The sequence below is a fragment of the Zea mays genome, chromosome 8 (genome assembly GCF_902167145.1).
Source record: "Zea mays cultivar B73 chromosome 8, Zm-B73-REFERENCE-NAM-5.0, whole genome shotgun sequence".
NCBI classification, from domain to species: domain Eukaryota; kingdom Viridiplantae; phylum Streptophyta; class Magnoliopsida; order Poales; family Poaceae; genus Zea; species Zea mays.
Genome location: NC_050103.1, coordinates 9,677,660 through 9,749,080, shown reverse-complemented (window position 1 = coordinate 9,749,080; position 71,421 = coordinate 9,677,660). Strand labels below are relative to the sequence as shown.

The window sequence follows — 71,421 nt, the reverse complement described above, 5'->3', positions numbered from 1 at the left end:
AAATTCATGCGTATGATTTTAATTTCGCACAGGGGGTTTCACGCAAAAAAAGTCTTCTTCTTCCTCCCTCCACCTCTCATTCTCTCAATTAGGAACCGCAATGGCTATGGGGCAGCAGGGGCCACGTCGCGCAGGGCGCGCGTGCCCGCGGGCAGGGGCCACGCCTGGGGAGGCCCACCGGCCGTGCCGGAGCTCACGCGGGGCAAGGGCGCCCTGCCATGGCCACTCCGCTGGTCGCCGGGTCTGGCCGTGCCAGGCCGCCGAGGCCCAAGGGGCTACGAGGTAGGGGCTAGGGGGAGGGTGCGTGCTGCACAAGGGTGGGGAGAGAGGAGAGGGGAGGGGGCTGCCACTACACAACCAAAACGAAGAAAAAGAAGAAGACCCTCGCCGGAGCCAAGGAGGAAACCGTCGATTGACGGAGATTCGGAGGTCCAATCGACGAATCGGATGCACTGCGACGAAGCCTCAACGAGACGAATGCAGCGGTATCCTCGGATTCCGCTGACGATGCACGGATTGGGAGTAATTGCTCGTCGGAATTGGAACCGCTCCGAACTTCGGCGAGCAATTCCGGGAGCTGGGAATTGAATCTGAGAAAACAGTTTCATGCTCTGGAACGTGCTCGACGAGGAGAAGCCAGGCATACATATATATAGTTGGGGTTCAGACGAGATGAAAATTTGGGTCAATTCGGATTTTACCATTTATAAAATTCAGAAAAGCCTAGAAATCCATATTTTTTGCTCAAAATATTATAGATGCTTCCAAAAATTCCAAAAAAATCCTAGAAATGTTTTGGCGCCTAATGAACTCAAAAAACATACTTAGAGTTTCTAAAAACATTTTAAGTACCTTAAATAAATATATTTTGGTTTTCGAAAAATAGACAAATATTCCGAAAAATATGAAAATTTTCCGAGAGCTTCTATAGGATATACTAACTTGTTTCAAACACATTTTTCACTTAGAAATACCATGCAGTGGCGTGAATGCAACAACCAAAGCGCCTCTAGGGCTTATTCCATTAGGTTTACGTCAATATAAAACAAAATAATTCTCCATTTTTAGGAAAAAGAGAAGGAAAGCAAAGAAATGAGAGAGTAACACCTGAATTTGCTGGATATAAAGAAAGAAATTTTATACCCCCAATTCAGGGTGTTAAAGTAAAGAAGTAGGATAATACTAATCATAGTAACCAATTCCCAAATGGTAAACAAGAACAAGAAAACAAAATACTAGTCAATCCTTAGGTTGTTCATGGTATGCATGACAATGAATTATAAAGTAAATGGGACATAATGGATCAGAGGACACTTGCCTTCACCAAACAGATGCTTAGGGTATTTAATCTCATAGAACTCAAAGAGTTAGATCACTTGGTCACCAACGCTTGATCTTCGATTCCTCGAAGCTCGAGAACGACACTCTAATCGCAACGCAAAGCGAAGACAAATAGGTACAAGCAAACAAACATTTATATGCATAAAAACATTACACCATACAAGATAAAACATTATAAAACCTTGCAGTATAAAATAGAGCTTGTTTCTACGGGCACGCGAGATAGAGAGACGCAATAGTCGTAGCTATGGTCGAGAAGTTAGCGTGTATACACTAAGCAAGTATTAGTTAGAATGTTCAGTCCGACATGGTTAGATTAATTGACATTTATTAACTGTAAATCAAAACTACTACTTAGATTTGACTAACTTACTATTTTAATTGTGGATGATTAGATAAAGAACTAATTAACTGACATGAGTGATTATAAGCGAACGGTTTAATCTCGCGCGCGGATAACGCGCGAACTATGCGTGGCAAGGCGCGCGACATACGCGAACGACGCACGACAACGCGTACGAACCGCATGTGTGACATGTGCGAATGACACGCAACGACGCGCGCGAAACAGCAATGCGGTACGCGCACAACACGCTTACGGCGCGCGGGCCGACACAATACGCGAAAACTAATAAATAAATAGCATCATTAATCTAAAAAATTATTAATAAATAATATTTCAGTTAAGGTTAATCATGTTGGTGTCTAATTATAAATGCGCAAATCGAATTCCTAAATTAGATTTTAAAATTGAAACGACGTTCTAGTAGCCATCGGTCAAACAAATATTTAAATAAATTAAATATAATATGAAACAGTAGGGAAAAATACTTCTAACATGTAGACAATTTTAATACAAATCTAACGCAACTTGAACGAATTGAATCGGGTTTAAAACGCAAAAGTTATCACTGTTTTAAAGTAGACTAAATTCGAGCGTACGGTTTTAATTTCGCATAGGGCGTTTTTTGCAAAAAGGTCTTCTTCTTCCTCCCTCCACCTCTCATTCTCTTGCGCAGAACCGCCATGGCTAAGGGGAAGCAGGGGCCGCGCGCGCCTACGGGCAGGGGCCACGCCTGGGGAGGCCCGTCGGCTGTGCCGGGGCTCACGCGGGGGCAAGGGCGCCCTGCCCTGGCCACTCCACTGGCAGTCGGATCTGGCCATGATAGGCTGCCGGGGCGTAGGGGGCTGTAGGGTAGGGGCTAGGGGGAGGGTGCATGCTGCGCAGGGGTGGGGCGAGAGGAGAGGGGGCTACGGCTACACAACGTAAATGAAGAAAAAAAGATGACGAACAATGGAGGTTGCTCAGCGGGGAAGAAGACCCTTGCCGGAGTCAAGGAGGAAATCATTGATTGACGGAGATTCAGAGGTCCGATCGACGAATCAGATGCACTACGACGAAGCCCTCGATGAGACGAACGCAGCGATATCCTCGGATTCCGCAGACGATGCACAGATTGGGAGTAATTGTTCGCCGGAGTTTGAACCGCTCCGAACTTCAGCGAGCAATTACGGGAGCTGGGAATTGAATCTGAGAAAATGGTTTCGTGCTCTGGAACGTGCTTGATGAGGAGAAGACGGGCGTATATATATAGTTGGAGTTTGGACGAGATTAAAAATTCTGGTCAAATTCGGATTTTACCATTTATAAAATTCAGAAAAACCCAGAAATCCATATTTTGTGCTCAAAATATTATAGATGTTTCCAAAAATTCCAGAAAAATTCCTAGAAATGTTTTGACACTTAATGAACTCATAAAACATACTGATTTTCTAAAAACATTTTTAAGTACCTTAAATAAATAGATTTTGGTTTTTGGAAAATAGACAAATATTCCAAAATATGAAAATCTACCGAGAGCTTCTATAGAATATACTAACATGTGTCAAACACATTTTGCACTTAGAAACACCGTGCAACAGCATGAATGCAACAACCAAAGCGCCTCTAGGGCTTATTTCACTAGGTTTACGTCAATATAAAACAAAAATAATTCTCCATTTTAAGAAAAAAGAGAAGGAAAGCAAAGAAATGAGAGTAACACCTGAATTTGGTGGATATTAGAAAAGAAATTTTATACCTCCAAATTTAGGCTTTTACAATATGGTTGTCAAATAATGACTCTCCTGAAATGGCAATGGCAAGAGCTTTTGGAGACTTCTGCCTTAAATATTTTTTAATACATGTTCATATCATTGTCTTACTTAAAAGGATGAATTTATAATACTAGCCACCGATGGGGTATGCTAATCGATCTAAGATTCTTACTCACCAGTCAATACATGTGACTTCAATTCCATGTCTGGAGTAGCTATCTTTTAGCACCTTCACAAGGAAAAGTTTTAACAAAGTATTTCTGCATCTACTTTCTCATATTCGTAAAGTTCAATGCATGTAGGTATGGGATGTTATCTCAAATAAGGAGGATGTAGACATAGTAGCATCAGCCCCATCTCGTGCGATGACAGCCAATGCCCTTCTTGACTGTGATGTTAGATCATGGAGGTTGAAGTTCCCAACATCCAAGAGTGATGATTGTGCTGTTGTATGCTTATTCTTGGATCACGAGAAGTCGACTGACTCGATTCAAGGGAGTGAACTCAACATGGAGACAACAAAACCCACCAGGAAGGAGGTTTCCACACAGGATGCCAATGCAGGGGTTGACGAAGACATTGCAGATGCTGGTGTGCATGTATCCAGTGCAGAGCACATTTTCAAGGCCACACAGCAGCACACCACCACATTAAGGGAGGTCGACGAGATTGTACCGGTCGAAGAACCGACAACCTCAAAGAAGCCTAGAAGGTGCAGGTCTTGATGGCGTGGCCGATTGCATATCGACAAACGAGGAAGAGGAATGGTCTGCTCTTGATGGCGTGGCATTGGTGAATTCCACCTAAACCTCCCTAGACTACTGTTGGGCGACAAAAGATCAACCAGCTGGAGTATGCTCCCCTGTAATTCTTTTCCGAGCTCAGGTGGGGGTTCTTGCAGAGGCGCTTTTAAAATCCTTCAGTCTCTGGGAATTTGTTCTAGCTAATTTTTAGGCTTCCCTATATTGTTTTGACGGCAGGCATGGGCGTTGCGGATTGTTTTTTCATTCTTGTGCGGTTGTGCCTTCGCCATACATGGGGCGATCAGGTGCGTTCGAGGCAGCACCAAACAGCTGGTAGGGTGCTGCAAAAGGATGTGTGAGTCCATAGGAAGTCGTTTCAGCCTGTCCAAGGATAACAGATCGAGATTACATATGTGGTGTTAATTACCACGGAAATTTACCGAGTTCTTGGCCAAAATCCTAGCGTGCAAGTCACGTCACACAGTCGTGCTTTGGGCCGGCTAATTCCCCGTCAAACGGAAATGCCTAGAGCTCGAATCAATGTCTATAAATTTAATTTTATTGTTGTCTTGTTGATATCATTATTATAGTGGGTGGCGTATTATTTTTCTAAACATACAGACGTAAACGTAATCATTCCACCAGGTTGAGTTTTTTATTACATGACAAGCAAGTTTAAAGTTCTGTTGGGACTGTATCATCTAAAAAAATTAACCAATAAATAAAGTTATTAGATATTTAAAAATCGTAAATCTAGATTAGTGAATCTTTAGATCAGTTCAATATCTGATATAGGTATCAAATATACTCGTGTGTCGTTGTAACGCACTGTTATTGATATTAAAACATCTAAATCATCATGCATGCGTCCCCTCATGGCGTTGTCTGCGCATGTCCACCCTGTAGGCCTAGCCCCGGGTAGCTCGAGCGCATTGCGCCTCCTGTTTGTCCGTCGAAATAACAAATAAGGGCGAGAGGACTAGGGATCAAACTTGGATCCTGCAACCATAGCCTCCTGTATCATCTTTTTACAAAAAGTCCTGTCGGGGACCATAATTAGGGGTACCCTCAAGGCTCCTAATTCTCAGCTGGTAACCCCCATCAGCACAAAGCTGCAAAGGCCTGATGGGTGCGACTAAGTCAGGGATCGGTCCATTCGAGGGACTCGATCACGCCTCGCCCGAGCCCAGCCTCGGGCAAGGGCAGCCGACCCCGGAGGATATCCGTCTCGCCCGAGGCCCCCCTCCAGTGACGAACATACTTTCGGCTCGCCCGAGGCCCTGTCTTCGCCAAGAAGCAACCCTGACCAAATCGCCGCGTCAACCGACCAAATCGCAGGAGCATTTAATGCAAAGGTGGCCTGACACCTTTATCCTGACGCGCGCCCTTCAGTCGACAGAGCCGAAGTGACCGCAGTCACTTCGCCGCTCCACTGACCGGCCTGACAGAAGGACGGCGCCGCCTGCGCCGCTCTGACTGTTGTGCCACTCGACAGAGTGAGGCCGACAGGCAGTCAGGCCCGGCCTCAGGCACCATAGGAAGCTCCGCTTCGCCGACCCAGGGCTCGGACTTGGGCTCGGCCCCGGAAGACGGCGAACTCCGCTCCGCCCGACCCAGGGCTCGGACTTGGGCTCGGCCCCGGAAGATGTCGAACTCCGCTCCGCCCGACCCAGGGCTCGGACTTGGGCTCAGCCCCGGAAGACGGCGAACTCCGCTCCGCCCGACCCAGGGCTCGGACTTGGGCTCAGCCCCGGAAGACGGCGAACTCCGCTCCGCCCGACCCAGGGCTCGGACTCGGGCTCAGCCCCGGAAGACGACGAACTCCGCTTCGCCCGACCCCAGGGCTCGGACTCGACCTCGGCCATGGAAGACAGACTCGACCTCGACCTCGGAGGAGCCTCCACATCCCCCAACCTAGGGCGCGGACCGACCACATCAACAGGAGGCGCCATCATTACCCTACCCCAAGCTGACTCAGGCTACGGGGAACAAGACCGGCGTCCCATCTGGATCGCTCCGCCAGATAAGCAATGATGGCGCCCCACACGCTCTGTGACGACGACGGCTCTCAGCCCCCTTACGGAAGCAAGAGGACGTCAGCAAGGACTCGACAACTCCGACAGTTGTCCTTCCGCCAGGCTCCAGCGCTCCTCCGACGGCCACGACACCACACGAACCGGGTGCCAAAACCTCTTCGGCTGCCACAATGGCATGTACTTAGGTGAGAGCACCTAGAGGGGGGGGTGAATAGGTGATCCTGTGAAACTTGAAAACTTAAGCCACAAAAACTTGGTTAATCGTTAGCACAATAATTGCCAAGTGGCTAGAGAGGAGTCAAAACAAAATAACCACAAGAAATCAAACACAGAGATGGCACGGTGGTTATCCCGTGGTTCGGCCAAGTACAAAACTTGCCTACTCCACGTTGTGGCATCCCAACGGACGAGAGTTGCACTCAACTCCTCTCAAGTGATCCAATGATCAACTTGAATACCACGGTGTTCTTCTTTACTTTGATCTTTTCCCGTTTGCGAGGAATCTCCACAACTTGGAGTCTCTCGCCCTTACAATTTAATTTCACAAAGAGGTACGGAGTAAGGGAGGGAAGCAACACACACAAATCCACAGCAAACTGCGCACACACACGGCCAAGAATCGAGCTCAAAAGACTATCTCAAAGTTCTCACTAGAACGGAGCTCGAATCACTGAGAATGACAAACGAATGCGCAAAGACTGAGTGTGGATGATCAAGAATGCTCTAAGGTTGCTTGGTCTTTTCCTCCATGCGCCTAGGGGGTCCCTTTTATAGCCCCAAGGCAGCTAGGAGCCGTTGAGAGCAAATCTGGAAGGCCAATCTTGCCTTCTGTCGTCGGGTGCACCGGACAGTCCGGTGCACACCGGACACTGTCCGGTGCCCGATTTCTTTCCTTAAACGGCGCAGCCGACCGTTGCAGATCTGGGAGCCGCTGGCGCACCGGACATGTCCGGTGCACACCGGTCAGTCCGGTGCCCCCTTCCGACCGTTGGCTCGGCCACGTGTCCCGCGCAGATCGCGCGGCCGACCGTTGGTCCGGCCGACCGTTGGCTCACCGGACAGTCCGGTGAATTTTAGCCGTACGCCGTCGGCGAATTCCCGAGAGCGGCCACTTCACGTCGAGTCAGCCTGGCGCACCGGACACTGTCCGGTGCACCACCGGACAGTCCGGTGTGCCAGACTGAGCTGAGTCTTGGTTGTACACAGCCAAGTCTTTTTCACCTCTTTTCTTTTCTTCTTCTTTCTGTTTCTAACACTTAGACAAGTATATTAGTACACAAAACCAATGTACTAAGGCTTAGAAACATACCTTTACTCTTGATTTGCACTTTATTCATCCATGAGCATAAATTCACACTTAAGCACTTGTGTTGGCACTTAATCACCAAAATACTTAGAAATGTCCCAAGGGCACATTTCCCTTTCAATCTCCCCCTTTTTGGTGATTTATGCCAACTCAACATAAAGCAACTATAACAAGTGCAATATCACTTCAAATAAAACTCAAATTTATTTTGATTCAATTTTGGCATATATGGATCATCCTTTGCCACCACTTGGTTTGTTTTTGCAAATCAAACTCAAATCTCTATCTCTAAGTCAAACACACATGTTGAAGCATAAAGAGAGTCATTCCAAAAGAGATTGATCAAGGATTTCAAAAACTCCCCCTATTTCCCATAATCAACACTTCTCCCCTCAAGAGGCCAACTTTTGACAAAAAAGACAATGCAAGAGTTTTGACAAAACACAAAGCTCTATTTTACTATTTTCAAAATTTCTCAAGTGGTAGCTGATCCATTTATTGCTTTGGCCTTTATTTTCTCCCCCTTTGGCATCAAGCACCAAAACGGGATCAATCTTGGCCTTGTAACCCCATTGCCTCACCAAAATCTTCAATTAAGAGCAAATGGCAATAAGAGTTCATGAGATGAACTTGGAATAAGTTACCCTCTCATCGGAGTGCAGTGGAAGTCTTTCATGGTCCAAGTCCACCTTTTCCCTTTCAATTCTCCTTCGAGACTAAATCAAGCAAACTCAAGCATATGGTTAGTCTCAAAGGGTCAAGTTGTAACACAACTCCCCCTAAATATGTGCATCACTTACACAAGGACTTGTGAGGTCCAGGGAATGTTTGTACAACTTGAGCACCACAATAAGCAACAAAATGCAGAATGAACATGATCAAAGGCATAAACATATGTATGCTACAATTCAATCTAAGTTCCGCGAATCTAAGACATTTAGCTCACTACGCAGCCTGCAAAAGGTCTTCTCATCTAGAGGTTTGGTAAAGATATCGGCTAGCTGGTTCTCGGTGCTAACATGAAACACTTCGATATCTCCCTTTTGCTGGTGGTCTCTCAAAAAGTGATGCCGGATGTCTATGTGCTTTGTGCGGCTGTGCTCAACAGGATTTTCTGCCATGCGGATAGCACTCTCATTATCACATAGGAGTGGGACTTTGCTCAGATTGTAGCCAAAGTCCCTGAGGGTTTGCCTCATCCAAAGTAGTTGCGCGCAACACTGTCCTGCGGCAACATACTCGGCCTCAGCTGTGGATAGGGCAACGGAGGTTTGTTTCTTAGAGTTCCATGACACCAGGGACCTTCCTAAGAATTGGCATGTCCCTGATGTACTCTTCCTATCGACCTTACATCCAGCATAGTCGGAATCTGAATATCCAATTAAGTCAAAGGTAGACCCCTTTGGATACCAGATCCCGAAGCAAGGCGTAGCAACTAAATATCTAAGGATTCGCTTCACTGCCACTAGGTGACACTCCTTAGGATCGGATTGAAATCTAGCACACATGCATACGCTAAGCATAATATCCGGTCTACTAGCACATAAGTAAAGTAATGACCCTATCATTGACCGGTATGCTTTTTGATCAACGGACTTACCTCCTTTGTTGAGGTTGGTGTGTCCGTCGGTTCCCATCGGAGTCTTTGCGGGCTTGGCGTCCTTCATCCCGAACCGCTTTAGCAAGTCTTGCGTGTACTTCGTTTGGGAGATGAAGGTGCCGTCCTTGAGTTGCTTCACTTGGAACCCAAGGAAGTAGTTCAACTCGCCCATCATTGACATCTCGAATTTCTGCGTCATCACCCTGCTAAACTCTTCACAAGACTTTTTATTAGTAGAACCAAATATAATGTCATCGACATAAATTTGGCACACAAACAAATCACCATCACATGTCTTAGTGAAAAGAGTTGGATCGGCTTTCCCAACATTGAAAGCATTAGCAATTAAGAAATCTCTAAGGCATTCATACCATGCTCTTGGGGCTTGCTTAAGTCCATAGAGCGCCTTAGAGAGCTTACACACATGGTCGGGGTACCGTTCATCCTCGAAGCCAGGGGGTTGCTCCACGTACACCTCCTCCTTGATTGGCCCGTTGAGGAAAGCGCTCTTCACATCCATTTGGAACAACCTGAAAGAATGGTGAGCGGCATATGCTAGCAAGATACGAATTGATTCTAGCCTAGCCACAGGAGCAAAAGTCTCCTCAAAGTCCAAACCTGTGACTTGGGCATAACCTTTTGCCACAAGTCGAGCCTTGTTCCTCGTCACCACCCCGTGCTCGTCCTGTTTGTTGCGGAACACCCACTTGGTTCCCACAATATTTTGCTTGGGACGAGGCACCAGTGTCCAAACTTCATTGCGCTTGAAGTTGTTGAGTTCCTCCTGCATGGCCAATACCCAATCCGGATCTAGCAAGGCCTCCTCTACCCTGAAAGGCTCAATAGAAGAGACAAAGGAGTAATGTTCACAAAAATTAACTAATCGAGACCGAGTAGTTACTCCCTTGCTAATGTCACCCAGAATTTGGTCGACGGGATGATCCCTTTGAATCATTGCTCGAACTTGAGTTGGAGGTGCCGGTTGTGCTTCTTCCTCCATCACGTGATCATCTTGTGCTCCCCCTTGATCATACGCCTCCTGTTCATCGTCTTGAGTTGGGGTATGCACCGTTGTTGAGGAAGAGGGTTGATCTCGTTCATCTTGTTCCTGTGGCCGCACTTCTCCAATCGCCATGGTTCGTATAGCGGCCGTCGGAACATCTTCTTCATCTACATCATCACAATCAACAACTTTCTCTCTTGGAGAGCCATTAGTCTCATCAAATACAACGTCGCTAGAGACTTCAACCAAACCTGATGATTTGTTGAAGACCCTATACGCCTTTGTATTTGAATCATAACCTAACAAAAACCCTTCTACAGCTTTGGGAGCAAACTTAGAATTTCTACCCTTCTTCACTAGAATGTAGCACTTGCTCCCAAATACACGAAGGTAAGATACATTGGGTTTGTTACCGGTTAGAAGCTCATACGACGTCTTCTTGAGGAGGCGGTGAAGGTAGACCCTGTTGATGGCGTGGCAAGCCGTGTTCACAGCTTCCGACCAAAAACGCTCGGGGGTCTTGAATTCTTCAAGCATCGTCCTCGCCATATCGATTAGCGTCCTGTTCTTTCTCTCTACCACACCATTTTGCTGAGGTGTGTAGGGAGCGGAGAACTCGTGCTTGATCCCTTCCTCCTCAAGGAACTCCTCCACTTGAAGGTTCTTGAACTCGGACCCGTTGTCGCTCCTTATCTTCTTCACCTTGAGCTCAAACTCATTTTGAGCTCTCCTGAGGAAGCGCTTGAGGGTCCCTTGGGTTTCAGACTTATCCTGCAAAAAGAACACCCAAGTGAAGCGGGAAAAGTCATCAACAATAACTAAACCATACTTACTTCCCACTATACTTAGATAGGCGACGGGTCCGAAAAGGTCCATATGTAGCAGCTCTAGGGGCCTTGATGTGGTCATCACATTCTTGCTGTGATGTGCTCCTCCCACCTGTTTACCTGCTTGACATGCTGCACAAGGTCTATCTTTTTCGAATTGCACGTTAGTTAAACCTATCACGTGTTCTCCCTTTAGAAGCTTGTGAAGGTTCTTCATTCCTACATGTGCTAAGCGACGGTGCCACAGCCAGCCCATGCTAGTCTTAGCAATTAAACATGCATCTAGACCGGCCTCTTCTTTTGCAAAATCAACTAAGTAAAGCTTGCCGTCTAATACACCTTTAAAAGCTAATGAACCATCACTTCTTCTAAAGACAGACACATCTATGTTTGTGAATAAACAATTGTATCTCATATTGCATAATTGACTAACAGATAGTAAATTATATCCCAGAGACTCAACTAAAAACACATTAGAAATAGAGTGCTCATTTGAGATTGCAATTTTACCTAACCCTTTTACCTTGCCTTGGTTCCCATCACCGAAAATTATTGAATCTTGGGAATCCTTATTCTTGACGTAGGAGGTGAACATCTTCTTTTTCCCCGTCATATGGTTTATGCATCCGCTGTCGATAATCCAGCTTGAACCCCCGGATGCATAAACCTGCAAGGCAAATTTAGGCTTGGGTCTTAGGTACCCAACTCATGTTGGGTCCTACAAGGTTAGTGCAAATATCCTTAGGGACCCAAATGCAAGTTTTGTCTCCCTTGCATTTTGCCCCTAACTTCCTAGCAACTATTTTCCTATCCTTTCTACAAATAGCAAAGGAAGCATTTAAAGTATGATAAATTGTAGAGGGTTCATTCATTACTTTCCTAGGAACATTAACAACATTTCTCCTAGGCATATTATGAACAACATTTCTCCTACCAACATTTCTATCATGCACATAAGAAGAACTAGAAGCAAACATGGCATGAGAATCAAAAGCATCATATGCATTACAATTCCTATAAGCATTTCTAGTTTGTCTCTTATCATGGTACATAAAAGCATGGTTCCTTTTAGCACTATTTGCCATAGGGGCCTTCCCTTTCTCCTTGGCGGGAATGGGAGCCTTATGGCTTGTTAAGTTCTTGGCTTCTCTCTTGAAGCCAAGTCCATCCTTAATTGAGGGGTGTCTACCAATTGTGTAGGCATCCCTTGCAAATTTTAGCTTATTAAAATCACTTTTGCTAGTCTTAAGTTGGGCATTAAGACTAGCCAATTCATCTTTTAATTTGGAAATTGAAACTAGGTGTTCACTACAAGCATCAATATCAAAATCTTTACACCTAGTGCAAATCATAACATGTTCTACACAAGAATTAGATTTATTTGCTATTTCTAAGTTAGCATTTAAATCATTGTTAACACCTTGTAAAGTAGAAATGGTTTCATGACAAGTAGATAATTCACCAGACAGCATTTCATTCCTTTTAATTTCTAGAGCAAGAGAGTTTTGTGCACTAACAAATTTACCATGCTCCTCATATAAAAGATCTTCTTGTTTTTCTAGTAATCTATTCTTGTCATTCAAAGCATCAATCAACTCATTAATCTTATTAATTTTAGATCTATCTAATCCCTTGAATAAGCATGAGTAATCTATCTCATCATCATCACTAGACTCATCCTCACTTGAAGAAGCATAAGTACTAGTATCATGAGTGCTTACTTTCTTCTCCCTTGCCATGAGGCAAGTGTGACGCTCGTTGGGGAAGAGGGATGACTTGTTGAAGGCGGTGGCGGCGAGTCCTTCATTGTCGGAGTCGGAGGAGGAGCAATCCGAATCCCACTCCTTTCCGATATGTGCCTCGCCCTTGGCCTTCTTGTAATTCTTCTTCTTCTCCCTCTTGTTCCCTTGATCCTGATCACTATCATTGTCGGGACAGTTAGCAATAAAATGACCAAGCTTACCACATTTGAAGCATGAGCGCTTCTCCTTTGTCTTGGTCTTGCTTGGCTGTCCCTTGCGACCTTTAAGCGCCGTCTTGAATCTCTTGATGATGAGGGCCATTTCTTCATCATTAAGTCCGGCGGCCTCAATTTGTGCTACCCTGCTGGGTAACGCCTCCTTGCTCCGTGTTGCCTTGAGAGCAACGGGTTGAGGCTCATTAATTGGACCGTTTAGAGCATCGTCCACGTACCTCGCTTCCTTGATCATCATTCGCCCGCTTACGAATTTTCCAAGGATTTCTTCGGGCGACATTTTGGTGTACCTGGGATTCTCACGAATGTTATTCACCAAATGAGGATCAAGAACGGTAAAGGACCTTAGCATCAATCGGACGACGTCGTGGTCCGTCCATCGTGTGCTTCCGTAGCTCCTTATTTTGTTGATAAGGGTCTTGAGTCGGTTGTATGTTTGGGTTGGCTCCTCTCCCCTTATCATCGCGAATCGTCCAAGCTCGCCTTCCACCAACTCCATCTTGGTGAGCAAGGTGACATCATTCCCCTCATGAGAGATCTTGAGGGTGTCCCAGATCTGCTTGGCATTGTCCAAGCCGCTCACCTTATGGTACTCGTCCCTGCACAAAGAGGCTAGCAACACAGTAGTAGCTTGTGCATTTTTATGAATCTGTTCATTAATAAACATGGGACTATCCGTACTATCAAAGTGCATTCCACTTTCTACAATCTCCCATATGCTAGGATGGAGAGAGAACAAGTGACTACGCATTTTGTGACTCCAAAATCCGTAGTCCTCTCCATCAAAATGAGGAGGTTTACCAAGTGGAATAGATAATAAATGAGCATTAGTACTTTGAGGAATACGAGAGTAATCAAAAGAAAAGTTCGAATTTACCGATTTCTTTCTCTCGTATTCGTTGTGGTCGTCGTCCTTTTGGGAGGAAGTAGACTCATCGCTGTCGTAGTAGACGATCTCCTTGATGCGTCTTGTCTTCTTCTTCTTCCCATCTTTGCGTCTGTGGCCTGAGCCCGAGTCATTGGACTTGTCATCCCTTGGCTCGTTGACGAAGGACTCCTTCTCCTTGTCGTTGGTCACGATTCCTTTCCCTTTAGGATCCATCTCTTCGGGCGGTTAGTCCCTTTGTGAAGAGAACGGCTCAGATACCAATTGAGAGCACCTAGAGGGGGGGTGAATAGGTGATCCTGTGAAACTTGAAAACTTAAGCCACAAAAACTTGGTTAATCGTTAGCACAATAATTGCCAAGTGGCTAGAGAGGAGTCAAAACACAATAACCACAAGAAATCAAACACAGAGATGGCACGGTGGTTATCCCGTGGTTCGGCCAAGTACAAAACTTGCCTACTCCACGTTGTGGCGTCCCAACGGACGAGAGTTGCACTCAACTCCTCTCAAGTGATCCAATGATCAACTTGAATACCACGGTGTTCTTCTTTACTTTGATCTTTTCCCGTTTGCGAGGAATCTCCACAACTTGGAGTCTCTCGCCCTTACAATTTAATTTCACAAAGAGGTACGGAGTAAGGGAGGGAAGCAACACACACAAATCCACAGCAAACTGCGCACACACACGGCCAAGAATCGAGCTCAAAAGACTATCTCAAAGTTCTCACTAGAACGGAGCTCGAATCACTGAGAATGACAAACGAATGCGCAAAGACTGAGTGTGGATGATCAAGAATGCTCTAAGGTTGCTTGGTCTTTTCCTCCATGCGCCTAGGGGTCCCTTTTATAGCCCCAAGGCAGCTAGGAGCCGTTGAGAGCAAATCTGGAAGGCCAATCTTGCCTTCTGTCGTCGGGTGCACCGGACAGTCCGGTGCACACCGGACACTGTCCGGTGCCCGATTTCTTTCCTTAAACGGCGCAGCCGACCATTGCAGATCTGGGAGCCGCTGGCGCACCGGACATGTCTGGTGCACACCGGTCAGTCCGGTGCCCCCTTCCGACCGTTGGCTCGGCCATGTGTCTCGCGCAGATCGCGCGGCCGACCGTTGGCCCGGCCGACCGTTGGCTCACCGGACAGTCCGGTGCACACCGGACAGTCCGGTGAATTTTAGCCGTACGCCGTCGGCGAATTCCCGAGAGCGGCCACTTCACGTCGAGTCAGCCTGGCGCACCGGACAGTCCGGTGTGCCAGACTGAGCTGAGTCTTGGCTGTACACAGCCAAGTCTTTTTCACCTCTTTTCTTTTCTTCTTCTTTCTGTTTCTAACACTTAGACAAGTATATTAGTACACAAAACCAATGTACTAAGGCTTAGCAACATACCTTTACTCTTGATTTTCACTTTATTCATCCATGAGCATAAATTCACACTTAAGCACTTGTGTTGGCACTTAATCACCAAAATACTTAGAAATGTCCCAAGGGCACATTTCCCTTTCATTAGGGCGCTAGCTCTCCTCCGCTAGACACGTTAGCACTCTGCTACACCCCCATTGTACACCTGGATCCTATCCTTACGCCTATAAAAGGAAGGACCAGGGCCCTCTTACAGAAGGTTGGCCGCGCGGGGAAGAGGACGGGACAGGCGCTCGCGTGAGGCCGCTCGCTCCCTCTCCCGCGTGGACGCTTGTAACCCCCTACTGCAAGCGCACCCGACCTGGGCGCGGGACGAACACGAAGGCCGCGGGATTTCCACCTCTCTCACGCCCGTCTCCGGCTGCCTTTCCCCCCCTTCGCGCTCGGCCTCGCGCCGACCCATCTGGGCTGGGGCACGCGGCGACATTTTCACTCGTCGGCCCAGGGACCCCCCGGTCTTGAAACTCCGACAGTTGGCGCGCCAGGTAGGGGCCTGCTGCGTGTTGACGAACAGCTTCCCGTCAAGCTCCAGATGGGCAGTCTCCAGCAACCTCTCCACCCCGGGACGGTGCTCCGTTTCGGGAGTCTTGAGTTCATGTCCCTCGACGGTAGCTACGACATGATACTCCTTCCCCCGCCGTGCGACAACGACAATGGCGGCCGACAGCCCGCCCGCCGGCGGCGGAATCGACGACGTCTTCCCCGCGTGGTGGAAGAACAACATTCGAGCTCACCCCGCCCTCTCCCCCGCCGACGGAGGAGGAGGCGGGGCGACCAAGGCCAAGCAGGAGGCGGCACCTCGTCGGCTATCGAACTAGTCGACGACGTCGGCGCCCCAACGGGGGGCGCGTCGGGCATCGACCTCGCATTTGAGACGAAGACGAACGTCGTCTCCTCGCAACACGCCAATTCCGAGCAAACGGACGACGCCAGCACGCTCGCGAAAGGCTTGCTGGGCGTCACCCTCGTACCTGAGACGACGGTGCAGTCAGTCCCTGACGTGACTTCATCACCGCCCGTCGACCAAGAGGTACCGGCCGATTCCCATCTCACGCCCCTTGGATTCAGCCTCGACCCGCCAAGCGGCTTCGCTTTGGCGGACGCTCTCGTAGAGGCGAGTCCAAACCCTATGGGGTATCGTATGCGGTCACCCTAGGACCGTCTAACGGACGTCTCGACCTACGGGCCCTCGGGGTCCGAGGAAGATGACGAGCCTGACTTCTATTGGGATTTCTCCGGACTTGGTAACCCCAGTGCCATGCGGGCCTTCATGACCGCATGCGACTACTGCCTTTCCGACTGCTCCGACGGTAGCCACAGCCTCGGCGACGAGGACTGTGGCCCAAGTCGTGAATGTTTCCACGTCGATCTAGGGGGTCCCTCCAAAGGCAACCATCTCGGTATGCCGGAGAACGGTGATCTCCCTAGGCCTGTGCCTTGCGTTGACATCCTACGTGAGCTAGCTGTGGTCCCCGTTCAGGCGGGGGGTCATGACCCACAGCTCGAGCAAATCCGCGGGGTGCAGGCCAGGCTCGACGAGGGAGCAGGAACACTTGAGCCGGTCCGCCGGGACATCGGGCAGGAATGGGCGGGCCAACCTCCGGCCGGAGAAATGCGCCATCTACCCCAGGGTATCCAGCACCACATCGCCGACGATGTCAGGGTGAGGCCGCCACCCGCTTCCAGTGGGGTCGGCCAGAACCTGGCTGCAGCAGCAATGCTTCTCCATGCGATGCCAGAGCCATCAACCACCGAGGGGCGGCGAATCCAGGGAGAGCTCAAGAATCTCCTGGAGGGCGCCGCGGTCTGATGGGCCGAAAGCTCTGCCTCCCGAAGGCAGGGGTACCCCTCGGAACATCGTGCCGCGACTTCCTGATTCATGCGAGAAGCCTCGGTCCACACCGGGCGCACGCGCAACACAGCGCCTGCGGCCCCAGGTCGCCTCGGCAGCGAGCACCATCACCGCGACTGTCGGGCCCACCTCGACGAGAGGGTGCGCCGAGGCTACCACCCCAGGCGTGGAGGACGCTACGACAGTGGGGAGGATCGGAGTCTCTCGCCCGAACCACCCGGTCCGCAGGCTTTCAGCCGCGCCATACGACGGGCGCCGTTCCCAACCCGGTTCCGACCCCCGACTACTATCACAAAGTACTCGAGGGAGACGAGACCAGAACTGTGGCTCGCGGACTACCGGCTGGCCTGCCAACTGGGTGGGACGGACGATGACAACCTCATCATCCACAACCTCCCCCTGTTCCTCTCCGACACCGCTCGCGCCTGGTTGGAGCACCTGCCTCCGGGGCAGATCTCCAACTGGGACGACCTGGTCCAAGCCTTCGCCGGCAATTTCTAGGGCACGTACGTACGCCCTGGAAACTTCTGGGACCTCCGAAGCTGCCGGCAGCAGCCGAGAGAGTCTCTCCGGGACTACATCCGGCGATTCTCGAAGCAGCGCACCGAGCTGCCCAACATCACCGATTCGGATGTCATCGGCGCGTTCCTCGCTGGCACCACCTGTCGCGACCTAGTGAGCAAGCTGGGTCGCAAGACCCCCACGAGGGCGAGCGAGCTGATGGACATCGCCACCAAGTTCGCCTTTAGCCAGGAGGCGGTTGAGGCTATCTTCCGGAAGGACAAGCAGCCCTAGGGCCGCCCACCGGAAGATGCCCCCAAGGCGTCAACTCAGCGCGGCGCCAGGAAGAAGGGCAAGAAGAAGTCACAAGCGAAACGCGACGCCGCCGACGCAGACCTTGTCGCCGCCGCCGAGTACAAGAACCCTCGGAAACCCCCCCGAAGGTGCCAACCTCTTCAACAAGATGCTCAAGGAGTCGTGCCCCTATCATCAGGGGCCCGTCAAGCACACCCTTGAGGGGTGCGCTATGCTTCGGCGCCACTTCCACAGGGCCGGGCCACCCGCGGAGGGTGGCAGGGCTCGCGACGATGACAAGAAGGAAGATCACCAGGCAGGAGAGTTCCTCGAGGTCCGCGACTGCTTCATGATCTACGGTGGGCAAGCGGCGAACGCCTCGGCTCGGCACCGCAAGCAAGAGCGTCGGGAGGTCTGTTCGGTGAAGGTGGCGGCGCCAGTCTACCTAGACTAGTCCGACAAGCCCATCACCTTCGACCAAGCCGACCACCCCGACCACGTGACGAGCCCGGGGAAATACCCGCTCGTTGTCGACCCCGTCATCGGCGACGTCAGGCTCACCAAGGTCCTCATGGACGGAGGCAGCAGCCTCAACATCATCTACGCCGAGACCCTCGGGCTCCTGCGTGTTGATCTGTCCTTGGTCCGGGCAGGCGCTGCGCCTTTCCACGGGATCATCCCCGGAAAGCGCGTCCAGCCCCTCGGACAACTCGACCTTCCCGTCTGCTTCGGAATGCCCTCCAACTTCCGAAGGGAGACCCTCACGTTCGAGGTGGTCGGGTTCCGAGGAACCTACCACGCGGTACTGGGGAGGCCATGCTACGCGAAGTTCATGGCCGTCCCCAACTACACCTACCTCAAGCTCAAGATGTCGGGCCCCAACGGGGTCATCACCGTCGGCCCCACGTACAAACACGCGTTTGAATGCGACGTGGAGTGCGTGGAGTACGCCGAGGCCCTCGCCGAATCCGAGGCCCTCATCGCCGATCTGGAGAGCCTCTCTAAGGAGGTGCCAGACGTGAAGCGTCACGCCGGCAACTTCGAGCCAGCGGAGACGGTTAAGTCCGTCCCCCTCGACCCCAGCAGCGACGCCTCCAAGCAGATCCGGATCGGCTACGAGCTCGATCCCAAATAGGAAGCAGTGCTCGTCGACTTTCTCCGCGCGAACGCCGACGTCTTCGCGTGGAGTCCCTCGGACATGCCCGGCATACCGAGGGATGTCGCCGAGCACTCGCTGGATATCTGAGCCGGAGCCCGACCCGTCAAGCAGCCTCTGCGCCGATTCGACGAAGAAAAGCGCAGAGCCATAGGCGAGGAGATCCACAAGCTAATGGCGGCAGGGTTCATCAAAGAGGTATTCCATCCCGAATGGCTTGCCAACCCTGTGCTTGTGAGAAAGAAAGGAGGGAAATGACGGATGTGTGTAGACTACACTGGTCTAAACAAAGCATGTCCGAAGGTTCCCTACCCTCTGCCTCGCATCGATCAAATCGTGGATTCCACTGCTGGGTGTGAAACCCTGTCTTTCCTCGATGGCTACTCAGGGTATCACCAAATCAGGATGAAGGAGTCCAACCAGATCGTGACTTCTTTCATCACGCCCTTCGGCATGTACTGCTATGTCACCATGCCGTTCGGCTTGAGGAATGCGGGTGCGACGTACCAGCGGTGCATGAACCATGTGTTCGGCCAACACATTGGCCGGACGGTCGAGGCCTACGTCGATGACATCGTAGTCAAGACGAGGAAAGCCTCCGACCTCCTTTCCAACCTTGAAGTGACATTCCGATGTCTCAAGGCGAAAGGCGTGAAGCTCAATCCCGAAAAGTGTGTCTTCGGGGTGCCCCGAGGCATGCTCTTGGGGTTCATCGTCTCCGAGCGGGGCATCGAAGCCAACCCGGAGAAGATCGCAGCCATCACCAGCATGGGACCCATCAAGGACTTGAAAGGCGTACAGAGAGTCATGGGATGTCTTGCAGCTCTGAGCCGCTTCATCTCACGCCTCGGCGAAAGAGGCCTGCCTCTATACCGCCTCTTAAGGAAGGCCGAGTGCTTCACTTGGACCCCTGAGGCCGAGGAAGCCCTCGGTAACCTGAAGGCGCTCCTCACGAAGGCGCCCATCTTGGTGCCCACCGCTGCCGGAGAAGCCCTCTTGATCTACGTCGCCGCGACCACTCAGGTGGTTAGCGCCGTGATTGTGGTTGAGAGTCAAGAAGAGGGGCATACATTGCCCGTCTAGAGGCCAGTCTACTTCATCAGTGAGGTACTGTTCGAGACCAAAATCCGCTACCCACAAGTTCAGAAGCTGCTGTACGCGGTGATCCTGACGCGGCGGAAGTTGTGACACTACTTCGAGTCTCATCCGGTAACTGTGGTGTCATCCTTCCCCCTGGGGGAGATCATCCAGTGCCGAGAGGCCTCAGGTAGAATCGCAAAGTGGGCGGTGGAAATCATGGGCGAAACAATCTTGTTCGCCCCTCGAAAGGCTATCAAGTCCCAAGTCTTGGCGGACTTCGTGGCTGAATGGGTCGACACCCAGCTCCCAACAGTTCCGATCCAGCCGGAACTCTGGACCATGTTCTTCGACGGGTCGCTGATGAAGACAGGAGCCGGCGCAGGCCTACTCTTCATCTCGCCCCTTGGGAAGCACCTACGCTACGTGCTACGCCTCCATTTCCTGGTGTCCAACAATGTGGCTGAGTACGAGGCTCTGGTCAACGGGTTGCGGATCGCCATCGAGCTAGGGGTCCAACGCCTCGACGCTCGCGGTGACTCGCAGCTCGTCATCGACCAAGTCATGAAGAACTCCCACTGCCGCGACCCGAAGATGGAGGCCTACTGCGATGAGGTTCGGCTCCTGGAAGACAAGTTCTACGGGCTCGAGCTCAACCACATCGCCCGGCGCTACAACGAGACTGCGGACGAGCTGGCTAAAATAGCCTCGGGGCGAACAACGGTTCCCCCGGACGTCTTCTCCCGAGACCTACATCAACCCTCCATCAAGATCGACGACATGCCCGAGCCCGAGGCACCCTCGGCCCAGCCTGAGGCACCCTCGGCTCGGTCCGAGGCACCCTCGGCTCGGCCCGAGGCATCCTCGGTTCAGCCCGAGGTACCCTCGGCCCCCGAGGGTGAGGCACTACGCGTCGAGGAGGAGCGAAGTGGGGTCACGCCTAATCGAAACTGGCAGACCCCGTACCTGCAATATCTCCACCAAGGAGAGCTATCCCTCGACCGAGCCGAAGCTCGGCGGTTGGCGCGGCGCGCCAAGTCATTCGTCTTGCTGGGAGATGGGAAGGAGCTCTACCACCGCAGCCCCTCAGGCATCCTCCAGCGATGCATCTCCATCGCCGAAGGCCAGGAGCTCCTACAAGAGATACACTCGGGGGCTTGCGGCCATCACGCAGCACCTCGAGCCCTTGTGGGAAACGCCTTCCGACAAGGTTTCTACTGGCCAACGGCGGTGGCCGACGCCACTAGAATTGTCTGCACCTGCGAAGGGTGTCAGTTCTACGCGAGGCAGACCCGCCTGCCCGCTCAGGCTCTACGGACGAAACCCATCACCTGGCTTTTTGTTGTGTGGGATCTGGACCTCGTCGGCCCCTTGCAGAAGGCACCCGGGGGCTACACCCACCATTGGGAAGGGTTGTTCGTCATCGCCAAAGTTCTGAAGCCCGGAACGAACAAGCTGGCCGATAGTCAAGGCGAGGTCTACACCAACACTTGGAACATCCAACAGCTACGTCGCTTCTACCCTTAAGGTGTTTTCAAGTTGTTCGTATACCTCGTTCCCACGCAAAATTTGGTCATCAAGGAAGGGTCAGTCTTGCCTTGGCAAAGCCCGACCCTCCCTCGGGGGCTACAAAGGGGGAACCCCCCACGTCAAAATTTTCAATCAAAAAGGCTTCCGCGTTCCCCCGGATATGTCGGTAGCAGGACCCCAAGAAGCGAACGCGGGTGCATGTAAGTGGCAAGGTTGACTGAGCCGAGGGACTCCTACGCCTCTGGGTCACGGATACCTCACTCGTCACCTACCACGAAAAATGACTCCTACTTGGACAAGCCACCCTGCTACTGACGAGCGGAGCCGGACACGCAAAATGAAAAGGAAAAGGGGCACGACTTTATACTACGATAATAAAGTGTTCAAGCCTCAGCGGCCGCAGAAGACACACGTGCTTTCAAAGGAAACTGCCCCGACAGAGTTAGGCGCCGCCCGGGGAAGGAGCCGCGCCTTCGGCTTCGTCCCCACCCTCGGCAAAGTCCACCCCGGCTTCGGACGACGGTGCAGGCGGGAGGATCTCTGCCTCGAAGGTACTCGCCAGCACCGCGCTCGGGCCCGCGGTGGCCGCGTCGAGCCTCTGGACTTCAGCCAGGGCGGCTTCATCTTCGTCAGGAAGGCAATATCCCACGCTGACCCGCTCCAGATCCACGACGTAGTGGGAAGCAAGCACGGCGAAGGCCCGCCTAACGCCGTGGTGTAGCGCCTCGCGGAGTCTGCCGTGCACGTGATCGCCCAAGGCCTGCAGGCGACTTTGAGGGGAGCTCCCTGAGGGGACGTCACCGAAGCCAAAGACCCGGCAGAAGTCCAAGATGGCCTCGGACATGGCCGCATGGTTGGCCTCCCTCTGCTCGGCCGCCCCGGCAAGCGCCCTGGTGGACTCATCAAGGGCGGACTCGAGCTCTGCGAACAGCCAGAACGCAAGGCCTTAAACACAAGCGGAGGAAACAAGCTGAAACGAAAACCGGAAATGGCCAGGACATACCTCCAGCTCGGGCACGCTGCTCCGAGGTTGCGGCCTGGGCTACGGCTAGGTCTACTGCAAGGGCTCCAGTCCGGCCCCGAGATTGGTCTCGCTCATTGGCGACCTGGTCGAACTCCGACTGCCGTCGTTGCACCTCTGCGCGTGCCGCTGCCGCCTCTGCGCGTGCAGCTGCCGCCTATGCTCTCAGATCGGCGCAGAGCAACCGAAGGTCCACCACCTCGGCGCCCTGCTGAGAGAGGCGCGCAGTAGCCCCGGCGAGCGAGGTCCTCAGGGATCGCAGCGAGCCCCAGATGTCGACCTCGTGGCGGATGAACGACGACTTGGCGGCGCTCAGATCCGTCAGATCCTGAGGGAAGGAAGCGGGGCGTCACAAAAGACGCCTTGGTCACAAAAATGGGTATGCCTGAAACCATTACCTAGAGGATTTTGGGGACGTCCCTGCAGAAGACCTCCAGCGACGACTGGAGCGACCCCACCGTTGCTTCGGCACACTCGCGGAGCTCGTCCCAAGACTGCTCCCCCCGCTCATCGTTAAGAACGAAGAAGGGATCCGAAGCCTCACAGGTCCGGAACCGGAGCAACTGGCGCCGCCCCTCGGAGCTCCGCCGCGCAGGGACAAGGCTGCCGCTCGGCGGGACGGATCGCGTTTCCACGCCCCCCTCCTCCGAGGCACCGAGCGCCGACGCCTTGGCCATCTCAGCATCGGCAGCAACAGGTCGCTCCCCGACTGGGACGGCAGCGGCTTCAGCAGCAACAGGTGCCAGCACCGGCGGCATGTCCGGCGGGCCCGAGGCCACGTCCGCGCCAGCCGCCTCTTCCAGCACGATGGCCGCCTCGGCAGAAGAGCCGGCCTCGGGAACTCGCTCCACGGCGACTGGTGCCGCCTGGGCCCCCCGCTGTGGAGCGCCTTGCGAGAAGGTCAGCTGAACAGCGTGGCCCGGCGCGGCACCGGCTGCGGAAGCCGACGCCGTCTTAAGGGCCTTCCGGGGAGCCAGATCGGTCAGGCCATGGCTTCGCTTACTGAGGAGGAAAGAAAAGTCGCGGTCGGGACATACGAATGAAAAGCCAGGACAAATACGTTCCAAGATACTTACCCGCTCCAGGCCATGATCAACCGTGCCTAAGGAGAGGTCTCTCGGATCTCGACCCCCGAAGGCACCGCCAAGGTCCGCCTCGCAGCTTCGGCACCACCCTCGCCTTGGGCACCTTGGACGCCCGGGAGACGGACTGCCCAGGCGCTGCCACGGCGACCTGAGGGTCGCTCTCCTGCGCTGCCGGCGTGGGCGACGTCTCTAGGGGAACAAACGCCTCGACCTAACTCCCCGGGGTCACCTCAACTTCCCCGGCCGAGGGGTCAAGTACCCTCTCGGTCTGCCCTCGCTCTTCGGGCCGGGACCTCAGCGTCCTGACTCCGGGGACTGACGGCGCCAGCCCACTCGGGGGCTGGCTTGACGACTCCTGGCCTAGCCTCAAGCCCGGGCTGAAGCCAAGGCAGGCAGCCATGTCGTCATCCTCGTCATCATCTTCATCATCGTCGTCGTCGTCAGGCGTTTCCGGCGACGGCTCCCTCGGGAGCCCCTCCCTCTCCTGCCGACGACGGAGCTTTTCCAAGGCGTCTCGGGCCCGCGTCTGCTTGCGGGCCCGGGCATTCTCCGCGTCCTTCTTTTTCTTCTTCTCCTCCGCGGCAACCCGCCGCGCTGCTCGGTCCACCGCATCCTCCGGGACCCGTGGCCGGGATGGCTTGTGCCACCCTACCCCTTGGAGACGGATGAAAATCCCGACCGTAAGAACCAAGGGCAACCCGACGCAAGGAGAAGGAAGGAGCGGACACTCACCAGGATCACGCACCCTTGGTCGGGGCGCATCAAGGGCTGGGAGAAGGCGCTAGCGTTCGGTTTTCCCAACGTGACGACCACCCGCCCGTGGAGAACGTCGATGGGAAGAGGATCCGAGGACATCCGCGAGCCCTCCAAGTCAGCCTCCGGCGTCATCTCCCAAAGCGGCAATCGCCGCTCCGCCAAGGGAAGCACCCTCCGGCGGTGGATGGCGGCAATCACTCCCGCGGCGGTGAGTCCCCCTTTCCGCAACGCCTCCAGGGCCTTGAGAAGGGGCTCGAGGTTCTTCTGTCTGTCGTGCGGGGTCACGTGGCGCCAAGCATCGGCGGCGACGGTGACCACTCGCTGGGAAAACGGCGGGAGCATCTCGCCGTCGTTCCGGAGGTAGAACCACCGGCGCTGCCACCCTTTATTCGAGGACGCGAGGATGGCGGGAATGTACAGCGACGCCCGCGACTGCCTCAGCTGGAGGATGCAGCCGCCGGCCCGCACTGCCGCGTGGACCCTTCTCTCCCCCGTCGGCGAAGCAAAAAGCTCCGCGGAAAAGAGACGAGTCCACAAGTCCCAGTGGGGGCGATCCCCAAGTACCATTCTCACACCGCTACGAAGATGGCGGCTTGCGAGATGGAGTTGGGGCTGAGGTTGTGCAACTCCACCCCATAGTTGTGCAGGATCGCCCGCATAAAGCGGCTCGCCGGCACACCGAATCCCCGCTCGTGGAAGGAGATGAAGCTCACGACGTACCCCGGCGGTGGGGACGGAGCGGCTCCGCTCGCGGGGGAAATCCACTCCGGCTGCCTCTCATCAGAGAGAGGGCGAAGTAAACCCTCAGCAACAAGATTCTCCAGATCACCCATCGTGACTGTGGAGAAAGGTCATGGGTCGCGCGGCGAGATGATAGTCACCCGGTCGGCCATCACCGAGCAAAGGGGATGGCGGCGGAAAGAACAGGGTGGGCAGTTTCCTTTTCTCTGGCTAAATCTCTCAGGTTGCGAAAACCTAAGAAGGGAGCCAGAAGCGAAGCAAAGAACCGTCGCCAGACCCTCCCCCGAGTATATAAGGACCAAGGCGAGACTCGTTCAACGTTCCACCCGGACCTGCCGCGGGATTCAAAAACTCAAAGCGAAACGGCCGTTCCTCGAACGGCTCGCGCACGCGCAACAGCCGCCCCGCGAACCACTCGCCCCGTCGCATTAACTTCGCGGTGGGACAGGCGGCGCCTCTGGCAGGGGAAGCGAGCGACGCTTCGCCTTCGCCATAATGACCGCGTCAAAAAAAGGTACGCCACGTCATTCGATTTCGTGTCCTTTTCCTTTTCCTCTTTCTCTCTCTTACAACAAGGACCGGGAAAGGGGGATACCCCGAAAAGGACCCTTCTCCGTGAAGGAAACAGGCTCCGAGCCCCCCTACTGATCAGAGGTTCGATGGCTGGCCCCTCGGAGGGGTTTAACAGCCGCCTCAGAGCGCGTGGGCTCCACACCCACTACTGGTCAGAGGTTCGAAGGCCGGCCCCTCGAAAGGGTTCAACGGCCGCCTCAGGCCACTCGGGCTCCGCGCCCACTACTGGTCAGGGGTTCGAAGGCTGGCCCTCGAAGGGTTCACAGCCGCCTCAGACATAGAGCGAGGGATGACCCTGGGTACGTTCGATACATAACCGAGGCTCGGGCTACGCTCCCGAGGTACCCTAGGACATTTCCGAGACCAGCGGGAACGATCTTGTAACGAAATCCCATCAGAGGGAGGCATCGAGCCCTCGGACCCCGTCGACAGGGGACCGGGTCCGGCAGATCACTCGTAGGTACTTTTGGGCGCGCCTCTGAGCCTCTAGCCGACCCCTAACAAATGGGGCACGGACGTCCGCTCGGATTACCCGCCAGCAGCTCACCAGAGACACCATGTTCGGCGCCCTCCGAGAGCAACATGGCGCTTTCCCCCCTCCTCCTTGTGAAAAGGCGACGCAGGGGCGTATGTAAAAAAGTCCCTGACCGTCCTCTCGCCCTGTGCAGAGGCTCGGGGGCTGCTCTCGCAAACCTGGCTCCGGCCAAACCGTTGACAGTGTCAACATACCAGCCCGAGAACTTGGAACCCGACCGTGCACCCGGGCTATGGCCAGCTCGCATGAGGGAACGACCAGACCAGCCGAAGCATTGCGCGAGGCATTAAGACCTCGGAGGAGTCAAACCACTTCTCCGAGGCCTCGGGGGCTACACCCGGCGGGTGCGCTCGCGCGCACCCACCGGAACAAAACGCAACCGAGAAAGGCTGGTCCCCTTGCAAAAAAGTGCGACAAAAGCCTCCAAGCGAGTATTGACACTCCCTTCGAGGCTCGGGGGCTACTGTCGGGGACCATAATTAGGGGTACCCTCAAGGCTCCTAATTCTCAGCTGGTAACCCCCATCAGCACAAAGCTGCAAAGGCCTGATGGGTGCGACTAAGTCAGGGATCGGTCCATTCGAGGGACTCGATCACGCCTCGCCCGAGCCCAGCCTCGGGCAAGGGCAGCCGACCCCGGAGGACATCCGTCTCACCCGAGGCCCCCGTCCAGCGACGAACATACTTCCGGCTCGCCCGAGGCCCTGTCTTCGCCAAGAAGCAACCCTGACCAAATCGCCGCGCCAACCGACCAAATCGTAGGAGCATTTAATGCAAAGGTGGCCTGACACCTGTATCCTGACGCGCGCCCTTCAGTCGATAGAGCCGAAGTGACCGCAGTCACTTCGCCGCTCCACTGACCGGCCTAACAGAAGGACGGCGCCGCCTGCGCCGCTCCGACTGCTGTGCCACTCGACAGAGTGAGGCCGACAGGCAGTCAGGCCCGACCTCAGGCACCATAGGAAGCTCCGCTTCGCCCGACCCAGGGCTCGGACTTGGGCTCGGCCCCGGAAGACGGCGAACTCCGCTCTGCCCGACCCAGGGCTCGGACTTGGGCTCGGCCCCGGAAGACGGCGAACTCCGCTTCGCCCGACCCAGGGCTCGGACTTGGGCTCAGCCCCGGAAGACGGCGAACTCCGCTCCGCCCGACCCAGGGCTCGGACTTGGGCTCAGCCCCGGAAGACGGCGAACTCCGCTCCGCCCGACCCAGGGCTCGGACTCGGGCTCAACCCCGGAAGACGACGAACTCCGCTTCGCCCGACCCCAGGGCTCGGACTCGACCTCGGCCACGGAAGACAGACTCGACCTCGACCTCGGAGGAGCCTCCATATCGCCCAACCTAGGGCGCGGACCGACCACGTCAACAGGAGGCGCCATCATTACCCTACCCCAAGCTGACTCAGGCTACGGGGAACAAGACCGACGTCCCATCTGGCTCGCTCCGCCAGATAAGCAATGATGGCGCCCCGCACGCTCTGTGACGACGGCGGCTCTAAGCCCCCTTACGGAAGCAAGAGGACGTCAGCAAGGACTCGACAGCTCCGACAACTGTCCTTCCGCCAGGCTCCAGCGCTCCTCCGACGGCCACGACACCACACGAACCGGGTGCCAAAACCTCTCCGGCTACCACGATGGCATGTACTTAGGGCGCTAGCTCTCCTCCGCTAGACACGTTAGCACTCTGCTACACCCCCATTGTACACCTGGATCCTCTCCTTACGCCTATAAAAGGAAGGACCAGGGCCCTCTTACAGAAGGTTGGCCGCGCGGGGAAGAGGACGGGACAGGCGCTCGCGTGAGGCCGCTCGCTCCCTCTCCCGCGTGGACGCTTGTAACCCCCTACTGCAAGCGCACCCGACCTAGGCGCGGGACGAACACGAAGGCCGCGGGATTTCCACCTCTCTCACGCCCGTCTCCGGCTGCCTTTTTCCCCTTCGCGCTCGGCCTCGCGCCGACCCATCTGGGCTGGGGCACGCGGCGACATTTTCACTCGTCGGCCCAGGGACCCCCCGGTCTCGAAACGCCGACAAGTCCCTACATTTCTTTCGAATCAACTCAGCATAACATATTAAAAAGTGGTGCAGCAGCTATTGGGACTGTATCATCTAAAAAAATTAACCAACGAAGAAAGTTATTAGATATTTAAAAAATCGTAAATCTAGATTAGTGAATCTTTAGATCAGTTCAATATCTCATATAAGTATCAAATATACTCCTGTGTCGTTGTAACACATGGTTATTGATATTAAAACGTCTAAATCATCATGCATGCGTCCACTCATGGCGCTGTCGGCGCGTGTCCACCCTGTAGGCCTAGCCGCGGGCAGCCCGAGCGCATTGCGCCTCCGGTTTGTCCGTCGAAATAACAAAAAAAGAAGGGCGAGAGGACTAGGGATCAAACTTGATCCAGCAACCATAGCCTCTTGTGTCATCTTTTTTACAAAAAAGTCCCTATATTTCTTTCAAATCAACTCAGCGTAAAATATTAAAAAATTAACCAATGAAGAAAGTTATTAAATATTTCAAAATCGTAAATCTAGATTAGTGAATCTTTAGATCAGTTCAGTATCTCATATAAGTATCAAATATACTCGTGTGTCTTTGTAACGCACGGTTATTTATATTAAAATGTCTAAATCATCATGCATGTGTCCACTCATGGTGCTGTCTGCGCGTGTCCACCCTGTAGGCCTAGCCGTGGGCAGCCCGAGCGCATTGCACCTCCGGTTTGTCCGTCGAAATAACAAAAAAGAAGGGCGAGAGGACTAGGGATCAAACTTGACCCTGCAACCATAGCCTCCTGTGTCATCTTTTTTACAAAAAAAGTCCCTACATTTCTTTCAAATCAACTCAGCGTAAAATATTAAAAATCGGTACAGCAGGTGGGGTATGTTATAAAAAGCAGTGCAGGAGGTGGGTTTGAACCCACACCCTGATGTAAGAAGGGTGGAAAACACTGGGTGAAGCTGTCTAACCAGTAGAACATCATACTTAGGTGTTTATAATATTGAATATAAATTGTACATATGTATATATGATTTTTTTGTAAAATAAAAAAATAATCGTGTCGGGCCAGCACTACGGGCTGAGGCTACGGCCCAAGCACCGCATGGCGCTTGCGCTGGGTTGCCCTAGGCACTATTAAATGGGTCGTGCCTCGGGATGGCTCGCCAAATATGGCCCATTTGGTCATCTATACATCCGCATGATAATGATGGTCCTCGCCTCAGTTGCCACCACATCGTTCGCCATTCTACTTCTTTTCTCTCTCCCCTCATGCCTCCGCCACCCCATTCTCGGCAGAGGGCATAGGAGCAGGCGCCTCCTCCCTGTATTCGTCCACACCAGCCCTGACACCGAATCCCGCAGTGGCTATTACATGTCCACGAGGACGTTTCACATCATGCGCGCACCATCGTTTTTGCCGTCGTCGGACGTCTCGTTCGTCTTCCCTGCCTTCGCCCTGTTCTTCCACCCCAACCTGCTCACCCGCCCACGGACGCAGCTGCAAGCCGACCGACGCTCGTCGATGCGGGTACGGGGCGAGTCGGTCATGCTCCTAGCCTTTCTCCGTGCGTGCCGTCGAGGAGGACATGGTGGCGCCTGCCACTCTTAGGTTATCTTAGCAATGAGGAGTTCAGGTCTGAGATATTGGACAACTAAGGCTCGTAGCGTGGCAGCACTCGACATATGCTACGGAGTTGGTGGTGGTGGTGTGTCGCTTCGGTGGGTCCAAGGCTGGGAAGACACTCGCATTTTCTCGCCCTTCTCGGACTGACGCGCTGGTGCGGGTGCCTCTTGGTTTGGAGCTGCTCCAGCTGGGCTTCTTTTTTCGCTTGCGTGCTCTCTCCCTATATATCTAGCGGTATACTACCTATGTCGCCTCCAGATGCCCTGGTCTTCGTCGTGTCCTTCTCCGGCAACAAACAGGTATGCCCGCCTCTTTCCTTCCCCTCTTGCTCTATAAAACCTTGGAAGTGGGGGAGGCAAGTGTCACACCCGGTTTTAGAAGGTAAACCGAATGCGAACCATGTACGTGCCAGAATCAGAAATTCACGTACACAGCGATTACATAAATGACTCATCATAGCACAATGCTTCGAATAATAATAAAGAGTAAGTAATAATATTACAGACTAGAGCCATTTACATAATATAAATCAAAGTATACAGAATCGAAACATAGCCGATGTAAACAAACCCACCACAAGCAGCTGACTGGGGGAGGTCGCTAGCCTCATCCTCGAACTCGTCGAAGTCTTGGAACTCCTGGAGATCAGCCTCGACACCTTTTTCTTTACCTGAGCATAGATTGCACCAAAGGAAACCTGGTGTTTTGTGAAAGTAAGGGTGAGTACACATCAACGTACTCAGCAAATGTCCTGTTTGGCTGAAGTGGACTAGATTTATGTGGGGTTAGGGTCAAGCAGTTGCTTTTAGTTGGTCAGGTAATTATTACTAGTAGAGAGCCAGGTTTTAACATTAACACAAGTTGTTAACCCAAAATACTCTTTCCAAACGGAAAGAATACCTAAAATCATAATCATAATAGAAACCAACATTTTCCTCATCATCATCTATAAACAAAACATCTCTGATCAATGTGTCTCTAATCAATGGAGCTCCCTTGGCCACTTATAACCGCGAGCACGACTGATATATTAGTTTCATAACACTCTGCAGAGGTTGCACACTTTACCCATGAGTCGTGATTCCCTTTTGCCTTGGGCCGATCAAACCCTTAAACACTACCAAGGTGAATAGGCAGGGTTCCACTACGTGACTTTTCCCTAGGGTCCTCACTATGAGAATGTTGGAAATGACCATTGCATAGTGACCATCTGACGTACCAAACCTATACCTCTGCCCTCAGGAAAAAGCCATGGGATGATGCCCGTACCTAGATCCCTGAGCGAGGATATAGGAGTCATAACAAATGCCACCATTGCCATAGAGACCATATAACGTACCAAACCTACACCTCTGCCCTCAGGAAATAGCCGTGGGACGATGCCCATACCTAGATCCCTAAGCGAGGATATAAGAGCCATAACATATGCCTTCGTCCCCCAATGACCAAAACTAGCACCCAACACAAGACTTCCCTAATTACTCAGCCAAGGGCGTCCCATACCACCCTCATGGTTGCACTGTTTTCCTGGGCGGTCATCCAACGAACCAGTCCTTACGGAGAGGCACTCGAGAAACCGCTCGAGTCCCCTTAAATGTCACAGTATCATCATCATAATCAAAAGGGAAAAACATCGTATCATAAATAATCTCATCATGTTCATTGATTAGGGTGAAGCACTAGCATAAAGCTAAACCAAAATAACCCAACCCACATAGGTAAACAAGGACATGATAAACAAAAGCTAGTCAATCCTTAGATATAAATTGTGTAAATGCGGGGAGTGAATTATAAAATGGGTAGGACATAGATGGGTCAAGGAACACTTGTCTTCACCAAACAGATGCTCAGGATCTTCAGCCTCATAGGACTCGAAGAGTTTGATCTCTTGGTCGTCGAAGTTTGACAGTTGATTCCTCGAAGCTCGGAACGGATTGCAGTCTATTCGTGACGCGCAACGAATACAAACAGGCACAAGCAAACATATACTTGCTTAAGAACATTACACCATACAAGATAAAATATAAAAATATGCAATACGAAATAGAGCGCGCTACTCGGTCACGCAAGGAAAAAATATAACTTTCGAAAGATTTACGTGATTAAACGCGTAAAACTATATTTCTAATTTGGTTTTTAATTAGTATAGATCATTTGCGGGAGATATTTTAGATTTGACTTTAATCCAAATTATAGTTTGACTGGAAACCGCATTTTGTAATTAGTCATATTATATTTATAAAATACTGCATCCTAAATATGATATTAAATGTGTCGTATGTAGACTAAGCAAATTTATTTAATAAAGCCTACTGAAGTCAAAATTAAACATATTAATATCAACTAAACAAAATCATGGTAAGAACGTAAATTGCTTTTAATTGGAAAATAGATTGAATATACATTAAGCCATTATATATTTGTTTAAGTAAAAAAACATTAGCATAACCAACGTTGTATCAAACAAAATGTGACTAATATGGGCTAACATTGAATTAAAGCGTGGAAGATATGACTGTTTTAAAAGCTACGGAAATTAATCTATAACTAGTTGAATACCCGTGCGTTGCTACGGTTTCCATGTATCACATAGTTGTACCTTATTTGAATGGGATAATTATTGAAACACGTACAACCAAAATGTAGGTAGTTTTTTTATTGCTAGAGCTATTTGGTAGCATATCTCAAACATGTACACAAATAAAACATAACATAATTGACCCGTAGAAAAAAAGCTAATGCAAGTAGTCTACAATAAACAAATCATTAGTATCAATCTCTCTTACCGCCACTTCTAGACCTCTACTGCCACACCATGACAATTCCCCTACACTTCACCTGTCAATTTCTTCTTCGACTACTTTAACATTTCCAAAATGTATCAGCTCCATTTGTTCTTTCCAGATCTGTAGTCCAGAATAAGTATAAGATGGATCATAAACAGATACAACAAGAACATCACATAGAGATACACCATTTAAATATGGAGGTAGGTATATACAGTGTGTCAAAATTCAACCTGATGTGGGGAACATTTGTCTAGTGGATGTTATTGCTCTCCAGACCCCTTCTATAGTAGTTTCTCCCAATCCAGTAAAACGACCAGTGTTAGATGCTCAGCAAAACAAAAAAGACACACACACACACATAGAGATAGAGAATTCATCCATGACCCACACCAAACGACCCATACCTTGAGCCTATGAGAGAAACTGGATTGGTAGACATATTTTCTAGCGATTTCGCACAAGTCACATGAGCTCAGCTTCCAAAGTTGCCAACAGCAACATGCAATCCAAACTAAGAACATCTGGGTGGGCAGACAAATAGATAACAAATATACTTATATGGAAGTACAAATAGTCCCTCAAATTTAACACATGTAACTGAAAAGGATATGATTATATGAATGGCAAGTATGGCTAATGAGATATTTTATAGTTTTCAGGGTTAAGAAGACTGGTTTAAATATGGTAAATAATTAGTAGAGCGCCTACCCAAACTTGCATTCTTTTTCTCCATCTCAACAATACAAGCTAATCTATCATGGACCCGTCAAGAACATATTGCCAGTTTAGCTCCATAGCAAAACATTATCATAAAAAACTATGACAGTCTCTCACATCTGAAAGTTTTTGTGCTGCTTCTTGTTTGAACTTCTTGTCGTACATGATATAATATAAAAATTAACCTCATAAAGATGTGAATGCTTACAGACTTATGCCATGCTGGTCAGAAGTTACCATTCTCAGGGTATACCAGCTTCATCACGAGTCGTGTAGTTGAATGGACCCTTCAGTACACGCCATACTCCTTTATCAAGTCTAATGTTTAAATGAACATTCCATTAGTTGGCATGATCTTGTATAAGCATATATCACACACTATAAAATCATGAGGAGAGCAAACCTTGGAAATTATCTCCTGGTTCACGACCCATCATTTGTGCCAAGCTTGTGTCATCTTAATCTCTGGGCCGGTGAACGCCATCCCCATCTTTTTTAGTGCAACACATCAATGGATGAGTCATGAGTCCCAACTGTTACATGACATTTCAAAATTGATAATGAGTCCATCTTGACAGCAAAAGATAGGACTAACAATAGTTGTTGCATCTAAGGCTTATTGTGATAAGTATCCATCAATGAGAATGAGACCATGCAAGGCTGGCGCGCATTAAGTGTGATAAGTATTCCTATAAAATTGAAAAAAATGAGAAAAGGAAAAGCACAGGAAGGAAAGAAATGAATTGTATGATCTGGTAATTCAGTGACATCTGGATATGCTACTCAACTATATTTTCTAAGTCATGTCATCGGTATTCTTTTATCTTAAGCAAAATTTAGGGAAAAGGCAGAATTAAAACCTGCAACTGATATGTTGATCGATTGGAAGGCCCAATATAGCATTTCAAAAAGAGTATAGACCAAGTTACACTCCAACTTGTTTGGAAAGTGGACTGGTTAGAACCCATATTACCAAAAGCAACAGGAAAATAAAGGGGGTGTGGTACCATTTCTTGTTCAATGAATGTTTACAGAACAGTTACAATTTAGTGACCCTTCATGAATAATGTCTAGACTATGCCAGTAGTGTCAGTTTTTTGTTCATACACTAAACTGTACAGGCTTAGCCACTTGCCTCCTCGTGAACAGGGGTCAAAATAGGATGTGTAATCAGGTTCCTTGATGCAGTAGGAGATGTTACATCTTCCACTTCAGATCCAGACTCGGTAGATGCATCACTCCCTTTTCTCTGCTTCAGCAGAATAATGGAGTAAGTACTGACTGATGATTAAGAATGATGCATCTCGAAACTTCTACTCTCAAGAATTCATAGACTTACAGTTGGGTGATCTGGCCTAGCATAACGTATTATTTTTCCATCAATGCTGGATATGGTCACAATTTGTCTGTCGTAGTTTGCCTCGTCATTGAGGACTCTCTGGACAAATTGAAGATGCATCAAGTTAGCAACAGAATACATTGAAGTATCCCCTTTTCTTCTTTGATATTTATTCTTGTTTTCTTTTTCATAATACTTGGTGGCTGGGGTAAAGTGACAGGATATTTTTTTACCTTTATTATGTTGGGATCCTTCCAAGGACCTTTGTCAGATCTTTGGCAACCTTCAATACAATTGCATTTGCCACCAAGAAATTCTGGCAGTTCACTGCATGCATGCATTAAGCAGAAATTAGAATGGAAGTAATAAACAACATAAATGTACGGCACACAAACAAAATACTAACCACTCGTCAATTATTTCGAGCAACTTATGTTGCTACTTATTCCCAAGAACCTTCAAAGGAAACACTGAATATTATCAGTATATCAAATTACACAAGATGCAATCAAATCAGTGCTTAACAAAGCATTACATACATGGATCTTGGAAGCAGTTTTTGGATCGAGGAATGATTTTATTGTGCTCCATAACATCTTGAATCCTTGGCCAGCATTAATTATATACAGCCGGCACAGTGTCTGTAATAGCATCCAAAATGCATTAGGGGTAGTAAAGTTGGGCCAAGATAATCATAGTGCCAAGAAGGAAGTATATTTCATCTTTTGAATTGTAGTCAAATTATTAATAAAAAATTCTTTGAGTATTTTTCAAAATGCTGGAACAAATATTGTCACCCAGGACTCTTCTTAGCATCACTAACCTCTGGGTAATTATAACTGTTAAAGGGCAGCTTTTGGGTTAATAGGCAACGCACAGAAATATTACCACAGCAATGTTGAGTTGGTTCGAGCACAGAAAATATCATCACCAATCACTAATCTAGAAGATATGCACAAGGGCGGCAAGAGCGCAGTAGTAAAATACTAATGGTAATCATGGGTGCTTGCTTGAGGGGAAGAGGTCTACAGACAACGCACGCTTACCAGCATAGTTTGATTCATCCGTTCCATTAGGCGCCCATGCAGCCCATATGAGATTGCTAGGAGCAAGTATGTCTAGTTTAAGTTTAAGGACATCAGCGTCTTGAAAGCTAAAATCTTTAACATCGGGTCATCGAGAAGAGAACAGCGCAACCTGGGGGGCAGAATTGTATAGTGTTGGTGCCAAACCATCTGCAATACCTGCTGTTGCTTTGAAGGCTGTAGCCCTTCCAGCCCAATCTCTTATGGTGGAAGAATTGTAGTAGTCTATAAGATCCTGCAGAACCAAAGTTAATGTCATCTCAATAAAACAGCAGCAAAGCCTTTTCGTCCCAAGTAAGTTAGGGTAGGCTATAGACCCAACAGGAGCCACCAACAAAGAAGATATGAAAGGTACTAAGAAGTATTAGTAATAGTAACCATAATATGAAAAGGAAATTGATAGATTGCTTCATGGTTTCAACACGAGGACTGCGTCTAATTACAAGAGAAATTTTCATACAAGGACCAAACATGCATAGATACTTCACCTTTCTGCCCAGTCATCCTATAGTAGCAGTAGCAGCAGCCATATAGAATTCATGCCACTATCTTGCACCTCTTTGCACATTGTTTTTTGAAGCCCAATTCATGCTATTTCAATAACTAAATTGCATATTTATTGATCTATTCATGAATATACGGTCTCATTTTTCCATATGTCTATGTATGATGTTGTCTACAAGTGGCAACCATATGCAAATATGAAATAAGGCTCTGCAATACCTCCGTTTTGCTGACATCTGTGATGAGAATTCCAGGGATGCTGACTGGTACAGGGTCAAATTTTGTTCCTGGGTAAATATTCTCCACAACAACAACAAAGCCAACTGCTCATAGATTCATGGCCGTCTGAGATACTTTCTTTATTGAAGCTGTCCCAGAAATGTAATTGAACGAATAGCCACACAAAAGAATTCTCCCCTGAACTTTCCTCTTATTCAATAGTTCAATGGCCTTCTCCAGTGAACGAATAGCCACACAAAAGCACAACGTGAGGCCACCGAACGAGAGTCGGTGGATCCAGCCCCGAAGGTTCGCCTGCTCGATGGCCTTCTCCAGTTCGTGCAGGGACACCTGGTACCTGACGAAGCCCATGAACCAGAACTCGAAGCCTGCACGTACTTCTGCTCCGGTCGGTCCTTGTTCCCACCCGGCGTGGCTGTCTTGACCCTGCCCAGCGGGATGGAGACCTTGTACGGCACCCGCACCACCGTGTCACGCTTGGGAGAGGTCAGCGCCAGCGAGCGGTCCACGACGACGACGAAAGCGTGAGGGGGAGCTGAACGGAGATTCGCAGCGGATGACAGGATCTAGGAGGAGGGCGTTGATGGTGGCGGATGACGGGATCTGGGAGTGGCCTCCTGCACCAGCCTGTCCTTGGCGAGAGATCCGGTGGCGGCAGGGGCTGCGGCAGGTGCGTGTCCTGCGTGGAGGACATGATACCGGCAGCCACGAAAGGGTCCCCTCCACCCTAATGTCTTAGGCGACACCAGTCATAACAATCTTGCTTGACCCAACCCTTGATTTGGGATGATGTCCTGGGGATGCAGAACGTGCTCGACCCTGACCCCTGTGATTATGGTAACAAGGATTAAGCAACAAACATATATATCTTGCTATTTGTAGTATGCAACACATGTCAGTTGATTATGTTCAGTAAAGCCGACTTTGGGACATTATTGGATGTATCCACATGTATTATTCATCTTCTGATACTGCATTACAGTTTTAACATTTTCGCCTCCTTTATGGTCTGTGCTCTATTGAGATGTTCGGGTAGTGTCTTTATTTGTTCCTATGGTGTCTGCAGTACATCTCTACTCTGTAGCGCAGTTTTCAAGTGAACAAAAAAGGAAACTATTTGTTGTGAATTGGAATATAATGTTGACACACATACATCCTCTGAGTTCCACACATGTTGTGCCCTTTCTAATGTTCAATTTCTTACAGATGTAGCCTTATTATTTGGTTTATTTAACTATGTTAGCATATCTGTTCAGCAGTTGCCTTATTATTTAGTTTATTTAACTATGTTAGCATTTCCTCTTGATGCTTGGTCGTCCATGTGACTTTATGTATTTCTGATTTTTCCAGGCTCAATGATCTCATATTAGAAGCTATAAGGAAGCTTAAGGAGCCTTCTAGGTCCAGTAAGGCAGCCATTGCTGCATACATTGAGGTTTGTGGATATCAATTTATAGTGTGCTCACTTGTTGTGTTTTGTTTAACTTAAGTCAGTTGCCCTGCTATTTCTTTTCTGGTCACTGCTGCCTGTAATCAGAATATTTGTCTCATCCTTTTGTATGAAGAATCTCTGCTGATTTTTTGCTAACTTGAGACAATCCTATAGTGATTTTTCTTTTGCTGATGGATTTAACTTAAATTGTCTATATATTTAGGACCAATACTGGCCACCTGCTGATTTTCAGCGCCTGCTATCTACAAAATTGAAGGCATTGGTTAATTCCGGAAAATTAATCAAGGTCTCTCCCTCCCTCCTTCCCTAGGTTGTCTTTTTAGGAATAATAGTGTGGACAGACTTCAAGCTGCATACCATTTGAATCATGATTGTAGGTAAACCAAAAGTACAGAATTGCACCAAGTCCACCCCCTCGGCAGAATAGGCACTAAGGTATCCTCTGCTGAAGGGATGAAGTCAAAATAATAATGCTAAACGGCTAACTAAGCATCAAGTGATTGCTGAGCCGGAGAAGATGAAAGGCATGACCAAGGAAGAGACAGCTGCCTTTGCTGCCAAGGCAGTTGCTGAGGTAGAAGTAGCAATAGCAGAAGCTGAGGAAGCAGCAAGAGTTGCAGAGGCTGCAGAAAATGATGCTGAAGCTGCAAAGGCTTTTTCTTGATGCTGTCCATTTATCAATGAGAAACAGGAATGTTGCTTCCATGGTATAGTGAACCCAGCCTTTGTTAGTATATAGCTGGTACATAAACTCTTTGACTAATAACACCTTTGGATGAATGCAGATGCTTCGAGCTTGCTGATCCTTTACCCATGCGGTCATATGGTTTTGGCCAGCAACACACCGGTGTCTCTGCTGCAAAGATTTTCTGGAAATATGAGTTTCTTGTATAGCCTTATTTATAGATCACGACGCATCAACTGGAGGGGTTTTCAACATCTTGCTGTTGGTCCTTTGCCGTTGCAGCCTTTAGACAATCAACAGTATGATAACAAGAACTATCGTGAAAGTAGTCTTCATTTAATTTTGTTTTCTCCCCATTGTGTTGCTTTGTAATTAAACTCTAGCCTTTTCGTTTAATTAGTTGTAGTGGTGTCGTCTAGTAGAACAACTGTAGTGAAAAGAAAATGAAGAAAATGTCAGATAGCCACCTTAGTTATTCAATTTTCGATGCCGTCCTAAACGGTGAAGTGGAACTCATGGTGCAGGGTGCCCAGGTACTCCGCCACCTACCTGGCCGCCTTGAGGTTAGGGGACCCCTCCAGGCCCACGCAGAAGGAGTGGAGCTTGGTGCCCCCGCGCCTGGCGGCCTCTGTCTCAGCGAGGTGGCGAACGGCGACGGCAGCCACCAGCGACGAGTCCAGCCCACCGGAGAGCAGGACGCCGAACGGGACGTCTGCCATCAGCCGCTTCACCACGGCCTTCTCGAACGCCTTCCTTAGCGCCAGCGGGTCATAGGGGACGGGGGGGGGGGGGGCGACGACGACCTCGTCGTCGTCGTCGTCGTACCAAGGAAGGTTGGACACGTCACTCTATATCATGATACGAACGGGAGTCGGTGGATCCAGCCCCGAACGTTTGCCTGCTCGATGGCCTTCTCCAGTTCGTGCAGGGACACCTGGTACCTAACGAAGCCCATGAACAAGAACTCGAAGCCTGCACGTACTTCTGCTCCGGCCGGCCCTTGTTCCCACCCGGTGTGGCTGTCTTGACCCTGCCCAGCGGGATGGAGACCTTGTACGGCACCCGCACCACCGTGTCGCGCTTGGGAGAGGTCAGCGCCAGCGAGCGGTTCACGGCGACGATGAAAGCGCGAGGGGGAGCTGAATGGAGATTCGCAGCGGATGACGGGATCTAGGAGGAGGGCGTTGATGGCGGCGGATGACGGGATCTGGGAGTGGCCTCCTGCGCCAGCCTATCCTTGGCGAGAGATCCGGTGGCGGCGGGGGCTACGGCGGGTGCGTGTCCTGTGTGGAGGACAGGATACTGGCAGCCACGAAAGGGTCCCCTCCGGCCTCGCGGTAGGCGGAGTCAATCTGGTCGAAGGTGGCGCTAGCGAATGCGTCGAGCAGCCAGGCGAGCGCTGATGGCGGACCCTAAGCATGGAGAGCGGATGGCGGACGAGCGCTGATGGCGGTGGAGGGGATTCTCCTGCTCGGCGGAGGGAGCGCTGATGGCTTGGGGATTGCATCGCGGGGTGGGTGCAGGGGCGACATTCGCGGACGGGCGCGGGCATGCCGCGGGGGGAGGCGGAGCCACGAAAGTGGTCTACACTATGCTCTTAATAGTTGTAGAGATTAAAGGATGTATCACCAATAGATGGTTAATTTCAAATTATTAAACAACGTGGTTCTGTGCTTTTAAAATTGGAGAACACGACACTGATTAGTACCGCTCATGTAGCCTACCAATGATGCGTGGGGTCCTCCACCTTCAGCCGACGCCAGGACCTGTTGAGATGCGTGTGGATGAGAGAAAAAGAATAGATGCTTTGCGCTAAATCTGCTAACTGCGTGTGTGCGCGAGAGATAACGGAAAAGCCGGTGGACGCGCGAGAATAACGGTGGAGGCGGACCTCGCAGACAGTTATCTTCTCCTACAGGCTGCACGATGCAAGCGCGTAGGCGGTTCCTCCTTCCATCGACGAGCAGCAAGCCGAAGAAAAGAGAAGGGGTGTTGCCATGGGGGGTGGACGCGGGGCAGCGGCAAGGCAAGGCTCACCTCGGAACGGACGGAAAATGTCACGACAGCGGCTTGGCAGAGCTCCAGCGCGGCGTAGAGTGAACATGGTCGCTGAGGCTAGCTGGCCGGCAGCTGTGGCCGCGCTGCGCAACGGGACGCTAGGGGGCCTGGCCGCCGTGCGCCATGCGCAGGGGGCACGCGCCCACTGGCTATAGAGGACAAGGCCCCGCTGTGCTCGGCCATGGCCAGGGCGCTCCTGCTTGGAGCCAGGCCGCCGCGCAGGCTGGCTGCCGCCCCAGGGGAATAGAGGAAGGCAGCAGGGAAGGGGAGAGAGGGAGAGGACTCACCTGGAAACCGCCACGTGAAGGGACGTCTGCTTCTGCGTGATTTAGATATGGGGAGGGAGATGAGGAGGTATGCAACGACGGAGATGTATATATAAAGGAGTGGGCGGAGAGATGGTTGTCAAATTTGCCGCGGATTGTGTTCTGGCCGAGCGAGAGAGACTGTTGCGCGACGAATTGCGCGAGACAGTATAAGACGGAGATAGAGTTAGGCAAGTGATAGATAGGGTTAGATAAATTTAGACGAAGATAGTCGGAGGTGGCCTACGGGCCCAGGATGCCGAGATAGATGTCGAAAGGGTAGACGGGGATAGACGAGGATAACCGACGCGAGCAGCATACCGTTCACAAGGAGAAGCAGTTCGGTGATCTCGCGAAAAGGGACACAAGATCTAGAATCGACTCGACGAGAAGAAAATATATATACATTATCGAGTTTCCAAAATCTTATAGTTTTCGCAACTACTACATTTTAGGTATTTAATTATTATTAGAAAAAACTAAAATTCATATTTTAATACTCGAAGAAACGTTTCGAAGGTTCCCAAAAGCCCCCGGAAACAAGATCAAGATAATTCGATATAGTTTGAAAAACCTTTGCACTCATAAACACTATGAAAGACAAGAATGCAACAATCAAAGCTTCTCTAGGATTTTATTTTACTACGCCGAGAACTCATATATATATATATAATAAAGTTAATGTCCATTATTTTGAAACAAAAAAAGAGAAGAAAAGCAAGTAAAGAAGAGGGTAACATCTGAATTTGGTGGATATTAGAAAAGAAAATTTATACCCCAAATTCAGGGTGTTGCAGCGAGGGATGGAGGTCTCTGATTTGCTGCCTATGATACTCATGCATTAATAAAAAAAATATTATGCAAAGAGTGGAGACAACCAATAAAAATCTTGAGATCTTTTTGGTGGATAATTTACATAGGTATTGTTGTGAGCCGTCGCAACGCACGGGTAATCGACTAGTCTCTACTATACTTAAAGCACCAGTTTCAACGGTCGTCTTGCGTTATCTTTTTACAAAAAAGTCCCTACATTTCTTCCAAATCAACTCAGAGTAAAATGTTAAAAAGCGATGCAGGAGGCAGGGTTTGAACCCACACCCTGATGGAAGAAGGGTGGGAGACATTAGGCGAAGCTTTCCAACCAGTAGAACATCATACTCAAATGTTTATAATATTGAATATAAATTGTACATATGTCTATATGGTTTTTTATAAAATAAAAAAATAATCATGTCGGGTCGAACCAGTACTATGGGCCGAGCCTACGGCCCAAGCACCGCACGGCGCTCGTGCCGGGTTGGCCCAGTCACTATTAAATGGGTCGTGCCTCGGGCCGGCTCGCGAGACACGACCCATTTGGCCATCTATACCTCCACACGATAATGATGGTCCTCGCCTCAGTTGCCACCACCTCGTTCGTTATTCTACTTCTTTTCTCTCTCCCCTCATGCCTCTACCTCCGCGCCACCTGTAATACCCAATTTGTAAACAATCTGAAGAGAGTAGATCTCATTATGTGTTTTTGCCCCATAATCATTGTAACCTGGTAATAACCATATATAAAGGGAACAAATAATTAATAACACCTAAAATAAACCAATGCATCATATTGGATCTTTGTTTGTGCATTTAAAACAATAATAATATGAATAAAAATAAAATAATAGTGAGAAGAAGATTTGAGGAAAAAGAAAAGAGAAAAAGAGAAAGGATATGAAAATGAATAAATAATATGTATGTAATTATATTTCTAAAATTGGTACTTCTAATTTCACAATATAATGTGAGGATAATTTGGCACATGATTTGAATTTAAATCTGATTGTAAATTGGAATTTGAAATTTGAAATGGAAAAGAAGAGAAGAAAATGGGAAAATAAAAAGAAAAAGAGTTCAGCGCGCTCATGGGTTGTCTCCCTCACATTCGGCCCAATCCACCCCATCACGCCAGCCCAGGAAGGGAGCCCCGCCGCCTCATGACCTAGTGCTGACCCCCTGGCCCCACGGGTCAGCGGGTGATCCCCGATGCCTTCGCTGGATCACGGGACTGCGATGCCAGAAACTCCCTCCCGCTTGGATGGCTGTTGGCGCCGCGGACTCCATGGGGTTCGTTGTACCCAACTCCCTGCAATCCCTGCTGGCTACCCGGGCCCCAAGACTCTGCACTTTGTGGCTAGATAAGGGAGGACCATCGCTCCTTCCTCCGTGCGCGACGACTTCGGTGTGAGCTGCAATCCACCGCTAGCCGATTAAAAGCTCGGTAGGTGAGAGAGAGAGAGAAAAAAAAGAAAGGGTGTCGGCGGTGAGAGTCTGGTGGCGAGCAATTCTTCCCTGGGTGCGCCTGGAAATCAAGAGGGCGCTAACGCGCGTGCAGGAGAGACTGCGGTGCGGCGAATCTTTCACCGGCGCCGCACGGTGTTGAGAAGCAGGCTCATCTCCAAGTTGTTTTTCGGTATGACGCCCTTCCCGAACTCGCTCCCTCTCCTTTCCACATCAAGTTGCACGCGACAAGGTAGAACCTAGGGGCCGCTCGACGTATAGCTATGGCGCATGGTGCTGGGCGAACTGTGGTGGCGAGGTCGACTGGGGTGCTCCTCGGCACTGTTGGCTATGCTGGCGCGTCGGGTCGCGCCATAATCCAGCACACGGTGAAGAAGACGACTCATCTGCCATCGATCCCTAGGTGGGCGGCCATGATTGGTTAGGAATGGGAAATGTGTGCAGTCGTTGGATCCTTGCTGGGCGATTGGGATTAGAAGTTGGGGCGGCGTGTGATTTCAGTGAATCAGAGACGTCAATCTAGGGACCGACAAGTGGATCGGGCCCTGCGATCCAACCCACAGATAGTCTATGGACCGTTGGATACAGATCCAAGGGCTCCTGAAGAATTCTGAACCGTTTTAAGTAAGATCTAATCTGGGTCATTGAGTCCTGATCAGACGGTCCTGGGCCCTCGATACCCCTTCGGGCGCACTCTTTCATATTTGCCCCTGAACTATTTAAGAAACAAACCCGCAGTCCACCTGGTTTGTCATTTGAGTCTGTGGAATCTTGTGCCAGGCCCCCTCACCTTTCTAGAAAATGGGGCCGAGTCCAGAGGATAGAAAATAAAACAGAAATTGATTTGTAATTCATAAATAAATGTTAGAATTTGTTAAATTCCTAGAAAATTCATACTTGCTCCAAATTAATCCATTCCACTTCCTATAATTTTGTAATATTATTCTCTATCAAATAGTGCCACTGTTTTGGCATGAAAGACACACTAAAATTTATCTATTACTTAATCTTGTATTAAGCACATAAAACCTTGGAAAATTCATAACTTAAAATCTATAACTCCAAATTTAATTATTCATGTTCCTAGAATCTTATTTTAATGTCTAGATTATTATTGTGTATTTTATTTACATGTTTGATGTGATGTTAATATTTGCTATACTATGTATGTATTGTATTGATGCGAGTAGACGAGCAAGTCACAGAGGATTCGGAGGTTCAGCTGGTAGAGACTGTTGAGCAGGAGCTCGTTGAAGGCAAGTTGTGCCCTTGATCACTTCTTTTACCCAGTCATGTTCTTATTAATCATAATGATCTGCATAGGTTAATTTTGATGGGACCCAATAGGTTACCCTAGATTTTTGAAAGTCGCCTAGAGGGAGGTGGATAAGCGAAACCTGAAATTTATAACTTTACACCCCAACTAGATCCCTTGATTAGTGGTTAGAACAAGATACACAATTATCGGAGTATAAGAACTAAGTCCTTTGCTTGTAGAGAGTATTGCTTTCAAATAATGCGGAATTGATAAATCAATACAACTAATAGGTCCAAGAGAATAAAGCAAGATGGCTTAGATAAGAAGGGCAATAACACAAGTTCTTTCTTGCAAGGTGTTGCTTCACTAAATGAGAATTCAATTTGAAGCAACACTAAATAATGTTAGCAAAGAATAGTGCAAGAAAAACTTAGAGTGAGGGAAAATAAACAAATCACAAATAATGAACACAAGAGACACAGGTGATTTGTTTTACCGAGGTTCGGCCCTCGAAGGCCTAGTCCCCATTGAGGAGTCCACTAAGGACGGGTCTCTTTCAACCCTTTCCCTCTCTCCACCGATCACCAAAGACTGACGAGCTCTTCTTCTTCTCAAGGATCACTTAAGACCCCGCAAGGATCACCACACTCTTTGGTATCTCTTGCTAGCTTTACAAGCCTCCAAAACTTTGGAGGAAGTTCAATGGGAGTCAAAACTCCACGCGCGAATGATCACAAGATGTAGCACACACTTTCTCTCAATAATTCTCACAAGGCACTAGTGCTAAACTCACACGAGAAGCTCTCTTTTGCTTGCTCTCTCTTTTGTGGCACTTGTGTTGGTTGTAGTGGTCTAAATCTTGTGCATAGGATGGATCAATGAATAGAGGTGGTTGGGAGGGCTTGAATATGTCAACTATATGACTTGGAATGTTGCTTGGGCTCCCACACCTTGAAGTGGCCGGTTGGGGTGGTATTTATAGCCACCAACCAAATTGTAGCCATTGGAGAAGGCTGCTGGCGATGGGCGCACCGGACAGTCTGGTGCGCCACCGGACAGCGTCCGGTGCGCCACCACGTCATCCTCCTGTTAGGGCTTGGAGCAGGTCGATCGTTGGAGGCTTTGTCCTCATGCGGCACCGGACAGTCTGGTGCCCCTTTGACCATCTGCTCTGACATCTGAATTGCACTGTTCACTTTGCAGAGTCGACCGTTGCGTGCAAATAGTCGTTGCCCCGCTGGCACACCGGACAGTCCGGTGGCCCATCGGATAGTCCGGTGAATTATAGCGGAGCTGCGCCTAGGAAACCCGAAGCTGAAGAGTTTGAGATCGATCCTCCCTAGTGCACCGGATAGTCCGGTGCGCCAGACCAGGGAGCACTTCGGTTTCCTTTGCTCCTTTCTTCTTGAACCCTTTTTAATCTTTGTATTGGTTTTGAGTTGAACCTTTGGCACCTGTAGAACATATACTCTAGAGCAAACTAGTTAGTCCAATTATTTGTGTTGGGCAATTCAAACACCAAAATCTTTATACCTTGTTTCACCACTAGTTTTACTACTAAATTTTTGGGTAGTACATGCTATTGCTTTATGTGGCTTTGGGGTATAGAGATATTCATCACTCATTGTTAAACTTTTTATTATCTGTTCATTATTTACTGTTCATGATAAGATCATTATGTTAATGGGAACATGAAGAACCACCCGGGAAAACAGTGCTACCACAAGGGTTTAATGGGACACCCTTGGCTGATTAACTAGGAAAGCTAGTGGATGAGTACCTTACCCGAAAGGGGCAAGGGCAGTGGGGGAGTGGTCAGTGTAGGGAGGTCCTTGGGTTGATTTTGCTGCGATAGCGGTCAGGTGAGGGATTCTTGCACTGTTGCTTCTTATAAATTGTAGCGAGTTTTCTGAAGCTAGTGGAACTTTGTAAAGGCCTCGTAGTGGTACCCTGCCTCGCTTCCTTGGTAGAGGTGTATAAGGTCTGATCAACTCCGTGGCAAATGGGTAACACGACTTGTGGGTAAAGATGTGCAACCTCTACAGAGTGTAAAACTAGTATACTAGCCGTGCTCACGGTCATGAGCGGCTCGGACACTCACATGATTAATTTATGGAACTTAAACTTAATTTGTTATTTCATTGCATCTGGGATTATTTTATTATTACTTTTACTTATTATTACTATGGTTTGGTATTTACTTGCACTTAGTAACTGCTAATAAAATTTTGACCAACTTATAAAAGCAATGCTCAGCTTCAGCCTTTATTACATTGATTTGCATTACACTTCACATGAACTCCCACCTTTGACGAGTTCATGCACATTATTCTCCACGACTTGTTGAGCTATGAACGTATGTGAGCTCACCCTTGCTGTCTCACACCTCCCCATAGGAGAAGAACATGTGGTTGAAGAGGAGACGCATAACACTGAGGCTTTCGACTTGATCTAGGTGCCGTCTCCCAGTCAGCTTTGTGGCGCCAGGGAATAATATATAGTTCATTTTATTTTATCATTTATTTTTGTAAGACTTCCGCTATGTAATAAATATATTTATGATATTTATGACATTTATCTCTATGCACTCTATTATTATATGTGTTGTCTTCTCTGGTGCATATATGAGATGCACCTGGCTTTGTTCCTTAAAACCGGGTGTGACACCACCCCATTCTCGGCAGAGGGCGTAGGAGCATGCGCCTCCTCCCCGTATTCGCCCGACACCATCCCCGACACTGACTCGTGCAGTGGCTATTGCACGTTCACGAGGACATTTTACATTATGCGCGCACCATCATCGGACGTCCTGTTCGTCTTCCTAGCCTTCGCCCTGTTCTTCCTCCCCAACCTACTGCCCCCACCTACGGTCGCAGTCGCGAGCCGACTGACGCTCGTCGACGCGGGTACGGGACGAGTCGGTCATGCTCCTGGCCTTTCTTCGTATGTGCCGTCGAGGAAGACATGGTGGCGCCTGCCACGCTTTGGTTATCTTGGCGATGAGGAGTCCAGGTTTGAGATATTGGACAACCAAGACCCGTAGCATGGCAGCAGTCGGCATATGCTACGGAGTTGGTGGTGGTGGTGTGTCGCATCGGCGGGTCCAGGGCTGGGAAAACACTCGCATTCTCTCGCCCTTCTCGGATTGACGTCTGGTGCGGGTGCCTCTCGGTTTGGAGCTGCTCCGGCTGAGCTTTTTTATCCGCTTGCGTGCTCTCTCCCTATATATCTAGCGGTATACTACCTATGTTGCCTCCAGATGCCCAGGTCTTCGTCGTGTCCTTCTCGGGCAACGAACATGTATGTCTGCCTCTTCTCTTCCTCTCTTGTTGTACGAAACCTTGGAAGTGGAGGAGATAATGGATATGGGTCTCTGATTTGCTGACTTTGGTACCCGTGCGTTCATAAAAAATATTATGTGAAAAGCGGAGACCATCAATAAAAAATCTTGATATCTTTTTGGTAGATAATTTATATAGATATTGTTATGAGCCGTCACAACGCACGGGTAACCGACTAGCATGTAATTAATGTACGAGCAACTGACTAATAAAAAACAGAGGCCCTTCGAAATACGTTCGGTTGCCTTTTGTTTAACAAAATATTCCCTATTCGAACTCCGAATGCTTTTCTACATGGGCTAAATCAAGCCCATGGGCCATTAAATTACATCTCCTCGCGCCGACGGCCACCTGTTACAGCCGACAACGCCACTGTTCGTCGCACTTTTTTTTTTGTGTGCGCCGCCCGCTAAACTGCGCTACGGCTACGGATTTCACTAGTACCTCGTAGCCACCACGAAGGAAGTCGCCAATCCCAATGCCAGAAAGGAAGTCTCACGAATTCCCTCATGTGCCGATGTGCGCACCGCCTCAGAATGCTGGAACGGGTATTCCTCTTCTCGCCGCCGTCCTCCGCTCCGGTGAGGGTCGCTACCGCTTTCCGGATGCGCTTCCTACTCGTTACTGACAGAGGTAATAACACCTTGCTTTTGCATACCACGTTGCTAGATTTTAGGACAGTTGCGCTCACAAACCTGGGGTATATGCGGGGTGACATTGTTACTTGGGGTGTGGCTGTGTGGGGAATAAGAAACTATGCATAGTTCAAGTGCAGAGCTAGGTCTGACCCTGATGGTTTGAAGTTGAAAATCACTGTACGCACTGTATTACTGCAGTGCAAACTCTAGCTAGCAAAGTGGATGACCTGGCGACTTACTTGGCTGGCTTCGCCCCTGGCACAATTTAGGTTATAGTGTCTTTGCATCTTGACCAATTATGGCCCATCGGAAGGACATATAGAACACATTGCTGAGGTTTAGTTGTTTATCAATTACCCAGCATGATGAATTTATAATAACTCTTATGCACCACAAATAGGAAAAGTAGAAAACACCTTGTTCCACAAACACACAAACACAAAAAAAAAAGAGATAAAAGAGTAGAACACCTTTCTGAGTTATGCAGGGACTTGTTGTAGTACACAACATTGATGAGCACAGATAAATCAAAGGAACATATTTGTTCGCTTTGGATTAAAGCCGACTGTTTGGACTGCTGCAGCTGCAATCCATAGAGACAAAAACATTGTAGAAACAGTAGAAATACAAAGTTTTGGAAGGATAAATGGTTAAATGGTAAGAGAATTAAAGACCTTGCTCCAAGTTTGTATAATGTTATACCCAAGAGGATTGTCAATAACATGACTGTTTATGAGGCAATTACAGATAGAAAATGGATCTATGATATTAAGGGTCCGCTGACCTTGGGAGTCTTAACAGATTATCTCCAGTTGTGGAATATGACTTCAGCTTGGCAGCTGCAGCCTGAGGTTGACGATAACATGTTTTCAGTATTGCTCCTACTGGCATCTATTCAGTAAAGACTGCTTACGAAGGTTTCTTTTTGGGGTCTGTGGTTTTCCCTCATCACAAGAAAATTTGGAAAACTTGGTCCTTGCCAAAATGTCGGTTCTTCATCTGGCTAGTTGCACAAAATAGAGTCTGGACAACAGATAGGCTTGCTAAAAGAGGGCTGATTCATCCTGAGAAGTGCCCCCTTTGTGATCAAGAGGATGAAACTATCGATCATCTTTTTGTTACCTATTCTTTCTCCAGGGAATTCTGGTATCTGTTGTTAAGGAAATTTTTGTCTGCATTCTTTGGCTCCTCAACCAGATGCTGGCTCATATCTAGGCTGGTGGGAATCGGTGGGGAATATTGCTAATGCACTCACAAAAAAAGGACTTGATTCCCTTATCATTCTGGGAGCCTGGACCTTGTGGAAGCATAGAAACAAATGCGTCTTTGATGCCTGCAGCCCTAGTGTTACCATGAGTCTTAGAGCTGCGGATGAGGAAAGGGCACAATGGGAGATTGCTGGTGCCAAGGGGCTTTGCCATTTAGCAGCACCCTTAGCTGAGAGTTAAGAAGGTCTGATGGATTCATTTATGTATGCTTCCTACTGGCCTCCGTAAGGAGGCCGTTTGTATTGGTCTTTTTTGGCCACCCCTTTTTCTGCTTAATATATAATGGGCACAGTTCTCCTACGCTTTCGAGAAAAAAAGAAACAGTAGAAACCGGTATGGATTAAAGCCAACCGAACAGGTATATTTTCTAGAAAATCACAATAATTGAACAACACTGGAAATCAAATCCAATGTGATACGTCTCTAATTAAGTTACCACACATCGAAAATTAAAAGAGTCACAGTTCATGTGTCTGATACAGTGGAATGATCCAAATACTGTGTAATCTATTGCTAAGCATTACTAAGCTCGCACATGAAAGTAAGCATAATTGCTTTTCATTCTTCCTAAAACATGGTGTATATCCTCCATGTTTTATGGCATAGGATGTCTTTCAGGCTAGGCATATGGCTTAGGTGGTATTGGTAAATTCTGTAACCTTCCTGTCAACATGTTAACCACTTTTGTCATTGATGGCCTGTTTTTGGGGTTCCACTGAATGCACCAGAGTGCAACAATGGCCAGCTGCCTCACTGTTTCTTTCTCCTGATCAGCTATTTTCTTACTAAGTGTGAGGTCCTGCCCAGTGACTACTCTCTCATAGACCCACTCTGGTAGATACACCCCATTTTGGTTCTCGATACCTGGGTCTGAATTCCTCCTTCCACTCACCATCTCTAACACCAGCATGCCGAAACTGTAAACATCTGACTTGTATGATACCCCACCGAAATTTGGAGAATATATCTCTGGTGCGATGTACCCCATTGTGCCTCTTGCTGCGGTCAAGGTAACAATGCTTTGGTCCCTGGCACACAGCTTAGCAAGACCAAAATCTGAAATTTTTGGATTGAAGCTGTAGTCCAGCAGAATGTTGTGAGGCTTGATGTCAAAGTGGAGGATGCGCTGGTTACATCCTTGATGTAGGTACTCCATTCCTCTAGCAATGCCTGTAGCGATATCTAGCATTTTTTCTGGTACTAGGAGCTCTTGCGGCAAGAATATATATCTCCCCAATGACTCGTTAGGCATGAATTCATAAATAAGCGCACGTCTTGTTCCTTCAGAGCAAAATCCTAGGAGGCGGACGATATTTGCATGATGTATTTGTCCAATGGTTGCTACTTCATTGATGAAGTCTTCTCCCTCTCCTGTAGAGTTCTCTAGCATTTTGACCGCCACTGGAACACCATTTGGTAGCTGCCCTTTGTAAACAGTTCCGAATCCACCTTGGCCTACTTTTTCCTTGAACCGCCTTGTTATCTTCTTAACTTCGGAGAAAGTGTACCTTGTGGGTTTTGATGTGCCATATGTTTTGAGAAACATTTCTACTTTGAGATGTATTGCTTCATTATATCTTTTCTTCAGTGAAAGATAGAGTGCAGTGACTACCAGAACAACGAATGTGGCTACTGATGTTGTAGCTGAATCAAAGGAAAACAAATGAGCTAGCTGCATTAGGACAAACAACTATGTCCCATGACCAAATTTCTTGTTTGAAAAATATTATAGTGTTATTGTTGGAAAATGACAATGTAAAAGTGTATTGTATTGTAGCAAAAGAAAAAGAATCAGAATGGTAGAATTTTCAGTGGCAACAGTACCTGCAATGAGGATGACATGTGAACCTGCAGGTATGAAGAGTGAATATTATTAGACAAGTAACCATGGGCTGAGTAGATTGATTCATTAGATGTAGAAAGGTTTACAATATATAGGCCAGGAGGGTGGCGCACTAGGGAAGGTGCGACAGCCTGGTAATCAGGATCCTGATTAGTGATTACCATAGAGGTAGCTCTTGATAGCTATACTAAAATAGCAGATCCGAGATGCCATATAGGACTGCTCCTAGTTGCTATACCTGACAGAGTGACAGAGTTGCCATACCAGCCCTCATGCAGGAGGGGAGATGGAAAGCAACCTACAAATTATAGTAATAATCTAACACCCCCAGTCGAAACATCTAGCCACTGCAAATGTTGAGACTGGACTTGAACTCAAGAAACACTGATGTCAGAAGCCCTTTTGTGAACGTAGTGGTGAAGCTAGAGCAAATATAAAGGGGGTGCACCTCCCTTGTGGATTCATAAGGATGAGATGTGGGTGATGCTTATATGGTGAAAAATTGAACACTACAATTGATTTTTGGAATTTTAGGGGGTGCACTTGCACCCACTGGCTACACAGTAGCTTCGCCCCTGCGTGAACGTCACCAATAGCAACACGTTCTCGAAAAGTGGAGATCAATTTCAACATGCTTCGTACAATATGTTGAACTGGATTGGTGGATAAATAGACGGCGCTGATGTTGTCATAATAGACAAGAATACTCCTATGAAGGGGGCATCGAAGTTCCAACAAGAGATGGCGTAACCAACTAGCCTCGACAACTCCATTACCAAGTGCAAATGCACCCCGACGACATCGCCAAGACAACCTTCCGCACTCATTGAGGCCACTGAGTTCCTGGTGATGCTGTTCGGGTTGATGAACACACCTTCTACCTTCCAGGCTCTCATTAATGAGGTGTTGAAGTCGTACATCCGCAAGTTCGTGCTGGTCTTCTTTGACGCATCCTCATCCGCAAGTTCATGGGCTGACCATCTCCAACACGTTAAGCAGGCGTTCCAGTTACTGTGGACACACAAGTTGGCGCTCAAGTGTTCTAAGTGTCTCTTCGGCACTCACACGGTCGCTTACCTTGGTCACGTCATCTCGTCGAACGGCGTGGCCATGGACCCCGCCAAGATTGAGGTTGTGGAGGCATGGCCATCGCCAAAATCACTTCGAGCTCTACGCGGGTTCCTCGGATTGATCGGGTACTACCGCAAATTCATCGCGGGATATGGTACGGTGGTCGCGCCTCTCACCGCTCTCCTCAAGCAGGAGGCGTTCCGCTGGACCGACGACGCCTTCAAGACCCTCAAGCAGGCGCTCATGTTGGCACCTTTGCTACAGATGCCAGACTTTGAGTGGCGTTTTTACATCGACTGTGACGTCTCAGGTGCCGGTTTCGGCGCCGTCCTGCACCAAGGCGACGGTGTGATCGCCTTCTTCAGCAGGACCGTGGTGCCTCCCCATTAGAAGCTGCCTGCCTACGAGCGTGAACTCATCAGTTTGGTCAAGGCGGTTCGTCATTGGAGGCCATACATTTAGGGACGACCTTTTACTATTCGTACTGATCACTATAGTTTAAAGTATATTTTGGATCAACGTCTCTCTACCATTCCTCAGCACACATGGGTGAGCAAGCTCTTCGGATATGACATTGCCGTCGAGTACAAGCCAGAGAAGATGAATGGCACGACTGATATGCTGTATCGCATGACGAGGAGGTGGTGGCCTCCCTCCACACCATCTCTACGCCCTCCTTCGAGCTCTTCGAGGTGTTGCGCACCGAGCGCCTCACCGACCCGTAGGCTGCGACATTACACCGACAGATAACCGATGGCTCTGCTCCAGAAGGCTGGACTAAGGTGGACGACCTCCTTACCTTCGGCGGTCGTGTCTATGTGCCAGATGCTTTGGCCCTTTGGCCACACCAACTGGCGTACGTCCACGACTGCAGCCATGACGACATCCAGAAGACGGTCAACCGCTGGCGCGCCTCCTTCCACAACCCAAGCGCATTGCAGTAGATCCGCCGATTATGTGTGTGGGTGTACCACTTGCCAGAAGAACAAGACGGATCATCTACATCCTAGCGGTCTCCCGCAGCCCCTAACCATCCTTTTGGAGGTTTGGAGCGACATTTCCATGGATTTTGTGGAAGGATTTCCACGTGCTGGTGGCAAGACAGTGGTCCTTACTGTGGTGGACAGATTCTCGAGGTATGCAAACTTCATCGCTATTCGGCACCCCTACACGGCATCGTCCGTGGCCAAGGCCTTCTTTGATGACATCATCTGCTTACATAGGCTCCACTGCTCAATCGTCAGCGACCGCGACACAATCTTTACTAGCCTTTTCTGGACCGAGTTGTTCAAGTTGGCTGGTGTCAATCCGAAGTGGTAAATCGGGTCATAACCATGTATTTGAGGTGTCTTGCAGGAGATCGACCGAAGTCCTAGCTGCAGTGGTTGCCATGGGCAGAGTATTGCTACAATACTTCATACCAAACAGCCATCAAGTGCTCGCCATTCCGTGTCGTCTATGGCCGGGAGCCGCCAACCCTGCTGTCCTATCAACCGGGCTCCACTAAGGTGGCAGCACTGTACCATCAGCTGCAGGACCGCGTCACGTTCTTGGTGGAAATCCGGGAGCGTCTTCTTCAGGCCCAAGTAACCATGAAAGCTTACCAGGACAAGAAACGTCGCCAGGTGGAGTTCCAAGTTGGCGATTGGGTGTGGCTTTGCCTACAACAGTGCACAGCAGTCAGGTTGACTTCTGCTACTCCCTCCAAACTTGGGCCAAAGTACTACGGTCGATACCAGGTCCTCCTTCGGGTAGGGCTGGTCTCATACAAGCTGCAGTTACCACCTCGTGCTCGAATACACGATGTCTTCCATGTTTCCTTGCTGAAGAAGTTTGAAGGGGAGGCGCCAACACAAGTGGTACCATTACCTGTGATCTTGCATGGTCGTGTCCTACCAACACTATCCAAGGTGGTACGTGCCAGGCTCAACAGAGGTGTTTAGGAATTGTTGATTCAGTGGTTTGGTCGTGCTGAGACAGATGCTTCTAGGGAACCACTCGAAGAATTCAAGCAGAGGTATCCAGAGTTCGAGCTCACGGACGAGTTCTTTGTCGGTGTGGAGGGAAATGTTGTGACTAGTTTGTGGGCTGCCAGTATCACAGGCGCCCAAGGCTGGCAGCAGGCGCAGGAAAGGGGCAGCATGCATAGGAAAGGAAGGAGTCAGCGCAGGAAAGGAAGAAGAGGTCAGTAGGAAGGTTTTGATTGAATAAATCAAATCCTCCAATCAAGGGCTGAGTTGTTAGGAAGTTTAGATTTGATATTTCTGTTTCCAAATATCTAGGTTAAGTAATAGGAAAGGTTTGGTGGCTCATCATCTATAAAGCCAGCCGATAGTTTGTACTAGGGATCTATCGAAGAAGTTATTCCTTAGTGGACAGCTCTTCAGTCACCCTGGCTCATCCAGCCAGCTGCTACATCAGCTGCCCACTACCGCCATATCCACTGCGTTCCAACCCTCAAGCTCGCCTCCTTCTCTACTCACCTCTGAAGAGTCCCCGGCGCCATATCATAATCTAACAAATATTAATCTTCCCATGGTTTAGTTTTGAGAAGCTAAAGTAAAGCACTTATGAAATGGGTTCAGGAACAAGCATTGTTGATTCCTACTTTGGCACCAAATATGAACTTAGATATTGGGTATTAAACTGATGTTTAACTTCGGCTCAGAAAGACTGGTACAACTCTGGCAGCCGACACAACCAACTACAGCAGCATCGTCAGGAGTCTCAGATATCTGGTAAACACCTGGCCTGATCTTGCTTACTCTGGTATATGTGAGTCATTTTATGGAGGCACCCAGAGAAGAACACTTAGTTGCAGTGAAACACATCTTGCGGCATGTGGCTGGAACTGTGAATTGGACGTCTGGTATGGCGCAGGGAGAGGAAAACAGAGGCCGGAGGTTATTGGATACATTGACAGCGATATAGCTGGAGATGTTGAAGACCGCAAGAGCACCAGCAGCATGGTTTACTAGTCAACCAAGCAAAGGGTAGTGGCTCTGTCTTCATGTGTAGCAGAGTACATTGCTGCTTCCATGGCAGCAACTCAAGGTGTTTGGCTAGCAAGGCTGATGGAGGAGCTGCTTGGGAAAGCGGGTGTTCCACCTCTGCTGTTGGTAGATAATAAAACTACGATCTGATCAATAATCCAGTTTTACATGACAGGAGTAAGCACATTGAGATTAGATTCCATTACATCCAGGAGTGTGCAGACCATGGTTTGATCAGAGTCGACTACATCCGAACAGAGGAGCAGCTTGGGGATATTTTCACCAAGTCCCTGGCGGTTATAAAATTTGAAGAACTTCGATCAAAGATCGGGGTTCAAGAAATAAAGTAAAAGTGCCACAGGTTTTAGGAGGAGATTGTTAGATAAAGCCCTGTGATCCACTTAGTTTTAAGTCAGTTAGTTTGTCAAGTCATTCTGTTTGCTATCCGTTTGAGCTCGATGCATGCCCAGTTCATACAGAGCGGACTACGCGCTGCGCACGCCGTGCGCATGGCACGCGTTTAGTCCGCCACCACCTGTTGAGTGGCGTGAGTTCAGAAGGTCGTGTTTAGACTTAGCATCCTTTAAATACTGCAATAAAAAAACAGAAAAGCTGCACTGTCTTTCGCAGCACCAATCCACTTCCACTCTCCACGTTCATGTCTTGCCAGAGCTCGCCATTGGCGTTCACTGTGCTCAGCGCCGGTTCACTCTCATCCATTTGGTCCTCATGGTTTGGGCGTGTTTGTAAAGCCAGAGTTGTTGCGTCGTTGGGATGTGATGTGGCTCGGCAACAATGACACAATATGCCTGTTCTTGCTAGTGACAATGTGGTTGCTATGGGTGAGGGATCGGCAACCTTGGTTTGAGCTGAGGTTCATCGTTGGAAGTCAGAGCTGCTCTTCACTTACGTGTGGAGCTTGGCAATGACGACCGGTGGACTCCGTTAGTGTGACCCTGCTAAACTTGGTGTGCATGCCGGTTCGCTTTGGATTCAAGCCGGCCGGTTGTTTGGACTGCTGCGGCTTTAATCTATAGAGACAAAAACACTCAGCAGAAGCCGGTACGGATTAAAACTGAGCGAACAGGTATGCCTTCTTGGTGCTGCTTCTATCTTGGCGCCCTGTTGATATGGAGTCCGGCCTGTTTGGTTGGGGGCATGATGAAGCTTGGTGACGATGACATGTGGTAGCCTCTTTCTAGGTGTGTTTGGTGAATCCAGTTGTGTGCAGGTGGCTGTGTCTTGGTAGCAGGGGCTAAGGTTTGTCATGAAGAATCCACTCTGTTTTGTTCTTTTGCACGGAGTCTTGGCAACGGTTTGTGTTCACTCTGTTTTGTTGCTTTTGCACGAAATCTTGGCAACGATTTGTGTCTTAAGGGCTACTGGATCGGCTGTTGTGCGGTTGTAAGAGTACAGTGTGTTGTTGTATGAACTTCTTTAATTGAGTGGCAGAGCTCCTGTCTTTTCATTAAAATTAGTACTGCCAGCCCCTAACCATAATATGTGCCTTGAATGGACACAAACATCAATTAAAACACTAACAATTTACTGATTATTTCAGTGGCGCTCTTGTACAAATGTCCCATATTTATTTTTTCTTGACTGAACGATTGTTATTCTTTTGGAAAATTCTTTGAGTCAAGTAAAAAATAAATATGGGACATTTGTACCCTCCGACAGAGGTATGGAATACCATTAGCAATTACCCTCCGACAAGGCTCCCGGTCCGGATGGTTTTAGGGGTCAATCTATAAAGTTTGTTGGCCTATTATTAAGGATGATATTATGTCTGCAGTGGCTGCTATTTGGAGGAAAGATTTTAGAAATCTCAGATTTCTTAATACAGCCTTTATTGCTCTTTTGCCTAAGCAGGATGGAGCTGTTTTTGCTAAGGATTTTAGATCTATTAGCCTCATTCATAGTTTTGCCAAGCTACTTACCAAGGTGCTTGCTAACAGGCTACAAAATTACATGGAGAAACTGATATCCAAAAAAGTGCTTTCATCAAAGGGCGCTTCATCCTAGATAATTTCATGCTGGTTCAACGAACAACTAGATTCCTCCTTTCTCAGAAACATCCAAGGATTTTACTCAAATTGGACATTTCTAAAGCATTTGATTCTGTTTCCTGGCCTTTTCTTCTAGAGGTGCTGGAGAGGCTTGGTTTTGGGCCTATATGGCGCGATGTGCTTAGTAGGCTGCTCATGACATCATCTACTCAGATCCTCAATGGGGTGCCTGGTGATTTCATTACCCATAGGAGAGGGCTGCGGCAGGGGGACCCTTTGTCCCCATTACTGTTTGTGCTGGTCATGGACATTCTCAATGCGCTTATTGTCAAGGCAGCGGATGATGGTCTACTCCAACCTCTATCTTTGGATTCTATCAAGCATTGAATCTCTCTATATGCTGATGACATGGTACTCTTTCTAAGACCAGTGGCTAGTTGTAAGTAGAGGGACTCTAACTCTCATCAGAGGATGACACTATGAGTTGGGGCAATTTTCTGTTTATTTCTTCAAACACTACACAATGCCATACCCTTAGAGGGGTTGGGGACACATATTTATAGCCCTAGGGGCTGCACTACCACACCTTCTCACACACACTATACAACAGGATTGTCCTCTAGATGCTAAAGAGACTACAGAGGACAGTCAAAAGCGACTGCTGTCCTATAGATGCTAAAGCGACTACAGAGGACAGTCAAAAAGCGACTGCTGTCCTCTAGATGCTAAAGAGACTACAGAGGACAGTCAAGCTGTCCTCTAGATGCTAAAGGACTACAGAGGACAGTCAAAAGCAGGCTGTCCTCTAGATGCTCAAGACTTATTCCATCATTCTCCCCCTAAGTCTTGGGTGTCGTCTTGTGAGAAAGTTGGGCCATCCCGGACCTGGAGCAAAGCTCAACAAACTTGATCTTCCCAAGGGGCTTGGTGAGCAGGTCTGCAAGCTGATCCTTGGTGTTGATGTAGCGCGCCTTGATGCTCCCTTCTGCCAAGCAGTCTCGGATGAAGTGGTATCTTAGCCGGATGTGCTTGCTCCGTTCATGGAACACGGGGTTCTTGGCCAATGCCAGAGCGGACTGGCTGTCCACCCTGAGTTCCACCGCTCCAGTGTCTCTCCCGAGGAGATCACCGAGCAGTCGAGCCAGCCAGAGAGCCTGAGTCGAAGCAGTGGACGCCGCTATGTACTCGGCCTCGCAGCTGGACATGGCCACCACCTGCTGCTTGACCGACTGCCAGCTGATGGGGCACTTGCCGAGGAAGAAGAGGATCCCGCTTGTGCTCTTGCTGGTGTCGATGTCGCCGGCGTGGTCGCTATCGCTGTACCCGACAAGGTGTGCCTCCCCAGGGCACCTCGGGTAGTAGAGACCGTGGTCGAGAGTCCCCGCAACATAGCGGATGATCCTCTTCACAGCCTGCTCATGCTCCGTCGTCGGTCGCTGCAGAAACCGACTAACGTAGCCGACGGAGTATGCCAAGTCAGGCCGTGTGTGGACGAGGTAGCGAAGGCTCCCCACAAGACGCCGGTACTGTGTAGCATCCACCTCCTCCGTCGTGCTGTCGCGACTCAGCTTCAGCCTCTCCTCCATCGGAGTGAGAGCTGGGTTGCAGTCGATGAGCCCAGCCAGCTCAACGATGCGCTTGGCGTAGGCGGTCTGGCGAAGTGTGATCCCGGAGTCTCCCTGGTGCACCTCAATCCCCAGGTAGAAGGAGAGATGCCCCAGGTCACTCATTTGGAAGGTGGCCTTCATCTCTTCCTTGAACGCTGCCACCTCTGCATCCTTGGCGCCGGTGATCACCAAGTCGTCGACGTAGACACCCACCAGCAGTGCATTTTCTCCATTGCCCCGCCGATAGATGGCCGCCTCGTGCGGGCTTGGCATGAAGCCCATCCTCTTGAGCGTGGAATCCAGCTTGGCATTCCACGCCCTTGGTGCCTGTCGCAAGCCGTAAAGAGCCTTGCGCAGGCGCAACACCTTGCCCTCCTTGCCAGGGATCGCAAAACCTGGCGGCTGGTGTACATAGACCTCCTCCTTTAAGTCGCCGTTAAGAAACGCCGACTTGACATCCATGTGATGAACATGCCAGCCCTTCAGGGCTGCCAGCGCGAGGAGGACTCGCACGGATTCCATCCGTGCTACAGGGGCGAAGGCATCGTCGAAGTCGATCCCCTCCTGCTGCAAGAAACCGCGTGCCACCAAGCGAGCCTTATGCTTGACGATGGCGCCGGCTTCATCCCTCTTCAGTTTGAACACCCACTTAAGGGTGATCGCGCGATGACCATGAGGGAGATCAGCGAGCTCCCAAGTGCGGTTCGTCTCAACCGCGTCCATCTCCGACTGCATCGCGGCACGCCAAGCCGCATGTTTCTCGGCCTCCGCGAAAGACCGAGGCTCACCATCGTCGCATGCAAGATGCAACTCTCCTGCCAGAATGCGAGATGCAGGGCCTGGCACCGACGGGTCGATGAGAAGGCCCTCCACCCTTCGATACCGCAACGGCTCACCGTCGTAGCACGCGTCGACGCGCTCCTCGTCGCGGGACAGAGGGGTCACGAGCTCCACTGGGTCGTGCTCGACACGAGCTGGTGTCGGAGAGGACGTTCCCGGAGAGGGTACCGTCGGTGCTGGAGTACGTGGTGGCGAAGAGCTCGCTGTAGCCGGAGTCGTGGCTGGAGTGCGTGGTGGTGAAGAGCTCGTTGTAGCAGGAGCTGGAGAGTGTGGCGCTGGAGGCGGTGGAGACTTGGGGGCTGGGGTAGACCTGCTCGGAGAAGAGTTGCCTACTCCCCCAGCTCCCTCAAAGTGGACGTACTCGATGGTGAAGTCGTACGTCGGAGTCGTGCCGTCGTCCACCGCCTTGTCCCACGCCCATCCTCGCCCTTCGTCGAACACTACGTCGCGCGCCGTGCGCACACGCTGTGTTCTTGGGTCAAGGATGTGGTAGGCCTTCGAGCCCTCCGCGTAGCCAATGAACACCCCCGGGGTGCTCCTATCGTCGAGCTTGCTGATGTGGCCAAGCTCCTTGGTGAACGCGAGGCAGCCGAAGACCCGTAGGTGAGAGACCGCCGGCTTGCGCCCATGCCAAGCCTCGTACGGTGTCATCCCGTTGAGAGCCTTGGTGGGCGAGCGGTTGAGGATGTAAACCGATGTCACCACCGCCTCTCCCCAGAAGACAGCTGGCATTCCTCTCTGCTTGAGGAGAGCCCGAGCCATCCCCACAACCGTCTGGTTGCGCCGCTCGACGACGCCGTTCTGCTGCGGGCTGTACGGCGCGGAGTAGTGGCGCTGAACGCCCTCATCCGCGCAGTACGACGCGAACTCAGCCGCCGTGAATTCGCCGCCGTTGTCGGTGCGCAGCACGCGCAGCTTGCGGCCGCACTCCGCCTCCGCAGCGACCTGCACACGCCTGATGGCGTTCGCAGCCTCTCCCTTGCTGCCAAGGATCATCACCCACATGTAGCGGGAGAGATCGTCGACGAGCAGCAAGAAGTAGCGTCGTCCTCCTGGTGTGGCTGGTGTCACCGGGCCACACAAGTCCCCATGCACGAGCTCGAGCCTCTCCTTGGCTCGGAAGCTCGACTGCTGGGGAAAGGGGAGTCGTCTCTGCTTTGTCAACACGCAGACATCGCAGAATTGCTCCACATGGTCAAGGCACGGCAGGCCTCGTACCATCTCCTTGGCGCTGAGCCGCTTCAGGGCTTCGAAGTTAAGGTGCCCGAAGCGCTCGTGCCACTGCCATGCCCCGTCGTCTCGACGAGCAGCAAGGCAGCAAGGTTGTGCCACCTTCACATTGAGGATGTAAAGCCGATTTGCACTCCTGCGTACCTTGGCAAGAAGGCGACGAGAGGGATCCCAGATCCTCATGACTCCGTGCTCGACCTCCACGCGCGAACCGTTCTCATCCAGCTGTCCCAAGCTGATGATAGAGTTCCTCAACGCGGGGATGTAGTAGACTCCGGTGAGCAGCCTGTGCTCACCAGACGCGGCGGTGAAGACGACTGAGCCGGCGCCCTTGATCTCTACGCCGGAGGCGTCCCCAAACTTGACGGAGCCTCGGACGCTAGAGTCAAGCTCGGTGAAGAACTCCCGTCGGCCGGTCATGTGATGAGTGGCGCCGGTGTCGAGGCACCATCCTTCGATCATGTCCTTGTTGGAGCCGTCGCCGAGGAATGCGCGTGCTTTCGACTCATCAAGGTGGAGGAGTGCCGCTGCGGCCGGTGCCGCTGGAGATGGCTCGATGCTTGCATGTGCCAGGAGCAGGGCCTCCTCCTCCGCCTCCGCCTATGCGACGTTGGCCTGGCCACGTCGTGGCTGCCGACAATCCCTGGCCCAGTGGCCAAGCTTGCCGCAGTTGTGGCAGCCGTCGTCTCGTGCCGGCTTCTTGTTGCCGACGGCGCCGCCTTGGGCACCTCCACGTGCACCACCCTCAGCATGTCCTCGCGCCCCGGCCTGGGCGCCTCCACGCGCCTTGCGCGGCTTGCCGCGTTTGCGGCCTCGTGTCGAGGAGGACTCCCCCTGCTTCTTGTCACCCTGGCAGGCCTCCCACTGCTCCCGAGTGAGATGTAGCTTCCCGCCGATAGTGATAGGCCCAGAGAGAGCCTGTGGTTCGTCGCCGTCGACCACCTTGAGGCGACCAATCGCCTCTTCGATCGTCATCGTGGAGAGGTCTAGCAGAGACTCGATCGAGCGAGCAATCTGCCTGTACTTCTCGGGGATGCAACGGAAGAGCTTCTCAACAGCTCTCTCCTCATCGTAGGTGTCGTCGCCGAACTGCACCATCTTCTGCAACAGAGTGTTGAGGCGGAGAGCAAAGTCATCAACATCCTCACCTGGCTTGAAGGCCAGGTTCTCCCACTCCTTGCGAAGTGCCTGCAGTGTGGTCTTGCGGGCACGATCGCTGCCGATGCGGGTCGCAGCGATGGCGTCCCAGGCCTCCTTGGCAGTCCGCTTCTGGGAAAGCGAAAACTGCATCTCGGGCGGGGCTGCAGCAATGAGGGCATCCAGCGCCCGCCGATCCTCGTGGTAGTCGACGTCGTCGTAACGAACTGCTTCCCACATGTGGCGAACCTGGAGCCGTACCCTCATCACAGCGGCCCACTCGACGTAGTTGGTCTTGGTGAGGGTAGGCCACCCACCGCCGGCACCGATGTCCCTGACAATGGCTTGGGCCATGCGGCGACCATGGTACCGATCCGGGGAGGGAGAACCGCGCCGCCTGTAGAGGCCGCGATCTCCGTCGACTCGGTCGCCGCCGCCGGGAGCACCGCCGGCGCGTCTACGCCCGTCTGGGCTGCCGCCGCGTGCGCCCCCGCCTGGAGCGCCGTCAGCGTGTCGACGCCTATCCGGGCTGCCGCCACGCGCGCCCCCATGGGGATGCGCGGCTGCCCACTGTGCCGCCTGCTCTCGCGCTGCTTCCCTCGCCAGCCTGAGCTCGTCGTCGGTGTTGTCGTCGACAGAAGCAGAGCTGCCAGCTCTACTGCCGCGCAGAACCTCGAGCTCTGTTGCCGCCGCACGTGCAGCATCCGCCGCCTCCGCTGCTTCTACTTCCGCTCTCGCCGCTGCCAGTTCCGCCGCCGCCAACCGTGCTGCCCTCGCCGCTGTCGCTGCAGCCGCCGCTGCTGCTCGCTCGCGTTCTTGTGCCGCGGCGACCTCGGCCTCCTGCTGGCGCCGCGCACTCGAAGTGGCCGAGCGTAGGGACATGGTGGGCTAGTGAGGGGTCGCTGCGTGTGGAAGAGGCTGTCTCAGACGAAAGGCTGCTCGTCTGAGCAGGGGAGGAAGGAACAGTTGAAGCTCTTGCTGCCGACTGAGTGTGGGGAGAGGCACGGGAAGGAGATGAGCACGAGATGTTTAGGCTGCAGGATAGTTTGCCTCTGATACCAATTGTAAGTAGAGGGACTCTAACTCTCATCAGAGGATGACACTATGAGTTGGGGCAATTTTCTGTTTATTTCTTCAAACACTACACAATGTCATACCCTTAGAGGGGTTGGGGACACATATTTATAGCCCTAGGGGCTGCACTACCACACCTTCTCACACACACTATACAACAGGATTGTCCTCTAGATGCTAAAGAGACTACAGAGGACAGTCAAAAGCGACTGCTGTCCTATAGATGCTAAAGCGACTACAGAGGACAGTCAAAAAGCGACTGCTGTCCTCTAGATGCTAAAGAGACTACAGAGGACAGTCAAGCTGTCCTCTAGATGCTAAAGGACTACAGAGGACAGTCAAAAGCAGGCTGTCCTCTAGATGCTCAAGACTTATTCCATCACTAGTGACCTTAATATTGTTGCTCAGATTTTGGATCTTTTTGGAGATGCTACTGGTTTGAAAACCAACATTCAGAAGAGTAGAGTGGTGCCGATTCAGTGTTCTCCTGCTCATCTCTAGACGGTCCAGGAATGTTTTCATAGCGGTTTGAATGTGTTTCCATCCATGTACTTGGGTTTACCTCTTACCCCTAAGAAGCTCAGTAAGGCTCAATTGCAACCCATAATTGACAAACTAGCTGACCTCCTTCCTGGTTGGAAGGCCAATTTGATGACTAGTGCTGGTAGGGCCATCCTAGTTCAGTCTGCCCTCACTGTCACCATTATTTACCGTGCTTTGGCTCTTGACCTTCCAAAGTGGGCAATTAAGGCCTTTGACAAGATTTGCCGCAGTTTTGTTTGGAGAGGTCGTAAGGATGCCAACGGGGGTCACTGTTTAGTGGCATGGCCCACTGTCACTCGGCCTAAAGATCTTGGGGGTCTTGGTATTTCCAATCTTCAGTATTTAAATTTGGCTTTGCGTGTAAGATGGTTGTGGTTGCAAAAAAACTGACTCTTCGAAACCTTGGGCTGCTATTCCAATGCAGTCCCACTCCATTGAGCCTCTAATGTGGGAGATGGCAAAACTACTCTTTTTTGGCAAGATAGATGGCTGTTGGGTCAGGGACTGGTGGACTTGGCCCCTCGCGCGTCCGCCCTTGTCCCAAAAAGGATTGCTAAAACAAGGACGGTTGCAGAGGCTTTGGAAAATTCACGTTGGATTAATGATTTCAGGGGGGTTCCTGGGAGGTCATCCCGGACTTCTTGACCCTTTGGGAAGCTATCTTTGGTTGTGTGCTAGGATTCATGATAAGCATTTTTTGAGGCTTTCCAATTGTGGACAATACTCTTCTAAGTCGGCTTATGATTTGTTGTTTAGCGGCTCTACTTTTGGTCCTTTTGAGCGCATTTGGCACTCTTGGGCGTCAGCCAAATGCTGTTTTTTCTTTGGCTTGTGATGCACAACCGGTGTTGGACAGCTGATAGGTTGGCTAAAAGAGGCCTTCCGGATCTGGCCTTTTTCCCCTTATGTGATCCAAAGGACAAAACAATTAATCATTTGTTGGTGTCTTGCGCTTTCGCTAGGCAATTTTGGTTCAACATCTTCTAGAAGAGGGGATTGACTGCACTATCCCCAAGCATTGAGGAAAGCAGTTTTGAGGCTTGGTGGAGTTCTTCAGCTGCTCGCCTTAATGGAGGCATCCAAAACGGCTTCAACTCTCTAGTGATTTTAGGAGCTTGGTGTATTTGGCGGCACTGTAACGAGTGTGTTTTTGAAGGTGTTCCGCCTAGTGTCGCTAGGGCCTTGTCTTTAGTTGAGGATGAGTATTGTTTGTGGTGTCTTGTTGGTGCTAAGGGTTTGTCTGGCTCTCAGTTTATGGTCATGACCTAGGCTGAGGCACGTTGTTTCTTCTCTGGAGTAGGTGTTTAAGTGTTAGCTTTTTTTAGTGTTATGTCTTTTTCTTTTTCTGTAGGGCTTTTTGGCCCTTGTATTGTTCTCTTATCTTTTAATGCAATGATACACAACTCTCTTGCGTGTTCAAGAAAAAAAAACCATCGTGATTATAATTCGACATTGGCGTCTAATAATTTAAGTTTCTGTGAGGATGTCCTTGAATGACTAGTCTTAAACTCTTAATGTAAGCTACCACAAAAATCTACAATACTTTGTCAGAGCAGCAGCCAGCGACCCAGCTCTGCTACAAGATCGTAGCAGGAAACCATTAGAGTTAGGTTTATTGCAGTTGAATTTTGCAAAACAATTTAAGCATAGACAAAAACCTTGTAGGATGTTTAAAATGCAGGATTTCTTTGAATCTTACTGTAGCAGAATTCATTAGGTTTGTTTGCAGTACAGTTTCATAAAACTATTAAAATTTCTTGGCATGAATCTTGTGGATGTGAAAGGATCTTGGATAACACAGAAGATTCTAAGCTAATAAACATCAATCATGGCACAACTTAGAACGGAACACCACAAACATTATGGGATCTAGGCTGGAAAACAATACCGTGATGCAGGCAGAATGCTTGTCGCCTGTTTGAACTGAATCCACAATGTTTCCCTTCCTGTTCACACCTTTGACAAGAGCCGGTGATGTTGTTGAGGTTCCAATTGAATGATGTTTCACCAAAATTGATTGCTCTATTTGCCTTTTTGTTGAACAGTGACCTTCCGGAGAATGTCTCATCTTTTGGACCATTTTTGTCGTAAGTGTAGGGTACTGGGATTCCCTTTGCAACAACCTCGCAGCCCATGGGAAGAGTAGACATATCTGTATAAGGATCCACCAGGTACCAGAGCTGGCTTGCATTGTTAATGAGGCTTCGGCAAGAGCTTGGGCCAACAATACCATCTTGGTTTGTTGCTTCTCTTGAGCATCCTACAAGTACTGAGACAGGATTCACTACAGGTGTGTACACATCAGTTGATTGATTTCTTTTAACAAGCTTCTGAAGTTGGCAGTGTGATGATGAGTCCTCTGGTGGGATGACATTCATGACACGATGCCTGTAATATATTGCTGTCACTCTGCAGGAGCCAAGAACTGGATGATCAAGGATGGTGTCATGCCCAGAACATGATAATTGCATCCCAGGTGCGCCACAGGATGGAGGGAGGCTTGGAAGCCGAAAGGGGAACCGGATCTCTGGTCCATGCTTATGGCATCGATGCGATGGGCAAGTTTTGAGGAAGTCGTCATCCTCCTTCGATGTGGCAGCATAGGATGCATAGTTGAGAAGCAAAAGCAGCAGCACCGCCAGAAGAAATTTATGCGAGTTCATGGGATGTATTTGGAGATGAAGGTGGGCGAGGAGAAGGTTGCAAGTGTTTCAGAATGAGCACCTATTTCTATTTGCTTTAACCTCTCGGGAGGAGAGATTCTGTGAATGTCATGACCGCTACGCGGTGGCAAGGAATTCCTGCTGCCAGTATTGCTTTACCAGGAAGATGCCTTTCTTCTTCAGTCTTATTCCTCCCTTCTCGAATATTATATTTATCGTCTGTTAGTATTATTTTGACTACTTTGTGCACGCCTAACGACCTGGCTTTTATTTTCCTAGTCAAGTCACTATAAGACTTTAATTTTGGATAAGGCTTGTGATAGATGAGTGACTGGTGAGTAGAAGTTCAGCTATCAGACGGGACCTCTGCCGTGTTCCAGCTTCCAGTTGCGTGAAAGACCCAAAAGAGAGATCCATGCGAACCAAAAAAGAGAAGACACAAAAGAAGAAAAGACTCTAAGTCAATGGCATCACAATCATGTAGGGCCAGTTGAAGTGTGATCCTCTTGCTCAAATAGCTGTTACGTGGAAGGTGTATACAAACCAAAAGACAGACAAAAGAAGATAGACAAGTCAGCGGCATCACAATCATGTAGGGCCAATTGAAGTGCGATTTTCTTGCAAGTTGCTATGCTCGGCCTATCTAGGGGGTACCGTCCCACTAGTAGGAGATAAAAATATACCTACATGTTTTGTAGGTGACGTCCCACTAGTAGGAGATAAGAATATACCTACATGTTTCATACGTAATGTAGGATGATCGTTAAAACTAATGTTTTATAGTAATTGAGATTATGATGCTCTAGATATGGTTAAGTTATAAATGATATGTTGTTCAAATTTTATATGTTAAAGGATATGTTGTTAAAATTTTATACAACTTGTGGGTAAAGATGCACAACCTCTGCAGAGTATAAAACTAGTATATCAGTCGTGCTCATGTTCATTAGCGACTCGGACCCTCACTGAAATGCGGAGAAATCTACCAAGGATGGTCACACAATTTTTATATTTCTATTTAGTGGTTTTTTCTTTTGTACTTCCGGGACTTTGTTTTGCTGGTCTGTTGTTGGCTTCGGCAAAAAAAAACCTCGTGAGCAAATTTAGAATGAGCACCTTATTTGTTTTTCTAGACCTTAGCATTGGAAAAATTCATATTATGGCACTAAGGCTATCTGCAGCGAGATGTATATATAGACGTGCAAAGTACTATTTACAGATAATGTAGTTTGATATATGGAATCAGATATGGATATGAAATCTGCTGGAGATAGCCTAGCTACGATGCCGCTTCAAGGTTTGCATTTGAAAATAACACTCCAGATATTGGTTACTGCATTGAAAAACCTTTTTTCAATTACATTTTATCGCGTATCCAATTATATACTGGTTGCTGTGTTAAAATTCTCTCTTTATCTCCGGTCCCATCCCCATCAAAGGCGCAGAAGAAAGACTACCAAGTCAGCGGCATCACAGTTATGTGGAAGTGGAACAGTCATGTGCGATTTTCTTTCTCAAAAACAGTGAAGATGCTCAGGCTGTCTGTGACTCTGGGTGACTCTTGTCTTCCACATCGCCACGCCACTGATTGGCTCGCGATTATGTGATCCGTGAACCTTCTTGCCATGGGGATGTCTGCAGCGTCTCATCTCTGTGCTCCTTCATCCCTGCGAGCTTTAACCGTGTTGTTTGTGTTGGCAGCTTTTGTTTCAGATGTAGAGGGGCGACATCATCGTCATGTCTGTCCACATTTCTCCTGCGGTGGTCTTAGCAATATATCTTATCCATTTCGTCGGCAAGGTGATCCATCTGGGTGCGGTGTCCAATCGTATGAGCTGGTTTGCACGGATACAGATGCTACAATTCGCATCGGCAGTGGAACATACAAGGTGCTTAGCATCAACTCCACATATTCTTACTTCTGGGTCGTTGATGCCAACCTGGACATCCAGAGCAGTTGCCCCCTTCCCCGGTGGGATTACCATGCTAGGAGGACCAGTCGTAATCGTAACTTACATCGTCGGAGGATTGAGTTCAGCCATGATTTTTCCAATTCTACTCCGACGATGTGGGTTTACGCTTACTTTTACCCTGATTGGACCAGTAGCAACTCATATCGTCAGAGGGTTGAGTTCAGCCATGATACCCCTTTTTCTTCTTATATGGATTATTCGGGGTGGGCTATCTTTGTGAATTGTTCTCAGCCAATAGAGAACAATGATACTGATAAATATCATATATATGAGCCGGTGTCTTGCTTGAGCAATTCTTCTTTTATCTACTTGCTGGTAACTGACTACTGGTATGATGACAATGTTTCTGCTGGGGATCTGGAGCCTTCATGCGGTTACCTAGCCATGACTCCTTTGGGTGGTCCAGGCATGCCGGTGCCCATGAATACAAGCTATCCAGATGTTGTTAAGTTCATGAGGAATGGATTTGCCCTTCGGTTTCCTCTTTCGATTGAATATTACCCCAACATCAGAGAATGTCTCGCAGAGAATATGCGGTGAGTATCTGTCTGATCATCCTATTTCCTCTCTTATGCATGACTTTCTCATCTCAAAAGCGCCGGTTGCATCCCCTATGTAATTCTTTTATATGGTATGGCATGCCATGGTTTTGCAGTGCTTTCCATGAAGAACCAAGAAATAGTACAGGCATCAGGGAACAGATCTTGGACATTCTTACGTTCGAGACATTATGGTTTTGTGTTATTGAACAACTTGGATCAAGTAATAATGGTGTCAAATCTGTTCTCATCAACATCATCGTCAGAATAATACCATATGTTCTGTGGGGTCTAAAATCTGCACATGGTACTCATTCTAGATAGCATTTTTTTGTATAAACATCGTGTGTGGCTTCTGAAATTATTATTTTTATTCTTCGTAACTACAAACTTTGTTTTTTTACAGTTATTTGCAGGTTTGTATTGATGCCGTTAGCAGTATTTGTCTTCCTAGCCTATAAATACTGGAAAACACGGATAACAATAGATGCAGTTGAGAAGTTCCTGCGAATGCAACATATGCTCGTTCCGATGAGATATGCATACACAAACATCATTGCTATCACCGCCCATTTCAGAGACAAGCTCGGACAAGGAGGCTACGGTACTGTATACAAGGGGGTGCTACAGCCAGGTGAAGTTCATGTTGCTGTCAAGATGCTGGGCAACTCAAACTGTAACGGAGAAGAGTTCATCAGTGAGGTGGCCACCATTGGAAAGATCCACCATGTCAATGTTGTGCGCCTCATTGGGTTTTGCTCCGAGGAAAATATCAGGGCACTTATCTATGAGTTCATGCCCCGTGGATCTCTCGATAAGTACATCTTCTCGTCGGAGAAGACATTCTCATGGGACAAACTCAACGAGATCGCTCTGGGCATTGCTAGAGGTCTTAACTACCTGCATCACGGGTGTGATATGCAGATTGTACACTTTGACATCAAGCCACACAACATCCTTCTTGATAGCAACTTTGTTCCAAAAGTTGCTGATTTTGGGCTAGCCAAACTGTTCCCAAGAGATGACAGTTTCGTGCCACTAAGCGCTATGCGGGGAACGATAGGATATATAGCTCCAGAGATGGTATCTCGAAGCTTTGGTGTCATCTCTAGCAAATCCGATGTGTACAGCTTTGGGATGCTACTGTTGGAGATGACGGGCGGTCGAAGGAACGCAGATCCTCATGCAGGAAGCTCCAGTCAAGCATACTACCCATCCTTGGTGTACAGCCAGCTGAGCCAAGGAGATGCGAACGAGATCAGTGAAGGTGTTGATATGCACGAGTTAGAGAAGAAGCTATGTATCATTGGGCTTTGGTGCATCCAGATGAAGCCGCAAGATCGGCCGACGATGAGTGAGGTCATAGAGATGCTTGAAGCTGGCATCGATAGCATGCAAATGCCTCCAAGGCCATTCTTTTGTGATGACGAGGGTGATAGTTCATACTCTACAATCTCTGAACTGAATACAATAGAAGAGTAGTAGTAGAAAAATACACTTGTGTCTATGCGCTCTTAATGTATGAGACTAGTAAGATTGCAAGGTTGTCATAAGCTAAGGTACTGGTTATATACTTTTATTGAGAGTGTGATAACTTGATGCCATATAAAATACTACTTAGGAACATTTTTTTTACCAAAAACTTGTCAGGAACTTTTTGTTTGGCTACAAACACAAAATCACGGACCTAGCCGTTGTACCATTAAAAAAGGCTACATTTCTTGTATGACATCGGTCTGAAGGCTATTGCACAATTTTCTAAGTTATGCATAACAAATTAAGTGAAAACTAGCATAATACGTGCTAATGTTACGATAATATTCGACATTACAAATCAAATAACCAAAAGGTTATTTATCTCATATAATATAATATCCAGAGCATTTATTTTCCTAGTTAAGGCACTATGAGAGTTTTAATTTCGGATAAGGCTTGTGATAGATGAGTGGCTGTTGTTC

At 49.6% G+C, this 71,421-nt stretch overlaps 2 protein-coding genes, 1 long non-coding RNA gene and 2 pseudogenes across 3 annotated transcripts; 3 read left to right on the top strand and 2 right to left on the bottom strand.

Moving 5' to 3' along the window:
* Positions 1 to 32,614: 32,614 nt before the first annotated feature.
* Positions 32,615 to 35,476, bottom strand: LOC103634760 (uncharacterized). The gene is made up of 7 exons (XR_002264164.2): positions 35,366 to 35,476; positions 35,233 to 35,282; positions 35,060 to 35,153; positions 34,827 to 34,925; positions 33,891 to 34,736; positions 33,001 to 33,805; positions 32,615 to 32,887 (listed from the first exon to the last, which is right to left on the bottom strand). It is a non-coding gene; the product is annotated as an uncharacterized lncRNA (long non-coding RNA).
* A 488-nt stretch (positions 35,477 to 35,964) lies between these two features.
* Positions 35,965 to 37,240, bottom strand: LOC103634759 (subtilisin-like protease SBT2.5; annotated as a pseudogene).
* Positions 37,241 to 37,248: 8 nt separating this feature from the next.
* On the top strand, positions 37,249 to 38,911 carry LOC103636738 (single myb histone 1-like; annotated as a pseudogene).
* A 9,519-nt stretch (positions 38,912 to 48,430) lies between these two features.
* Positions 48,431 to 67,124, top strand: LOC103634758 (uncharacterized). Its single transcript, NM_001398824.1, has 3 exons — positions 48,431 to 48,668; positions 66,386 to 66,578; positions 66,704 to 67,124. The coding sequence occupies exons 1-2, from the start codon at positions 48,545 to 48,547 to the stop codon at positions 66,541 to 66,543; spliced, it is 282 nt and encodes a 93-aa protein (NP_001385753.1). The 5' UTR covers positions 48,431 to 48,544; the 3' UTR covers positions 66,544 to 66,578; positions 66,704 to 67,124.
* A 1,253-nt stretch (positions 67,125 to 68,377) lies between these two features.
* On the top strand, positions 68,378 to 71,105 carry LOC103634757 (rust resistance kinase Lr10). Its single transcript, XM_008657346.3, has 3 exons — positions 68,378 to 69,460; positions 69,580 to 69,770; positions 69,870 to 71,105. The coding sequence occupies exons 1-3, from the start codon at positions 68,577 to 68,579 to the stop codon at positions 70,943 to 70,945; spliced, it is 2,151 nt and encodes a 716-aa protein (XP_008655568.1). The 5' UTR covers positions 68,378 to 68,576; the 3' UTR covers positions 70,946 to 71,105.
* The last annotated feature ends 316 nt before the right edge of the window (positions 71,106 to 71,421 follow it).

Coding starts and splice junctions, on each gene's coding strand:
- LOC103634758 (NM_001398824.1), top strand. CDS start 48,545: ATGTGCCGATGTGCGCACCGCCTCAGAATGCTGGAACGGGTATTCCTC. Junction 48,669..66,385: donor CCTACTCGTTACTGACAGAG/GTAATAACACCT, acceptor TCGTAAGTGTAG/GGTACTGGGATTCCCTTTGC.
- LOC103634757 (XM_008657346.3), top strand. CDS start 68,577: ATGGGGATGTCTGCAGCGTCTCATCTCTGTGCTCCTTCATCCCTGCGA. Junction 69,461..69,579: donor TGTCTCGCAGAGAATATGCG/GTGAGTATCTGT, acceptor ATGGTTTTGCAG/TGCTTTCCATGAAGAACCAA. Junction 69,771..69,869: donor GGGTCTAAAATCTGCACATG/GTACTCATTCTA, acceptor GTTTTTTTACAG/TTATTTGCAGGTTTGTATTG.